Source organism: Hyperoodon ampullatus, assembly GCF_949752795.1.
Source record: "Hyperoodon ampullatus genome assembly, chromosome: 2".
In the NCBI taxonomy this organism is placed as follows: Eukaryota; Metazoa; Chordata; class Mammalia; order Artiodactyla; family Ziphiidae; genus Hyperoodon; species Hyperoodon ampullatus.
The window spans coordinates 137,267,430-137,339,518 of NC_136915.1; the positions used below are offsets into that span (position 1 = coordinate 137,267,430).

The 72,089-nt window shown below is 38.9% G+C and overlaps 2 protein-coding genes across 2 annotated transcripts; one reads left to right on the top strand and one right to left on the bottom strand.

The window, feature by feature from the left end:
• Window positions 1-20,307: 20,307 nt before the first annotated feature.
• On the top strand, window positions 20,308-41,630 carry LOC307065610 (ferritin light chain-like; the record flags this gene model as incomplete). The annotated part of the gene is made up of 4 exons (XM_079722488.1): window positions 20,308-20,414; window positions 20,657-20,724; window positions 21,592-21,682; window positions 40,989-41,630. 4 exons carry the CDS (start codon window positions 20,308-20,310, stop codon window positions 41,509-41,511), a joined length of 789 nt encoding a protein of 262 aa, XP_079578614.1. The 3' UTR covers window positions 41,512-41,630.
• Window positions 41,631-53,282: 11,652 nt separating this feature from the next.
• Window positions 53,283-56,423, bottom strand: LOC307070230 (UDP-N-acetylglucosamine--peptide N-acetylglucosaminyltransferase 110 kDa subunit-like; the record flags this gene model as incomplete). Its single annotated transcript, XM_079728489.1, has 1 exon — window positions 53,283-56,423. The coding sequence occupies one exon, from the start codon at window positions 56,421-56,423 to the stop codon at window positions 53,283-53,285; it is 3,141 nt and encodes a 1,046-aa protein (XP_079584615.1).
• Window positions 56,424-72,089: the final 15,666 nt, after the last annotated feature.

Here is a 72,089-nt window from a genome sequence, read left to right on the forward strand (position 1 = left end):
AAGAAATGAAATTGAGTTATTTGCAGTGAGGTGGATGGACCTAGAGACTGTCATACAGAATGAAGTAAGTCAGAAAGAGAAAAACAAATACCGTATGCTAACACAGATATATGGAATCTGAAAAAAAAATTCTTCTGAAGAACCTAGGGGCAGGACAGGAATAAAGACGCAGACGTAGAGAATGGACTTGAGGACACGGGGAGGGGGAAGGCTAAGGTGGGATGAAGTGACAGAGTGGCTTGGACATATATACACTCCCAAATGTAAAACACAAACTAGTGGGAAGCAGCCACATAGCACAGGGAGATCAGCTCGGTGCTTTGTGACCACCTAGAGGGGTGGGGTAGGGAGGGTGGGAGGGAGACACAAGAGGGAGGAGATATGGGGATATATGTATATGTATAGCTGATTCACTTTGTTATAAAGCAGAAACTAACACAGCATTGTAAAGCAATTCTACTCCAATAAAGATGTTAAAAAAACAAAAAGTTAGAGAGTAAAAAAATTCAAAAGAATTGGCCACACTCCTCCAATAGATTCTCTAACATTTAGCAGAACAGAATTCACACTGAATCTGGTTTATGAGTAAAAGACAAGTCAACTTTAAAGTGGATCAGAGATGACAACATTTCTTTTCCATGTGGCTGCTTTGGAGCCATATTTCTGCTGACCACTCAAAACCTTCCTCTTGAGTATTGTGTGATATATTAGAACCAGGAATAAGGGGTGTTAGTGCTGGAAGGGTCAGACAGTGGTCTGCGATTTAATTCACATATCCTTTCTGCACCAGACTCTTTAAGATCATTGAGTTATCCTAAGAATTTTGAAGCTGTAGAATTCAAGACAGTACATTACAATATGCCAATATTACTATTCTCCTGCTCTGACATTCTCCACTGATGGACAGATGAAGGAGAAGGAAGGGAAGTCAGCAGTAACTGAGAGTAAATGAAACTGGAATATTATAATTCAGTATCATTTGAGTGACTGAATTGGCTGGCAGAGTGTTCTCCAGTTAAGGGTGAGGGAAGATTAATTCTGCACATGACACCACTACTGTATTTATACAAGTCTACTGGGACAGTTGTTTGCCTTGATTTGTTTTCTTCATTCATTTCAGTCAGACAGTTGTGTTGACTGATTTGCCTTTTTGATGTATGAAATGACTGTTTGACTGAATTTACCATTTACTTTACACTAATGCACTGGAAAAATGATACATTAGTCAAATTGGATTGGCAGGTATGAAAATGTTTACCCCAGAACTAGACAGAAATATAATATTGCCTTCTACAGAAATGTAAGTCACATGCCCTGGATTTTGAGGAAATGTTCCAATTTTAACTATTTTGCCAAATTTCAAAAATGTAGGGTAACTGATCCCATAGTAAAAATAAGAAGATCTGTGAAGTCCAGATAAAAATAGTTTTGTGTGACTCTGACAATCACATAACACAAAAGAAAAAAGTATTATGAGATAAATTTTAGTGATTTTCATACTTATTAAGAGGTGTTTCTATGTTAAACTTTTGAGTCTTATTCTAGAAGTTCTGTAGGAACAAGCACTTCAAATATATTCATAGAAAACCCTCTTTATTTATAATTCCATTCTTCCAATATTTATAGTTACTATGACAGGCCATTTCTCCACATCCCATCCCATGATTCTCTGCTCCTATTGAACATTTGGAAATTGGTGGCATGAGCAGGAAAGTGAAGCAGTTTTTGAGATTACTGAATAATGCTGATTTTATAAAGACTGCTTTCTTCCATTGTTGACAAACTTATTATGGTACTGATGGTTGGATACTACTCTTAGAGATGAAAAAGGTCTTAAGGAATCTTCCATATTCCATTCACCAATCTGTGTTCTTGTTCAAAGCAAAATTAATTCCTTTCAAAATTAACATATTAGCTTAATAATAATTTTTAATCTTAAAATAATCTATCTGGGAGAATGGGAATTTTTGGTGGGAAAAAGTGACAGAAGATGGGACGAAAAGAGAATTCATAGAAAGACAAAACAGCATTTTTTAAATGGTGGGTACGAACTTCTGTTTCCAACTATATCAGTTTACCTTAGGAAAACATACTAGAAAGGCCAGATAAATCATAAGCAACATTGGACTGTGAGCGTTAGAAAGCTACTGAGGTAGCCATGACCTAGAAAAGTAAAATAGAGAAAGAAACTCACTGAAGTGAGAACAATATTCTGCACATGCTTTTCTAGCCCAGTCATTTAGAAACTACTGATGAAGAGCAAAAGGCTGAGAAACCAAATGTGGCTCCTAAGAGGTAGAAAAGCCAGTAGATCTTAGGACAATGTCATAGGACTAAGGAAACCAGAATTGGAATTGAGAAATAACAAGGCAGCTAGAATTTTAAGGACCAAAATCACAGAGAGAGTAAAGATTCAGAGAACGGAGCTGGATTCAACAACAGTGTTCCCTTGCAGTATTTTCCATGTATAATAGGTAGACAAGGCAAGATGCTAAGAAGTCAAACAAAAGCTAACTGAAGTCAAAGCAAAGACTTAGTTGGTTCATAATGCTGAAGAGACAAAATTGGGGTTCAGAACCTATGAAAGATTTGTGGCCCAATGGTAAACTAATGATATGAATTAGGACATTGAAATCTCTACATATGTGTGAGTGTGTGTCTGTGTGTGTGTGTGTGTGTGTGTGTGTGTGTGTGTTAGGAAGGTTGAGGCAACATCTACATTGAACCTTATAAAGAAGGAAAATGAGTATGAAGTTGGTCCAGTGACTGAGGTGATCTTCCCCTCTGCTCCCTACCTAAGAATAGGAAATTCTCTCCTCAAGAAAATACAGTTGACCCTTGAACAATGTAGGGGTTAGAGACACTGACTCCCTGTGCAGTCAAAAATCCACATATATCTTTATGGTCGGCCCTTCTTATCTGTGGTTCTGAATCTGAGGAGTCAACCAACCACACATCATGTAGTACTGTATTACTTATTGAAAAAAAATCCACGTATAAGTGCATCTGTGCAGTTCAAACCCAGGTTGTTCAAAGGGCAACTGTAATGTCATTCAGAGTCTATACAACTTGTCATATCCCAAGTCTGGTATTCACTGAAGAGCCACCAAGACTACCAAGAAAAGGAGAATTAGAATAAAAAACAAAACAGAATCAGAATCATAGATGACCTAAACATTAAAGTTCATACATATTTGGTAAATATTATCAAGTTCAAGAAAATAGATGACAAGGTGGAGAACTTAACTTGACGACTAGAAACTATAAACTGATTGAAGTTGAACTGATAGAATTAAAAACTATACGAAATTTAAAACTCGGTACTGGATTGGACACAGGTAAAGAGAGGTACGTGAACTGGAAGATAGAGTAGTAACAATATTAAGACTAAAGCATGGGAAACGAAAAGAATAAAAATTAGACAAAAGTGCATTTGAGACACATGGGCCACAGTAAATATTTTTTATCATATGTGTAAACCAGAGTCCAAGGAAAAAAGGAGAGAGAGATTGGGATGAAAACAATATTTCAGAAATATTAACAGCTGAGAGTTCTCTAAAACTAAAAAGAATATATGGAGCCATAAATTCAATAAGCACTAAAAAATGCAACAAGAACAAATCCAAAGAAAACCACACCTGAGATCACCACAGTACAATTCATGAATAGCAAAGAAAAACATGACATCTTAAAAGCTGCCCGACGAAAAAGAGAGAGATTACTTTCAAAGGAACAGTAGGATTAAGATTACAGCTTTCTTCTCAACGAAACTGACTGGATACTAGAAAATAATGGAATAACATTTTAAAGTGCTAAAGAAAAGAGCTGCCCATTGGGAATTCTAGAGGCAGAGAAAATGTTGTTTGGAAGGAAAGATGAAATAAGGAAATTTGCAGACAAACAAAATTTAGAAAATACGTTCTCATCAGAACTGACTGAATTAAATTATAAAGGGAGACCCGCAGGCTGAAGGAAGATTATCATAGACGAAAATAAGGACTTTATAAAGAATTATGTAGAGAAATACAGCTACACGTGGAACAACTCCTACAGAACACCTACTGAATGCTGGCAGAAGACCCCAGACCTCCCAAAAGGCAAGAAACTCCCCACATACCTGGGTAGGGCAAAGCGGAGAGATTCCCGCACAGAGGAGCGGTGCCGAGCGGCACTCACCAGCCCGAGAGGCTTGTCTGCTCGCCCGCCAGGGCGGGCGGCGCTGGAAGCTGAAGCTCGGGCTTCGGTCAGAGCGCAGGGAGAGGACTGGGGCTGGCGGCGAGAACTCAGCCTGAAGGGGCCTAATGTGCCACAGCTAGCCGGGAGGGAGTCCGGGAAAACTCTGGAGCTGCCGAAGAGGCAAGAGACTTTTTCTTCCCTCTTGGTTTCCTGGTGCGCGAGGAGAGGGGATTAAGAGCGCTGCTTAAAGGGGTTCCACAGACGGGCGCGAGTCGCGGCTGAAAGCGCGGAGCCCAGTGACGGGCGTGGGACGCTGGGGCTGCTGCTGCCGCCGCCGCCAAGAGGCCTGTGTGCGAGCGCAGGTCACTGTCCACACCGCCCTTCCGGGAGCCTGTGCAGCCCGCCACTGCCGGGGTCCCGGGATCCAGGGGCGGCTTCCCTGGGAGAACGCACGGCGCGCCTCGGGCTGGTGCAACGTCACGCCGACCTCTGCCGCTGCAGGCTCGCCCCGCACTCCGTGCCCCTCCCTCCCGCCCGGCCTGAGTGAGCCAGAGTTCCCGAAGAGGCTGCTCCTTTAACCCTGTCCTGTCTGAGCGAAGAACAGACGCCCTCCGGCGACCTACACGCAGAGGCGGGGCCAAATCCAAAGCTGAGACCCAGGAGCTGTGAGAACAAAGAAGAGAAAGGGAAACCTCTCCCAGCAGCCTCAGAAGCAGCGGATTAAAGCTCCACAATCAACTTGATGTACCCTGCATCTGTGGAATACATGAATAGACAACAAATCATCCCAAATTGAGGAGCCAGGAGTCAGTGCTGTGCCTCTGAGGTGGGAGAGCCAACTTCAGGACACTGGTCCACAAGAGACCTCCCAGCTCCACATAATATCAAACGGCGAAAATCTTCCAGAGATCTCCATCTCAACACCAGCACCCAGCTTCACTCAACGACCAGCAAGCTACAGTGCTGGACACTCTATGCCAAACAACTAGCAAGACAGGAACACAACGCCACCCATTAGCAGAGAGGTGGCCTAAAATCATAAAAAGTCCACAGACACCCCAAAACACACCACCAGACGTGGACCTGCCCACCAGAAAGACAAGATCAAGCCTCATCCACCAGAACACAGGCACTAGTCCCCTCCACCAGGAAGCCTACACAACCCACTAAACCAACATTAGCCACTGGGGACAGACACCAAAAACAACGGGAACTACGAACCTGCAGCCTGCAAAAAGGAGACCCCAAACACAGTAACATAAGCAAAATGAGAAGACAGAAAAACACACAGCAGGAGAAGGAGCAAGATAAAAACCCACCAGACCTAACAAATGAAGAGGGAACAGGCAGTCTACCTGAAAAAGAATTCAGAATAATGACGGTAAAGATGATCCAAGATTCAATTTCCAAGATCCAAAATCTTGGAAATAGAATAGACAAAATGCAAGAAACAGTTAACAAGGACCTAGAAGAACTAAAGATGAATCAAGCATCGATTAAAAACACAATAAATGAAATAAAAAATACTCTAGATGGGATCAATAGCAGAATAAATGAGGCAGAAGAACGGATAAGTGAGGTGGAAGATAAAATAGTGGAAATAACTGCTGCAGAGCAAAATAAAGAAAAAAGAATGAAAAGAACAGAGGACAGTCTCAGAGACCTCTGGGACAACATTAAACGCACCAACATTCGAATTATAGGGGTTCCAGAAGAAGAAGAGAAAAAGAAAGGGACTGAGAAAATATTTGAAGAGATTATAGTTGAAAACTTCCCTAATATGGGAAAGGAAATAGTTAATCAAGTCCAGGAGGCACAGAGAGTCCCATACAGAATAAATCCAAGGAGAGATACGCCAAGACACATATTAATCAAACTGTCAAAAATTAAACACAAAGAAATCATATTAAAAGCAGCAAGGCAAAAACAACAAATAACACACAAGGGAATCCCCATCAGGACAACAGCTGATCTCTCAGCAGAAACTCTACAAGCTAGAAGGGAGTGGCAGGACATAATTAAAGTGGGGAAGGACAAAAACCTGCAACCAAGATTACTTTACCCAGCAAGGATCTCATTCAGATTTGATGGAGAAATTAAAACATTTACAGACAAGCAAAAGCTCAGAGAGTTCAGCACCACCAAACCAGCTTTACAACAAATGCTAAAGGAACTTCTCTAGGCAAGAAACACAACAGAAGAAAAGACCTACAATAACGAACCCAAAACAATTAAGAAAATGGGAATAGGAATGTACATATCGATAATTACCTTAAATGTAAATGGACTAAATGCTCCCACCAAAAGACACAGATTGGCTGAATGGATACAAAAACAAGACCCATATATATGCTGTCTACAAGAGACCCACTTCAGACCTAGAGAAACATACAGACTGAAAATAAGGGGATGGAAAAAGATATTCCATGCAAATGGAAACAAAAAGAAAGCTGGAGTAGCAATTCTCATATCAGACAAAATAGACATGAAAATAAAGACTACTAGAAGAGAAAAAGAAGGACACTACATAATGATCAAGGGATCAATCCAAGAAGAAGAAATAACAATTGTAAATATTTATGCACCCAACATAGGAGCACCTCAATACATAAGGCAAATACTAACAGCCATAAAAGGAGAAATCGACAGTAACACAATCATAGTAGGGGACTTTAACACCCCACTTTCACCAATGGACAGATCATCCAAAATGAAAATAAATAAGGAAACACAAGCTTTAAATGATACATTAAACAAGATGGACTTAATTGATATTTATAGGACATTCCATCCAAAAACAACAGAATACACATTTTTCTCAAGTGCTCATGGAACATTCTCCAGGATAGATCATATCTTGGGGCACAAATCAAGCCTTGGTAAATTTAAGAAAATTGAAATTGTATCAAGTATCTTTTCCGACCACAATGCTATGAGACTAGATATCAATTACAGGAAAAGATCTGTAAAAAATACAAACACATGGAGGCTAAACAATACACTACTCAATAACGAAGTGATCACTGAAGAAATCAAAGAGGAAATTAAAAAATAACTAGAGGGCTTCCCTGGTGGCGCAGTGGTTGGGAGTCCGCCTGCCGATGCAGGGGACACGGGTTCGTGCCCCGGTCCGGGAGGATCCCACATGCCGCGGAGCGGCTGGGCCCGTGAGCCATGGCTGCTGAGCCTGCGCGTCCGGAGCCTGTGCTTCGCAACGGGAGAGGCCGCGGCAGTGAGAGGCCCACGTACTGCAAAAAAAAAAAAATAATAACAAAAAAAAAATAATAATAACTAGAAACAAATGACAATGGAGACACGATGACCCTAAACCTATGGGATGCAGCAAAAGCAGTTCTAAGTGGGAAGTTTATAGCAATACAATCCCACCTTAAGAAACAGGAAACATCTCGAATAAACAACCTAACCTTGCACCTAAAGCAATTAGAGAAAGAAGAACAAAAACATCCCAAAGTTAGCAGAAGGAAAGAAATCATAAAAATCAGATCAGAAATAAATGAAAAAGAAATGAAGGAAATGATAGCAAAGATCAATAAAACTAAAAGCTGGTTCTTTGAGAAGATAAACAAAATTGACAAACCATTAGCTAGACTCATCAAGAAAAAAACGAAGAAGACTCAAATCAATAGAATTAGAAATGAAAAAGGAGAAGTAACAACTGACACTGCAGAAATACAAAAGATCATGAGAGATTACTATAAGCAACTCTATGCCAATAAAATGGACAACCTGGAAGAAATGGACAAATTCTTAGAAATGCACAACCTGCCAAGACTGAATCAGGAAGAAATAGAAAATATGAACAGACCAATCACAAGCACTGAAATTGAAACTGTGATAAAAAATCTTCCAACAAACAAAAGCCCAGGACCAGATGGCTTCACAGGCGAATTCTGTCAAGCATTTAGAGAAGAGCTAACACCTATCCTTCTCAAACTCTTCCAAAATATAGCAGAGGGAGGAACACTCCCAAACTCATTCTACGAGGCCACCATCACCTTGATACCAAAACCAGGCAAGGATGTCACAAAGAAAGAAAACTAAAGGCCAATATCACTGATGAACATAGATGCAAAAATCCTCAACAAAATACTAGCAAACAGAATCCAACAGCACATTAAAAGGATCATACACCATGATCAAGTGGGGTTTATTCCAGGAATGCAAGGATTCTTCAATATACGCAAATCAATCAACGTGATACACCATATTAAAAAATTGAAGGAGAAAAACCATATGATCATCTCAATAGATGCAGAGAAAGCTTTCGACAAAATTCAACACCCATTTATGATAAAAACCCTGCAGAAAGTAGGCATAGAGGGAACTTTCCTCAACATAATAAAGGCCATATATGACAAACCCACAGCCAGCATCGTCCTCAATGGTGAAAAACTGAAACCATTTCCACTAAGATCAGGAACAAGACAAGGTTGCCCACTCTCACCACTCTTATTCAACATAGTTTTGGAAGTTTTAGCCACAGCAATCAGAGAAAAAAAGGAAATAAAAGGAATCCAAATTGGAAAAGAAGAAGTAAAGCTGTCACTGTTTGCAGATGACATGATACTATACATAGAGAATCCTAAAGATGCTACCAGAAAACTACTAGAGCTAATCAATGAATTTGGTAAAGTTGCAGGATACAAAATTAATGCACAGAAATCTCTGGAATTCCTATATACTAATGATGAAAAATCTGAAAGTGAAATCAAGGAAACACTCCCATTTACCATTGCAACAAAAAGAATAAAATATCTAGGAATAAACCTACCTAAGGAGACAAAAGACCTGTATGCAGAAAATTATAAGACACTGATGAAAGAAATTAAAGATGATACAAATAGATGGAGAGATGTACCATGTTCTTGGATTGGAAGAATCAACATTGTGAAAATGACTCTACTACCCAAAGCAATCTACATATTCAATGCAATCCCTATCAAACTACCACTGGCATTTTTCACAGAACTAGAACAAAAAATTTCACAATTTGTATGGAAACACAAAAGACCCCAAATAGCCAAAGCAATCTTGAGAACGAAAAATGGAGCTGGAGGAATCAGGCTCCCTGACTTCAGACTATACTACAAAGCTACAGTAATCAAGACAGTATGGTACTGGCACAAAAACAGAAAGATAGATCAATGGAACAGGATAGAAAGCCCAGAGATAAACCCATGGACATATGGTCACCTTATCTTTGATAAAGGAGGCAGGAATGTACAGTGGAGAAAGGACAGTCTCTTCAATAAGTGGTGCTGGGAAAACTGGACAGGGACATGTAAAAGTATGAGATTAGATCATTCCCTAACACCATACACAAAAATAAGCCCAAAATGGATTAAAGACCTAAATGTAAGGCCAGACACTATCAAACTCTTAGAGAAAAACATAGGCAGAACACTCTATGACATAAATCACAGCAAGATCCTTTTTGACCCACCTCCTAGAGAAATGGAAATAAAGACAAAAATAAACACATGGGACCTAATGAAACTTAAAAGCTTTTGCACAGCAAAGGAAACCATAAACAAGACCAAAAGAGAACCCTCAGAATGGGAGAAAATATTTGCAAATGAAGCAACTGACAAAGGATTAATCTCCAAAATTTATAAGCAGCTCATGCAGCTCAATAACAAAAAAACAAACAACCCAATCCAAAAATGGGCAGAAGACCTAAATAGACATTTCTCCACAGAAGATATACAGAATGCCAACAAACACATGAAAGGATGCTCAACATCATTAATCATTAGAGAAATGCAAAGCAAAACTACAATGAGATATCATCTCACACCAGTCAGAATGGCCATCAACAAAAAATCTAGAAACAATAAATGCTGGAGAAGGTGTGGAAAAAAGCGAACACTCTTGCACTGCTGGTGGGAATGTGAATTGGTACAGCCACTATGGAGAACAGTATGGAAGTTCCTTAAAAAACTACAAATAGAACTACCATATGACCCAGCAATCCCACTACTGGGCATATACCCTGAGAAAACCATAATTCAAAAAGAGACATGTACCAAAATGTTCATAGCAGCCCTATTTACAATAGCCCGGAGATGGAAACAACCTAAGTGTCCATCATCGGATGAATGGGTAAAGAAGATGTGGCACATATATACAATGGAATATTACTCAGCCATAAAAAGAAATGAAATTGAGCTATTTGTAATGAGGTGGATGGACCTAGAGTCTGTCATACAGAGTGAAGTAAGTCAGAAAGAGAAAGACAAATACTGTATGCTGACACATATATATGGAATTTAAGAAAAAAAAATGTCATGAAGAACATAGGGGTAAGACAGGAATAAAGACACAGACCTACTAGAGAATGGACTTGAGGATATGGGGAGGGGGAAGGGTAAGCTGTGACAAAGTGAAAGAGCGGCATGGACATATATACACTACCAAATGTAAGGTAGATAGCTAGTGGGAAGCAGCCGCATAGCACAGGGAGATCAGCTCGGTGCTTTGTGACCGCCTGGGGGGGTGGGATAGGGAGGGTGGGAGGGAGATGCAAAAGGGAGGGGAAATGGGAACATATGTATATGTATAACTGATTAAATTTGTTATAAAGCAAAAAAATAAAAAAAATAAAACATTGTACGTCCCCATCAAAAAAAAAAAAAAAAAAGATATTTAAGATCTCAGCATTGCTTGAGAAGCAGTAAAAGAGCTAATAAGTCTTGGTACATGTGTAACTGCTACTTATGTAAAAATAACAAGCTAATACAAGGAAAATGGAATTTGAAGAAATCTAAAAGGAAGAAAGAAGATCAAAAGGAACATAACAAGGTGGGACAGATAGTAAACGAGGAGTAAATGGTCTACAAGAAAATACCTTCACTGTAAATACTCAAATTAAAGGACAAGGATTATTAAAACAAAAAACGTAATTCTATGTCACCTACAAGAGACAAGAGTCAGATTGAAAATTAAAGGATTCAAAAATTATGTCATAACAACAATAAGTAAAATTGAAGAAGATTTTTTAATGTTAACATAAATTTGAAAGCAAAAAGTATCACTGGCGATAAGGCAGGATAATAAAACTCACTGTTACTTTACAAGGAATAGATTATAAATCTAAACTTCAATGCAATAGATGAAGGGAAATTCCAAAAAACTAAGTAGAAATAGAAAAATCCAAATTACCTAGATCAGTAACATAGAACCACAACAACAAATCAGCAGATTAGAGAAGATCTGAATACCAACATTAAAAACGTTGGCCTACATTTACATAAAACACTGCAACAACAATGATGGAATATATATATTATGCAGAAAATTTTAGGTGCACATGGCACATTTATAAAATTGACTATATTCCAGTTATAAAACAAGACTCCGAATAAGCAAGAAATTTAAAAATATGTAACCAATATTTTACCAAATAGTTGGATATTAAAAACATACTTCTGATCATTATGTAAGTCAAAGATAAAGTCGCAATGGGAATTAGAATTTTATTAATTGAATGATAATGAAAATATGCCATAACAAAACCTGTGGGTTGCAAATAAAGCTGTGGCCACAGAGAAGTTTATGTATTCAAATTATATTTTCTAAATGTAAAAGGGAAAGGAATAAAGCAACTAGAAGATAGCCTATCACCCTGAGGTAGGCAGCTCCTGAACTGTACCTGGTGGGGAAGGCAGGGCAGAACTTCAGGAGGCCAGCTGAGAGCACGGTGAACGCCACGTCAGGAGCAGTCTCCAAGAAAGAGCAGTTAATGTACAAAGGGATGACTAAAATATATTTAAGAGCTAGCACCCTGACTCCTCTTAAGGATGACTTAACTTTGCTGGGGAAAAAATAAGAAGTGCTCCATATAGAAGGTGAATAGCTTTATAATTCCCAGGAGAATCTTGGTACCAGGACCACACAATGAAGAACTTGGAGTCCCCGTGGCTAATCCAGCAGAGAGAAAAGGAGAAACAGAGATGCGAGAGAAAATAAAGGGAACTCTTGGTGCAATTTGGTGCTGCTGCAGGCCCAAGTCCAGGTATGTGCTCTCTAGCTCCCCATCTTAAATAAAAGCCACCATGTTCCTCAGTCTTTCAGGTACTTAGAATTTCTCTTTAGAACCTGAAAATGGGGTCAGGTTGCCTGTCTGCATTGCTACAGTCCAAAATAGAGGCAGGATGGTTGAAATAGTTCTCTATCTGGCAGAGGAGGCCTTGAAGCTGTGAGCCACTCACTGCAAACCAGCAGGACATGAAGGATTCTTGAGCAGACCTGAAGCTACTGGGAGGCCTTTCAGGAGTTAAATCCCATAGTAAATACTGTACCTTCATTGGCCCCTTCTCCCTCTCTGTCCAGTCTTCCTCCACTCCCATGGGGCCCAAAGGGGTTAAATGAGCACTCTTTGACTTGTACTTGGTGGTCCCAGAACTTGACTTGGGCTTGGAGACTTCCATGAAAAGTCTGCCTTCCACCTACTGGCTTGGGTTTCTTGGTCTCTCTGCTCCAGGCTAATCCCTTCAACCTGCTTTTTCCATTTCTGCCAATAAGCCCCCTCTCCAGACCTTCCTAATGCTCTTCTGGGGCGGGAGGAGACTTACTGAGGGCAATGTTTATTTCTAGAGGGAGAGGTGACCACATGACCTCACAGTGGTCATCCCCTTGATTACTCAGTTTCTGTCTAGATTAGTCATGGGTGTCTGTGCACCCCAGCCTCACCCCCAGGAGGCTTTAGATCACTGTCCTTATCTCAGCCCTGAGCCTCTCTCTATCCTCCTTCCCTCTCTCTCCTTACCCATCTTTACCCACAGACTCGCAGACTTTCTGGACCTCTGAGGACGACAAGCACTTCACAGAACCTCTGCTACAGAACCAAACATACTGAAATGACTCTTTACAAAGCTATTGAAACAACAGAAAAAGAATACATGAGGATTGTTTCTCCTGAAGCTTCAATTACCTAGGGGGCCTTTAGCAAACTTTGATTGATAAATCTAACCTTTCCTTCCTTGGCAATAGTTGATCACACTGTGAGGAAAACAAGTTAGAGAAAGGAAAAATAATATTTGGATTTCAAGGAAATAATAAAGATGCAGGGACTATCTTTGACTTTTGCAAGCTGAGAAGAGGTTTACATTTTGATTATTTGATGGCAGGAATCCCTTCTAAAACAGGGCCAGTCTGCATGATGCATTGAAAAATCAACCTTTTCAAATAGAGCCATAACCCCCACAAGATTTCCTGATTTCTCTGGGGTCAGATAAACCATCACATTTCACAGTGGTGCCCTGTATATGAAAGTGATAAACATAATCTGGAAGCACGGCAGTGGCTAAAAATATGGAGCTGGAAGGCATTCGTTGAAATGATTTTTTGCTTTTAATTCATTGCATAAAATGCTAATGTCCAAATTCAGGCAGGTAGATCTTACCAACCATCAAGAGCTTCAACCCTGCTAACAGCTAAGTGTGCACTTTTAAACCCTACTTTGACTGCTCCAGAAACTTACTAGGTTTCGTTAATGCCTCTGTTACTATTTCCTTTGTGTCATTTTGCTTTTCTTTAAAAACATAGCTGTGTGACCTTGGGGAAGTTATATTATTTCCTTGAGACTTGGTTGCCTTCTCTGTGAATATCTGGGTATAATTTTAGTATTGCTCAATAGAATTTTTGGTGATAATGAAAATATTCTATATCTGTACTATGCAAAGCAGTATTCAATAGCTACATGGAGCTAATAAACATCTTTGAAATATGGCAAATGCAACTGAGGAACTGAATTTTTAACCTTATTTTAAAATTTGTTTCCATATAAATAATGCCACGTGGCTAGCATCTGTTGACAGTACAGATCTACATAATATTTTAAGAACACTCTGGGGGCTTCCCTGGTGGCGCAGTGGTTGAGAGTCCGCCTGCCGATGCAGGGGACACGGGTTCGTGCCCCAGTCCGGGAAGATCCCACATGCCGCGGAGCGGCTGGGTCCGTGAGCCATGGCTGCTGAGCCTGCGCGTCCAGAGCCTGTGCTCCACAATGGGAGAGGCCACAACAGTGAGAGGCCCGCGTACTGCAAAAAAAAAAAAAAAAAAAAAGAACACTCTGCACTCAAAAACTCTACCATTCATTAAGTCAACCTAAATAATTCTGCCCTCTGACAAACAGAAAATAATTTATGCTTCCCTTGAAATTATCTGTCAAGACCTTTATCAGTTAGGGGACATTATATTCTTAAAATTGACTTTGCTTTATGAAACTTTAATAATGTTGGAGTTCTCTGCCCTTGGTACCACCTTTGTGATGATGGGAAATACTGTGGATGATCAAGGACTATTTCAAGAGATCATGGAGAGAAACCGTCTGGATTTAATTTCATTATGAGGATGTCAAAATGTTAACTTACTTAAAATAAAACACATACTGTTTTTATGCTAAGTTGTATTCTACATGTAGCTGGAAAAATGTTAAAAATATTTTTAAAGAACTACACATCTGGGCTTCCCTGGTGGTGCAGTGGTTGAGAGTCTGCCTGCCGATGCAGGGGACACTGGTTCGTGCCCCAGTCTGGGAAGATCCCACATGCCGTGGAGTGGCTGGGCCCATAAGCCATGGCTGCTGGGCCTGCGTGTCCGAGCCTGTGCTCCGCAACGGGAGAGGCCACAACAGTGAGAGGCCTGTGTACCACAAAAAAAAAAAAGAAAAAAAATTAGAAGTATCTGAAATAAGCCTAAATACAGAGTTAATCAGATTGGCCTGCTTTCTCAGGGGGACTGGAATTCACTGCTCTTTCCCCTCAACTCCCTGATGTCAGTGGCACTTTCCGCAGATGAGGTGGCCTTCTCTGCCTACTGCAGAAGCTCAGTTCCCCCAGGCCCACTCCCTGTTTGAATCCCACCCTCGAGTCCAGGTGCCACCCTTCCCAGAACATTCGTGGTCTCATTTCAGTTTTTGACCTGCTCAGATTGAGTCCCTGTAGACACTTTCTCAGCTTGAAACCTGATCTTCAACCCCTTTCCCTGACCTCGATGGTTACCTTCCTACTTTACATCTCAGGTGCTTTAGCTATAAAATGATATAGTTGCCCTTAATTCTAAAGTCTTCTTTCTAAAGCTCTACAATGTGGTGGCTCCTTGAAAATGTTTCTCTTTGCTGGTTTTAATTTTGTAGAGAATTAAAACCACAGCTACTCTAAAAGACAGTATGTTACATTGGATAAGGAAAGTGTGTTTTTGTAGTTAGATTAACAGGGATGGAAGACGACTTAGTATGTTTTAAGATACTCATGATCCATTCTCGTGAGAGTCAGGGGAAGAAGGGGAAGAGAGTTAATAAAATACCAAACCATTGTGACAAATTAAGTTAACAAAGATGTAGCTGATTGGTTACTACTTGAATAAGCCACACATATCCAATTCAAGTTTTCCTTTATTTTTCTAAGAAGGGATCCCAGTGAACTGAGTCCCATGTTCAGGAACTCCACGTTCAATGGCTTAGTCTTTAAAAACTGTTATGTTGCTGGAAGAAGAAATATTTCCCATCAAGTCCTAATTGATGCTTAGCTATCACGCACATTTGAAATAAATTTATTACTTTGCCTGATCTCAGTGTAATACATTCCAAAGGGGCAAAGAGCACACGAAAATTTATGGAGTCTCCATCTTCTACACTAAAGTGTGCAATAAATTACATGATATTGGGCCGTGAAATTCACAAGCCATAGAAACCACACCATTAGCAATGTATACAGTGGTAAACAGCAGGTAATGATAATGATATAAAACAAAATAGACTGTGTATGTTGGCACTGCTGCCAATAAAGCAATCATTAAATGCATTCATATGCATCTACGCTAGGTAAGCTCTTTGAGGGCAATTGCTATGAATTCTACATACCTGTCAGGATATTATATATAGCCCAGTTTCTATGGCCTTTATTCAGAGACGCTGAGAAACGGTTACTGTGGGTAAATTCAGACCTTTTCTCAATATAGAATTTGGTCAACATGCATTCTGAACAGCAAAATTTCACACTGCTTTCAATTTTCCTACAGTAATTGCCACCTCAACAAATGCAGGATTAAGTATAATGGATTATAAGAAGTTAGAAAGGAAAGATGGAAGAAAAGAAGGAAGGTAGAAAAAAGTTGCGTATGGAGTACATCAACATTTACCTAAAGAGTGGACCTAAAACTAACCTGAGGTTACCCTAAACTATTAGCGTATGATATAGAAGCGTAAATGAAAAAATTAAAAAAAACCAGCAAGGAAAACTCAAAGATTCTTTGTTTTTTCACTTTACTGCATATACACGTCCGTCTTAAACAATCTATATGCTTATATCCAATAAGAGAGCATTGTTTTGCAAGGCTATTTGGGTTCTATCAGCATGTAGAGGTCGGACAACTCAACTTTAGCAGAGTTAGCCTTCAGGTGAATAATTGCTTCTTTCAGGTTGTGAGCATTTCAATTTTCCAGAAATGTTTCCCAAAAAATGAAAACTAAAAGAGTCCTAGGACAGCGTCCTTTAGAAGTTTTATAGTATCAAGGTTTTTGGAGGAAGAGTATCCTTGTCGGTTATCAACACAATGATTCCAAGCAGGTCAATTTATGCTGAGAATATTATATAACAGACCCCACTTCACCTCCATTATACTGACAATGATCTTCCTTACTTCAACCTTGTGCTTCTTAGTAAAGTTGAAAATACTGAGCCAAGAACAGACAGTGACAATGCCAGAGACTCAGATGTACCTATAGGTGCCTTCAGACAACATCAGCCACCCAGGCTAAAGTCCTGGTTTAAAACATCCCAACATGAATGAATCTCAAAAACCATATGCTGAGCAAGTGAAGCCAGATCAAAAGGGCACCTACTGTATTATTCAACTTACATGAAATTCTAAACTGGGCAAAATTCATCTCTAAAGATAAAAATCAGATCCGTGGTTGCCTTGGGGTGGGAGATGGGGATACTTTTGCAAAAGCCTAGGAGGAAACTTTCTAGGGTTTTAGAATTGTTATCGATCTTATGGGGGTGGTAGTTATACAAATGTGTACATTAATTAAAAGTCATTGAACCGTTGACTAAAAATGTCTGCATTTTATTGTGTGTAAATGATACCTTAATAAAGTTGATTACAAAATGAACCAAAAACAAAACAAAGAAGAAGAAAAACCTCTCAAGGCCTCAAAGGAAATACACTGTTTTCTTCCAGGGTACCAGATTGGAAATGAGGCACTGGTCTGTTCGACCCTCAGATTATCCCGAGGATTATCTAGTCAATTTTAAAGCACTAGAGTCCCCTATCAGAAAAACTCACCCCATGTTTAATTACTTTGATTTCTTCTCTGCCTCTTCTCCCACACGGTGAAGTCATTTACGGAAGAAAAACCAGCTTTTTCCAACTTTGCATCATCACATATTCTTTCCAAAGCTACTATTTATGGAACAAAATTTGGCTACACTTTCTAAAAATCTAGTTTTTTGAGCCTTACAAATCTTAACAGTTAACCTATTGCCTCCTTTGGAATTTGGAAAAAAAATTATTTTGAAAATGAATAGCTGAGATTTGACATTTTTGTGTTTTGTGATTTTCTCTTCCCCTAAGAGAGAAGTGAGTAGGAATGAGAAACACATACATAAAGAAAAAACAAATTATCTTGCTGCCTTTGCATGGTTATAATTTATAGGAGGCCCTTTTCAACAATAATCTATTATCAGAATCAATAAAAATAATCTCCATGAAGGCCAGGCCAGGATATTTGTCTCTTTTTCAGCAGATTGCAATACAAACCACATTCATGGATATGCTTCTTCATGATCTTTGTAATACTGTAACAGCTGACCATTTCCTCATGCCTCTTCACCTTAACTTAAACCTGGTTTTTCATTAATGACCTCACATTTCCTTCTCTATCACTTGGTTGTCGGCCTCTTTTCCAACTCCAACTCCAACTCGCATTTCACTCTGGAACCAAAGGAAGACTCACACCTTCCTGCTTTTTAGTGGTACCTCAAGGTCATTACCATATTGTGATCACCCTGAAGAACAGCCAGACAATTGTTATTGCAGAGCCATCTGACAGTTTGTAGCTCTAAAAATTAACTAAGGACCGCATTTGTCAAAAATACCCTAGTTTAAGATTTTGGTAATATAGCAACAGTAATTCCGAAGTCATTTAGGACGATCAGTGTGGGAAGCACCCTCCTTCGGGAAGATCCTTTGCCATACAATACACTTTCCCTGTCAGGTAATAAGGAAGCACGGCCGTGGAGATTAAACTTTTGCAGAAAGAAATACTTGGCTTCGAGAAGGCTTGAAGTTCATACATTTTTCTTGAATTAGATTCCCCATTAATTACATTATCCACAGAGAGGTAATTATCAGAATTATGTAAGCAATTAAGGAGATGCTACTCCACATTCTTTCAGCTTGTTGACTTTTCTCACTTTATTTCATGTGGCTATCTGAAACATCAGTGATTTACATGTCTTTCTTTTTTTTTTAAACAGATTTCTGTGTGTGTGTGTGTGTGTGTGTCCCCATGATGAAAACATCATTAAAATAAAATATCATGAATAGACTCTTAAGAAGCAGAGTCTACTTAAAGTCCTGGAAAATGTGAAAGCACTAATATTCATGGACAACTCTACACTCTGAACGCTACTCCAAATTTTATTGATCTCTATTTTGTCTAGGAGTTTTTCAAATTTTCTACCATGATCATTTGTTAGTTTTATAATTACATAATAAAGGCATTACATCATACAATCTTTTGTTATCCATTGCAGTTTTAAAACTATTCCTTTCCTTGTCCTCAGCAGATATGTCATAGATTATTAGTACACAAGCAAAGACTTTCAACGTAACAGTACTTTATAGTGAGAAGAACTATACTGAGCTATCTCTATCCTAAGACAATGCTCTAGGAAAGCACTAGGAATTCTTAAGCACTAGGAATACAGAGACAATCAAGGGGCAAGTTCCTTGCCTTCGAGTATACATAATCATTATAGCAAATGCTTAAATAGCACTTAGTATATAACTCACCACAGCAGTCTTATTATACTCCTTTTAAATAGGTGAGCAGAGGAAGCCACAGGGAAGTCATAGGGTAAAGCCAGAATTTGAACCTAGGTAGACTAGTACACTGTCCACGGCTTTAACTACTATGATAATATATATATATGAGATATATATATATATATATATATCATATATATATATATAACTCCAAGTATTCCGAAGTTACAAAACACTTATCTACCAAAACTCAAAAAGGAGCACACAAAATTGCATAGAAAATAAACATGTAAAAGGTCATAAATAAACCAAAATATAACCTGCTCCACATAATATACTGACTGCAGTGTCCTGGGCCTCTCCCATCCTTAGGTAGCTGGAAATTACAACAAAATAATACTTTTCACTTTTAGAAGCCACACTATCTCTCATACCAACCAATCAATTACTTCCTTATAGAGAATAGGAAATTAACCTGAATATCAGAAAAAAAATATATATATATAGCATTACTGATGTAGAATCTTTATTTAAAGACAATAACTTCAATAGCAGAGGGAACTTTACCATTGCAGGCTTCAGATAACCTCTATATTTCTCAGATTTTATGCTAAATCATAAAATGCCATATTGTGTCTGAAGCTATTTTTTCAATAGCCCATTTTCTTAAATGGACTAGCAAAGCAGGAAATACTGAGGAAAATTTTGGCTCCCAAATCCTAAAGCCATTCTGATTATGCCTGGGTCATCAGGGGGACATCATCGGAACTACCAGAGGACTGGCAGAAATACCAGTGGTCTGGCCAGCTTATAAATTAGAAATTATACAGAATCCAATTTTATTTTTTTGTTAAGTAATTCCTATGAGGTTTTTGGGATGTCAATGTAAAGTCCTTTGATGTGTAATCTTTATCCATTAGATAGGGAACAATGCCAATCCCCATCATAAATACGTTCACAATCTGACACTGAAAATCCACTGTAGGGCATAGGACCTGCAAATAGGATATGAATCACACACATCCATCCACTCATTCAGACAATCCACAAATATTCATTTTTAAGTCTACTATATGCCAATAATGTACCGGGCTCTAAGATGCTAAACCATGCTAAATGCTGAAACAGACGTACACAGTTCTGGCCCTCCTGGAACTTATGACCTACAGAAGTGCCTTCATTGCAAATGGTCAGGACTCAGCCAATGCTATTATCATCAGCAGGTGACCAAATGATAGAGCTTGCTTTCTAAACAAGCTCCACACTCTTTGCTTTCAACATTTTTGCTTTCCTTCAAGCCACATAATCCAGTGGTCAGTTTCTCCCAGTTAGTGAGGTTTGGGGAAAATGTACCCAGTGAACAATTCCTTGTGGCCTCACTCTTTCCTCACACTCTCCTCTGTGCTCTTGAGCTAAAGAGACCTGGATTCAAGTCACTTGCTCTAACCTTATTATTTTAAAATAGGGCTGCTCCTGCTTTGAGGATTTCCACGGGATCAACACAGTCGCAAAGCAGCACTGAATCAGAAGCAGGTAAATTTCAAAATGACAGCTCTAAAAATATCCACTCTCCTTTTGTTCTCCTCCTATCCCTTTGCTCTGAACACCTCTGCTCTGAGGCTTTGCCTTTACCCTTCTCTGATTACTGCTCCAAAAGGGTTTCCAAGAACCGGGAGTATTTATGGTTTCACTTGCTCCCAAGTCCTTGGTGGAAAAGGATGCTTGCTTTCTGATTCTTACTAATTCCACACTCACATTGTTAACACAAAAATCATCATTTAAAAAAAAATTTCCTCAGCTTCATATTTCATCTGGGCCAACACTGAAAGAATATTTTCAAAGAAACAATATCCTCTCTCCTTTGCTCTTCTGAGTTTCACGTTTTTACCTCCAGTCTCATTTTCAACCCTTATTACGGGATGCATCACCAAAATAGAAGAAAGTTCTTTCTGCTTTCCCTGTACCAGCCAATTATTCTACTTTGTTCTGTCTCTAACGAACAGAATGCGAAATCAACACAAAGCCTGATTATGCGACCTCTTCCAAGGGAAAGGTCTGAGAGTTGTCTATTTACTAATGAAGCTCAGTGTGTATTAAGGGTTGACTGAAGCAATCATCAGGAATTTTCATCCCTTAAATTAGTGTTTTCCACCAGATGCACATCGTTCATTTCAGATAATATAACTTTTAAGTTCAGGATACAACTGGACAAAAGAAAAGAAAAAAAAGTAACCAACACAACATTTGCAGTAATAACACAGTAACAGCTATCATCCTTCCCTGAGGAATTCAGCCTACTTTATGGACACAATTTAGTACAAACTCATAAGAAAGCTAACAAAGCCCAAAACCACTTCACAATAGCGTAGAGAGGTAAAGGTCAAAACTTATTACTGCCAGGCCCAGCAGACAATGGCACCTACCGGAAAGAGCACAGGACAGGAAAACCTGGAAGCCTGTGTTCCAGTTTCGGTTATTCCTGTAAGCATTGGTATGATCTGAGTGAACTCAGCCTGCCCTGCTTTTTCCGTTTATAAAAACCTACATCATCCTCTCATTAGAATGAAATGCCACATCTGAAAACTTGCAGATCTCTTTAGGAAAGAAACAAAACTCATGTTTCTAACCAAAATGGAATAATTCAGTCAATGGAGACATAATAAAAATCTGCCATAAAGCAACTCTTTACTTGAAATCTATCTTTTGTGGTGTATTTATATGGGTAAGGAGTGTAAGGATATCATAAGTAGAGTTACCAATTATTCCAGAAATCAAGGTCATTGAGTTCACATTCCAACTTTGACCTTGACCCAGGCTTACAGAGATGTAACATGTGCCAATACCTCATATCCACCATACATGGGAGAAACAAGGTATGCAGACAGATCTTCTTCTAAGTATCCCATATGTAGTGGTTTTAATACAAGGTCTCAGATTCGTTGCCATTCTTCACATCCAGATGTGGGCATTTTCCCTTGAATTTGGGCAGGCTTTCCATGGCTTCAAACAATAGAGCAGGGGTCAGTAAATTATGGCTGGTGGGCCAAATCTAGGCCTCTACCGGCTTTTATAAATGAAGCTTTATTGGAACACAGCCATGTTCCTTAGTATATGTATTGTTTGTGTCTGTTTTCACATCACAGCAGCGGAGCTAAGTAGTTGCAAAAGAGACTGTATGGCGTGTAAAGCCTAAAATATTGACCGTCTGACACTTTATGGAAAAAGGTCTCCAACGCCTGCAATAGTATAAAGTGATGCTATGTAACATCTAAGACTAGGTCATAAAAGGTCATGCAGCTTTTGCATGATTCTCCTGGAATGCTTCAACCCTGAACGCTCATTCTTGGGATACTCTATCTTGAATCCTAACGACCACGTTATGAGAAGTCCAAGCCACATGGGCAGCCATCTATAGGCACTCCAGGCAACAGTCCTTGTTGGGCGCAGTGTTCAAGTCATCCCATCTCAACGGTCAGACATGTGAATTAAAATAATCTAGATGATTGCAGCCCCAGCCATTTGAATCCTCATGAGCTGAGGTTTCAGACATCAGTCACAGAGTAGAGACAAGCCATCTCCTCTGCGTACTGTTTGAATTGCTGAACCACAGAATCTGGGCACATATTAAAATTTTTGTTTATTTCACCACTAAGTTTGGACTTCTTTATTATGTAGCAATAGATAACTACAGCACTGTGTCTGTACACAGGAGATCTACATTTCACACAGCACATACTTTTAGATGTGAATGTTGACTGCTCAATTTCTAAGAAGAACGCATACACACATATAGGTACAAAATATTTATGTATATGTAAATATTAGACCTATATAAACTAATCTATATTATCCATAAAATGAGGGGCCCTTGATAATGGCTAACATTTCTTTTCGGTATTTATTGTGTTCCAAGAACTGATAAATTCTTGCATTGTGTGAATTTCCTCTTTTAACCCTCATAGCAACGCGCTGAGAGAAGTAATGTTACCTCTATATTATAGATGAGAAAACTGAGGCAAAAACAGATAACATGCTCAAGAGTACTCAACAAGTAAATTTTAGAGTCAAGATTGGAACCCAAGTTCTCAAGGTTTAAATCCCTTACTCTTAGTCACCAAGCTATATACTGAGTAAGGAGATGAAAGCTGAAGCCATTACCTCATGCTCAAGAAGTTAGACAGAAACTTAGCAGGCATGGTTGAAAGAAAACAGGACTTGGAGTCGTAAGTCCAGAGCCTGAGTTATGAAATGAATTCTCCTCTCATCTAGATATAGGTTTGTTTTTAGAAAATGAAAAAGATCACTGCATATTTTGATGGTTAATTTCTGTACTTAATGATTACAAAAGAATGGAATTTTACCAGGGAGCTATTTTGCAATGACATAACTTATTGATTCAAAATCAAACCTTTATTATAAATTCTTGATTCAAAATCAAATCTTTATTAAGTCTCCGTTGCATCAGAAGTCTTTCCCATTCTTCATTTCTTTTAAAACCCTTTCCTGTCTACTCTTGGCCAAAGCTTGAAGCCTAATTTAACATTTGGAAATAAAATAATGAAATAGTCATAACACAGCAATTCCAATGCCTACTGAAATGGAAGCTCTAAATAATTTTGCAGATAATTTAGGAAATTAAAAATATTTACATCATAGATGCAAAGAGAGAAGTTACTTGTGTCATAAAATAAATGGTGAGACAAAAAGTTTCTGGTCAAGTAGATTTGTTTAAATATGAACACTAATTTGAGCTCTATCCCGGTGCTAAAACCCAGTGACAGGTTGCATACAGTTTCTAAAGGGATAGTTCAGTGCATTGGGTCAAATTCATGCCATAAAATGTGGTATTATTAGTAGTACTAGAAGACAGAGTGTGACTGTCTTCTTTGGGACATAGATAAAGACCCCAAGTTAGACAATATCAAAGACAAGTTATGTAGAATAAGATATTATCTCAGTCCTTGGAACATGTCATCTAGGATTGAACAAGAGGTAGATTTATTATGAAGTACATGAAGCCAGAGACAGTAAGCAATGAGTGGTAGTTGGTTAAAATAGACAGGTTTTAGAAGTAGAGGCAGGGATGTAGAAAACAAACTTAGGGTTACCAGGGGATTGTGGTGGGGAGGCTAAATTGGGAGATTGGGGCTGAAATATACACACTGCTATACATAAAATAGATAACTAATAAGAACCTGCTCTTCTTATTAGCACAGGGAACTCCACTCAATACTCTGTAATGGGCTATTCGGAAATGACTCTAAAAAAAAATAAAAGTGGATATATGTATATGTATAACAGATTCACTTTGCTGTACACATGAAATTAACACAACACTGTAAATCAACTATATTCCAAGAAAAAATTTTTAAAAAATAGGTTTTAAGAACCATAGTCAGGGAGCAGTGTGGATTGGAAAGACCTGGCAAGAAATATTTCTGCATCCTCAGACAATGCTCCCCAAGCTGGCTATTGCAAGGGTGAGCATTTAAGAGATCTTTGACCTAAGGAGGACATGAGATTAACAATCAACCCCAATGTGCATGAATTATTCTCCTCTGTGTTATCAGAAATCAGATGGCATCCTAGAGCAAGGGTCAGCAGGTCTTTTCTGTAAAGGGTCAGGTAGTAAATATTTTGGATTTTGTGTACCATACCTCTCCGTTGCAACTGCCTATCTGCTGCTGTAGCACAGAAACAGCCATGCACCATACGTTAATGAATGGGTGTGGCTGTGTTCAAGCAAAATGTTATGTACAAAACCAGGAGTCAAGCGAGATCTGATCAGTGGGCCAGAGTTTGCGGACCCCAGTTCTGGGTCAGTGTTCACAGCTGAATGAGTCATGAGGCCTTAAGTTCCAGTTCTCATTGTACTACTTTCTACCTGGGTGAACTTGGGTTCATCCTTTTATTTATATGGGCCACTATATTAGTCAAGCTTCTCCAGAAAAACAGAACCAACAGCATGTGTATACAATGTGCCCATATATATTGATAGATATAGATCTAGATATCAATATTGATACCTAGATCTATATCCATATCTATATAAAGATAGAGAAAGAGAGAGAGAGATTTTAAACAATTGGTTCACACAATAATAGAGGCTTGGTCAATTCAAAATCTGCAGCTTAGGCTGTCTAGAGACTCTAGGAAGAGTTGTAGTTCAATTTCTGTAAGTCTTCTTGCAGAATTCCTTTTTGCGACAGGGAGGTCAGTCTTTGTTTTATTAAGAGCTTCAACTGATTGGATGAGGCGCACCCATACTATGGAGGAGAATCTGCTTTACTCAAAGTCCAACACCAATGTAAATATGAATTTCATCCAAAAACACCATCACAGAGACTACCCTGGTGGCGCAGTGGTTAAGAATCCGCCTGCAAATGCAGGGGACACAGGTTTGAGCCCTGGTCTGGGAAGATCCCATGTGCCGTGGAGCAAATAAGCCCGTGCACCACAGCTACTGAGCCCGTGCACCTAGAGCCCATGCTCTGCAACAAGAGAAGCCACCGCAATGAGAAGCCTGCACAACACAACAAAGAGTAGCCTTCGCTTGCTGCAAATAGAGAAAGCCCACATGTGACAACGAAGACCCAATGCAGCCAAAAATATAAATAAATAAATAAATAAATAAATAAATAAATAAATAAAAATTGTAAAAAACACGAAAACACCATCACAGAAATATCCAGAATAATATCTGACCAAATAACTGGGCATGGTGGCCCAGACAAATTGACATAGAAAATTAACCACCTAAGCCATAGTTTTGTCATCTTTTACTGAGAAATTTGACTTATCTGAACTATTTTGATAACTAGAAGATACCTTCTAGAGGTAACACCCTCAGGTTTTTACATGGTAGGCAGCAGAGGGAAAGAGCCCATTTGTCCAGTCAGATGACACCTAAAGGATAAAATTCTGTCTTCTCTTTGCAACCCACAAGGATGAATACCAAAAATACATCACTTATATCTGCTTTAGCTAACATAGGATAGGTCTGGAACAGACCTATGCTCCCAGTAAGCCTCATGAAATGCTGTTTCATTAAGGGGAGACTTTACTTGCTAAGATTAGAGGCAAAAGAGGGTGGTGGATGAAACACTGCCCAAGGATATAAGTTCATGCAAGGAAGCAGGAGAGAGAATGGGTATCCGAAGATGTGCACTCTAAGCCAACACTAATTCCACAGCATCGGGTTATAATTCAGGGAGCACAACTGCTGGGGGTTTTTTCCCCCTCTTTTTTTCCCCCAAAGAGGGACAAATCAAGCATACTGACAAAGGAAGAGCATTAGTCACCACAGATAAATTCCTTTTTAGAGGTGATCTCGCAAATAATTTGGCTCAGTGTAGACTATGATTTGGTTCCAAAAACCATAAGCTAGAGCATTTCATTCCAGGTCCCTCCTCAAATATCCATGATAGGTAGAAATTTGGCATCAGTAGTTCTTGAAATCTCCCCAGGTGATTATAATATGCAACCAGGGCTGAGAATCTGGAGATGTAGAGAGAATTTAAATTGAACTTTAGTTAAACAGTAAAACAAGCTCTGACTCTACTGGCTGGAGCTAGAAAAGGGATAGGCATTTATTGGGATGAGAAGATAAAGAAAACCAGGGAGTAAATCAAATGCTTTACACCTGTGCTTAGCTAATTGTTACTCAGATAATTCAGACAATCTTACAGCACCTGAACCCTGAAATTCCTTAGTTCTGTTTAAAAAAAAGTAACTCTTCAAGGAACTGAACTCTGAGAATCATGTAAATCATAAAGAAAAAGAAGAAATCTTATTTTTTGAATTAGTTGATTTCATATATACTGTTTCACTTTCATGATATTAACTAGTTAGCTTTCTTTCCATTTTATGTTTGAGTAAAGTAAGGCTTTAAAAATCTCAGTAATTTTCTCAAGGTCACTTGTTAAGGGTGTGGTAGGCAGCATAATGGCTCCTAAAAATGCCCTCACCCTAATCCCTAGAACCTATTAATGTGTTACCTCACATGGTGAAGAGGACTTTGCAGATATGACTGAAGTTATAGACCTTGAGATAGAAAGAATATCCTGGATTACCTCATGGAACAAATCTAATTGCATGAGTCCTTAAAAGTAGAAAACCATTCCCAACTGTAGAAAGAGAAAGAGAGAGATGTCCTAATAGAAGCAGAATCAGAGAGATGCAACATTTTGGGTTTTGTAGGTGGAGAAAGGGGACTCTGAGTCAAGGACTACAAGGGACCGCTGGAAGCGGATAAAGTCCAGGGAATAGAAACACCCCTAAGAGCCTCCAGAAAAGAATGTAGCTCTGCCAACACTTTTTTTTTTCTTTTTTAACCATCTATATTGGAGTATAACGGATTTACAATGGTGTGTTAGTTTCTGCTTCATAACAAAGTGCATCAGCTATACGTATACATATATCCCCATATCTCCTCCCTCTTGCATCTCCCTACCACCCTCCATTCCCGATCGCACCCCTGTAGGTGGACACAAAGCACAGAGCTGGTCTCCCTGTGCTTTGCGGCTGTTTCCCACTAGCTATCTATTTTACATTTGGTAGTGTATATATGTCCATGCCACTCTCTCACTTCATCCCAGATCACCCTTCCCCCTCCCTGTGTCCACAAGTCCTCTCTCTATGGCTGCGTCTTTATTCCTGCCCTGCCCCCTAGGTTCTTCATAACCATTTTTTCTTTTTTTTTAGATTCCATATATATGTGTTAGCATACGGTATTTGTTTTTCTCTTTCTGACTTACTTCACTCTGTATGACAGTCTCTAGGTCAATCCACCTCACTAGAAATAACTCAATTTCATTTCTTTTTATGGCTAAGTAATATTCCATTGTATATATGTGCCACATCTTTATCCATTCATCTGTCGATCCTGCCAACACTTGTACTTTACTCAATTGAGGCCAATGTCAGACTTGTAAGGTAATAAATTTACATTGTTTTGAGTCACTATACTTGTGGTAATTTGTATGAAAGCAATAAAAAACTATTACAGGCAAGGGGTCCAGGAGTCTTTTAAAGAGATTTATTGTGCCTGCTGCCACCTTGTTGGTACCCTTTTACATGCCGGCTAAGCAAAAAGGAGTCAGTGAAAAGGAAATTGGACCACAGAAATCAAGACAAATACCCTCAAGGAATCCACAGCTTTCCCAGCATGGTATAGAATGGTATTTGAGACACAAGCCGGGTGGATGAAAGGCTCTTGGTGCTGCAGCCAGGAGTCAGTGTTGTGCCTCTGAAGTGGGAGAGCCAACTTCAGGACATGGGTCCACAAGAGACCTCCCAGCTCCACATAATATCAAGCAGCGAAAATGTCCCAGAGATCTCCATCTCAACACCAGCACCCAGCTTCAGTCAACGACCAGCAAGATACAGTGCTGGTCACCCTATGCCAAGCAACTAGCAAGGCAGGAACACAACCCCACTCATTAGCAGAGAGGCTACCTAAAAACATAATAAGGCCACAGGCACCCCAAAACACACCACCAGACGTGGACCTGTCCACCAGAAAGACAAGATCGAGCCTCAACTACCAGAACACAGGCATTAGTCCCCCCCACCAGGAAGCCTACACAACCTACTGAAACAACCTTAGCCACGGGGGACAGACACCAAAAACAACGGGAACTACGAATCTGCAGCGTGCAAAAAGGAGACCCCAAACACAGTAACATAAGCAAAATGAGAAAGCAGAAAAACACACAGCAGGTGAAGGAGCAAGATAAAAACCTACCAGACCTAACAAATGAAGAGGTAATAGGCAGTCTACCTGAAAAAGAATTCAGAATAATGATAGTAAAGCTGATCCAAGATTCTATTTCCAAGATCCAAAATCTTGGAAATAGAATAGACAACATGCAAGAAACAGTTAACAAGAACTTAGAAGAACTAAAGATGAATCAAGCATCGATTAAAAACACAATAAATGAAATGAAAAATACTCTAGATGGGATCTATAGCAGAATAACTGAGGCAGAAGAACGGATAAGTGAGGTGGAAGATAAAATAGTGGAAATAACTGATGCAGAGAAAAATAAAGAAAAAAGAATGAAAAGAACAGAGGACAGTCTCAGAGACCTCTGGGACAACATTAAACGCACCAACATTCGAATTATAGGGGTTCCAGAAGAAGAAGAGAAAAAGAAAGGGACTGAGAAAATATTTGAAGAGATTATAGTTGAAAACTTCCCTAATATGGGAAAGGAAATAGTTAATCAAGTCCAGGAGGCACAGAGAGTCCCATACAGAATAAATCCAAGGAGAGATACGCCAAGACATATATTAATCAAACTGTCAAAAATTAAACACAAAGAAGTCATATTAAAAGCAGCAAGGGAAAAACAACAAATAACACACAAGGGAATCCCCATCAGGTTAACAGCTGATCTCTCAGCAGAAACTCTACAAACCAGAAGGGAGTGGCAGGACATAATTAAAGTGATGAAGGAGAGAAACCTGCAACCAAGATTACTCTACCCAGCAAAGATCTCATTCAGATTTGATGGAGAAATTAAAACGTTTACAGACAAGCAAAAGCTGAGAGAGTTCAGCACCACCAAACCAGCTTTACAACAAATGCTAAAGGAACTTCTCTAGGCGAGAAACACAGCAGAAGGAATATACCTACAATAACAAACCCAAAGCAATTAAGGAAATGGGAATAGGAACACACATATCAATAATTACCTTAAATGTAAATGGACTAAATGCTCCCACCAAAAGACACAGATTGGCTGAATGGATACAAAAACAAGACCCATATATATGCTGTCTACAAGAGACCCACTTCAGACCTAGAGACACATACAGACTGAAAGTAAGGGGATGGAAAAAGATATTCCATGCAAATGGAAATCAAAAGAAAGCTGGAGTAGGAATTCTCATATCAGACAAAATAGAGTTTAAAATAAAGACTATTAGAAGAGACAAAGAAGGACACTACATAATGATAAAGGGATCGATCCAAGAAGAAGATATAACAATTGTAAATATTTATGCACCCAACATAGGAGCACCTCAATACATAAGGCAAATACTAACAGCCATAAAAGGGGAAATCGACAGTAACACAATCATAGTAGGAGACTTTAACACCCCACTTTCACCAATGGACAGATCATCCAAAATGAAAATAAATAAGGAAACACAAGCTTTAAATGATACATTAAACAAGATGGACTTAGTTGATATTTATAGGACATTCCATCCAAAAACAACAGAATACACATTTTTCTCAAGTGCTCATGGAACATTCTCCAGGATAGATCGTATCTTGGGTCACAAATCAAGCCTTGGTAAATTTAAGAAAATTGAAATTGTATCAAGTATCTTTTCCGACCACAATGCTATGAGACTAGACATCAATTACAGGAAAAGATCTGTAAAAAATACAAACACATGGAGGCTAAACAATACACTACTCAATAACGAAGTGATCACTGAAGAAATCAAAGAGGAAATTAAAAAATACCTAGAAACAAATGACAATGGAGACACGACGACCCAAAACCTATGGGACGCAGCAAAAGCAGTTCTAAGGGGGAAGTTTATAGCAATAAAATCCCACCTTAAGAAACAGGAAACATCTCGAGTAAACAACCTGACCCTGCACCTAAAGCAATTAGAGAAAGAAGAACAAAAAACCCCCAAAGTTAGCAGAAGGAAAGAAATCATAAAGATCAGATCAGAAATAAATGAAAAAGAAATGAAGGAAATGATAGCAAAGATCAACCAAACTAAAAGCTGGTTCTTTGAGAAGATAAACAAAATTGACAAAACATTAGCCAGACTCATCAAGAAAAAAACGGAGAAGACTCAAATCAATAGAATTAGAAATGAAAAAGGAGAAGTAACAACTGACACTGCAGAAATACAAAAGATCATGAGAGATTACTACAAGCAACTCTATGCCAATAAAATGGACAACCTGGAAGAAATGGACAAATTCTTAGAAATGCACAACCTGCCAAGACTGAATCAGGAAGAAATAGAAAATATGAACAGACCAATCACAAGCACTGAAATTGAAACTGTGATTAAAAATCTTCCAACAAACAAAAGCCCAGGACCAGATGGCTTCACAGGCGAATTCTATCAAACATTTAGAGAAGAGCTAACACCCATCCTTCTCAAACTCTTCCAAACAATATCAGAGGAAGGAACACTCCCAAACTCATTCTACAAGGCCACCATCACCTTGATACCAAAACCAGGCAAGGATGTCACAAAGAAAGAAAACTAAAGGCCAATATCACTGATGAACATAGATGCAAAAATCCTCAACAAAATACTAGCAAACAGAATCCAACAGCACATTAAAAGGATCATACACCATGATCAAGTGGGGTTTATTCCAGGAATGCAAGGATTCTTCAATATACGCAAATCAATCAACGTGATACACCATATTAACAAGTTGAAGGAGAAAAATCATATGATCATCTCAATAGATGCAGAGAAAGCTTTCGACAAAATTCAACACCCATTTATGATAAAAACCCTGCAGAAAGTAGGCATAGAGGGAACTTTCCTCAACATAATAAAGGCCATATATGAAAAACCCACAGCCAACATTGTCCTCAATGGTGAAAAATTGAAACCATTTCCACTAAGATCAGGAACAAGACAAGGCAGCCCACTCTCACCACTCTTATTCAACCTAGTTTTGGAAGTTCTAGCCACAGCAATCAGAGGAGAAAAGGAAATAAAAGGAATCCAAATTGGAAAAGAAGAAGTAAAGCTGTCACTGTTTGCAGATGACATGATACTATACATAGAGAATACTAAAATGCTACCAGAAAACTACTAGAGCTAATCAATGAATTTGGTAAAGTAGCAGGATACAAAATTAATGCACAGAAATCTCTGGCAATCCTGTACACTAATGATGAAAAATCTGAAAATGAAATCAAGAAAACACTCCCATTTACCATTGCAACAAAAAGAATAAAATATCTAGGAATAAACCTACCTAAGGAGACAAGAGACCTGTATGCAGAAAATTATAAGACACTGATGAAAGAAATTAAAGATGATACAAATAGATGGAGAGATATACCATGCTCCTGGATTGGAAGAATCAATATTGTGAAAATGACTCTACTACCCAAAGCAATCTACAGATTCAATGCAATCCCTATCAAACTACCACTGGCATTTTTCACAGAACTAGAACAAAAAATTGCAAAATTTGTTTGGAAAAACCAAAGACTCCGAATAGCCAAAGCAATCTTGAGAACGAAAAACGGAGCTGGAGGAATCAGGCTCCCTGACTTCAGACTATACTACAAAGCTACAGTAATCAAGACAGTGTGGTACTGGCATAAAAACACAAAGATAGATCAATGAAACAGGATAGAAAGCCCAGAGATAAACCCACGCACATATGGTCAACTTATCTTTGATAAAGGAGGCAGGAATGTACAGTGGAGAAAGGACAGCCTCTTCAATAAGTGGTGCTGGGAAAACTGGACAGGGACATGTAAAAGTATGAGATTCGATCATTCCCTAACACCACACACAAAAATAAGCTCAAAGTGGATTAAAGACCTAAATGTAAGGCCAGAAACTATCAAACTCTTAGAGGAAAACATAGGCAGAACACTCTATGACATAAATCACAGCAAGATCCTTTTGGACCCACCTCCTAGAGAAATGGAAATAAAAACAAAGATAAACAAATGGGACCTAATGAAACTTCAAAGCTTTTGCACAGCAAAGGAAACCATAAAGAAGACCAAAAGAGAACCCTCAGAATGGGAAAAAATATTTGCAAATGAAGCAACTGACAAAGGATTAATCTCTAAAATTTATAAACAGCTCATGCAGCTCAATAGCAAAAAAACAAACAACCCAATCCAAAAATGGGCAGAAGACTTAAATAGGCATTTCTCCAAAGAAGATATACAGACTGCCAACAAACACATGAAAGAATGCTCAACATCATTAATCATTAGAGAAATGCAAAGCAAAACTACAATGAGATATCATCTCACACCAGTCAGAATGGCCATCATCAAGAAATCTAGAAACAATAAATGCTGGAGAGGGTGTGGAGAAAAGGGAACACTCTTGCACTGCGGGTGGGAATGTGAATTGGTACAGCCACTATGGAGAACAGTATGGAGGTTCCTTAAAAAACTACAAATAGAACTACCATATGATCCAGCAATCCCACTACTAGGCATATACCCTGAGAAAACCATAATTCAAAAAGAGACATGTACCAAAATGTTCATTGCAGCTCTATTCACAATAGCCCGGAGCTGAAAACAACCTAAGTGTCCATCATCGGATGAATGGATAAAGAAGATGTGGCACATATATACAATGGATTATTACTCAGCCATAAAAAGAAACGAAACTGAGCTATTTGTAATGAGGTGGATAGACATAGAGTCTGTCATACAGAGTGAAGTAAGTCAGAAAGAGAAAGATAAATACCGTATGCTAACACATATATATGGAATTAAAAAAAAAAAATGTCATGAAGTACCTAGGGGTAAAACGGGAATAAAGACACAGACCTACTTGAGAATGGACTTGAGGATATGGGGAGGGGGAAGTGTAAGCTGTGACAAAGCGAAAGAGAGGCATGGACATGTATACACTACCAAACGTGAGGTAGATAGATAGTGGGAAGCAGCCGCAGAGCACGGGGAGATCAGCTCGGTACTTTGTGACCGCCTGGAGGGGTGGGATGGGGAGGGTGGGAGGGAGGGAGATGCATGAGGGAAGGGATGTGGGAACGGATGTACATGTATGACTGATTCACTTTGTTATAAAGCAGAAACTAATAAAAAAATAAAATAAAAATAAAAATAAAAACTATTACAGGGGTCCTACAGGAGCCAGGCTATATATTTATACTTAAGTATTTCTGAAATGAATTTAACCTTGTGATTGACAGCAGCAGCAGGTTCCAAGGGATCCCACCACACACCTGAGGCAAAAGCAGCCTAATACAAAGCAGTGACAGCAGCAGGTCACTGCCCCACACTTGGGGTAGAGGGGGACTTGATCTACTGTAGCAGCAGCATAGCCTGAATGGGAACCCATCCTCCTGTGGCACTAGTCCCATCAACATTAGTCTAATCTGCTAGCACCTGCTGCGCCAACAGGCCCAACATATACAAACCCTCCAACTCAGCAGCATTAAGTGAGCCAGACTCAGTGTTTCCTGAAACTCATATCCAATGGCACTGGAAAGCTCAGATATCACCTAATGTTATGAAAACATAAAAAAAACAACAACAGAAGACTGGGAACTTCAGAAAGGAAAGGGGAACAATGGAATGGGTGAAAACAAATGGGGTAAATATAAGAGACGATCATTAGCCTCATGAGTTTCTTAAATACTATCTGATGGTCAAAGCAAATATTATGACACCATCTGATGTGGTTCTCAATGTAGAGAAAGGAAATACTACAGAAAATCATACTTTAAAACTGGGGAATATTAAGAGACTAAATGGAAGTAAAATTTTGAAACTTCACTTGAAGTAATAAAACACTGATTCCAGTAGGCTATGGTAAGTTACATATGTATACTGTGATGCCAAAAGCAACCACTAAGAAAACTATACAAACAGTACACACAAATGATTATAAATAAATTAAATTAAAATGGACTTATTAAAAAATGTTTAAGTAACCCACAAGAAGGCAAAATAACAGAAACACAAGATTGAGAAACTAAGGTAAAAGACAAAACAAAAAATAAAATGGTAGACCTAATCTTTAACATAGCAATAATTACATTAACTGTAAATGATCTAAATAACCAAGTCAAAGACAGAGATTGGAAGAGTAGATTAAAAATTCACAAGCATGATCCAACTATATACTGTCTATAAGAAGTTTACTTTAAACATCATGATATAGGTAGTTCAAAGTAAAAGGAAGATAATGATATATCATGTGAACGTTAATCAGAAAAAGTAGGAATGGCTATATTAATATCAGATAAAGTAGCCTTCAGAGCAAAGGAAATTATTTGGGGCAAACAGGGTCATTACATAAAGATAACAGGAATAATCCACCTAGATGACCTAATGATACTAAATGTGTATGCACCAAACAACAGAATTTCAAAATACATGAAGCAAACACTGAAAAAAGTAGTAAAAGGAGAAAATTTTAAATCCACAATTATTATTTGAGACTTCAGCACAGCAATTTATAGAACTACCAGAGAGAAAAATCAGCAAGAATATGGAAGAAATGAAAACATCATCAATCAATACGATATAACTGACATTTAAAGAACACACTCAGTAACAGCAGAATACATATTCAAGTGTCCATGGAATATTCACTCATATACTATATACTGGGCAATAAAAAGAACCTTAGCAGATTTAAATTGTAATGTGCCTAAGTGTTGGATGCTAAGACTCAGAGGTTTTCTTATTTCTTTCATTTATATATTCACAAAAAAATTAGCAGATTTAAAAGAATTAAAATCATAGAGTATGTTCTCTAGCCATAATGGAATCAGACTAGAAATCAATAACGGAAAGACAACAGGAAAGTCTTCAGTCACGTGAAAACTAAACATCACAATTCCAAATAACTCATGGGTAAAAAAGACAGCATCAAGGAAATATTTTTTAATGCATAGAATAAAAGAAAATGGAGATATAAAAGATCAAAGTTTGCAGAATGAAGTGAAAGCAATGCTGAAAGGGAAGTTTATAGCACTAAATTGGGAAAGAAAGTATTTCAAAGCAATAATCTAATTTTCTATATTACAACAGTAAAAAAGGAAGAGGAAAAAACACTAAACAAGCAGAAAGAAGGAAATAATAAAGATGAAATAGCAATCCATGAAACTGAAAACAGGAAAATAGGGGGGAAAAATCAATGAAACAAAAGGCTGGTTTTTGGAAATAAACAACCTAATCAATAAAGATCTAGCAAGACTGATAAAGATAAAAAGATGGATGGCACAAATCACAGATATCAGAAATGCAACCAGGGATACCATGACATATCCTGCAGGTTAATAAGGGACAAGTTGTTATGAACAAGTCTACACTATAAATTCAAAAATGTAGATGAAATGGGCCAATGCTTCTACACTCAAAACTACCAAAACTCAGCCAAGATGAAATAGATAATCTCAATTTTCCTGTAACCATTAGAAACACTGATTTTTCATTTAAAAACTCCCAAAAGGAATATTCAGGCTTAGATGTTTCACTTTTACCCAAGACATAAAGAATTAACACCAATTTTACATGATTTGATAAGAAAGAGAAGTAGAAGGAACAGTTCCTAATTAAATTTATGAAGCCAGTATTACCTTGATACCAAAACCGGACAGGGATAGGATAGAAAGAAGAAAACTACAGACCAATATTTTTTATGAAATTGGCTGTAAAAATCCTCTGCCAAATATTAGCAAATTAAATCCAGAAATATATAAAAAGAATAATATACCATGACCAAGTGGCATTTATTCTAGTTATGCAAAGTTGGTTAAATATTTGAAAACCAAACAATGTTATCCACCATATCCAATAGATTAAAGGGAAAAGTCATGTGATCCTATCCAATAATGCAGAGAAAGCACTTGACAAAATCCAATCCCATTCATGATTGTAAAAAAAGAAGAAAAAAGAACTCCAAGCAAACTAGGAATAGAAAAGGAACATACTGAAACTCATAAAGATGATCTACAAACAACCTATACCCACATTATATTTAACTGTGAAAGACTGAATGCTTTCTCTGTAAGATCAGAAACAAGGCACGGATATCTACTCTCACCACTTTTATTAAATATATTACTGGAGGTTCTAGTAAGAAAATAAAGCAAAAATAAATAAATACATAAATTTAAAAGTTAAATTTTTAAAAAGTTCATTGAAAAGATAAAAGGACTATTCCTACTATGTTGAATAGGAAGGAATATATCCTACTGAATGTTGAATAGTAATATATCCTATTATATTGCCTAAGGAAAAGTAAAACTGTCTGTGTCTGAAGATGAGATGATAATCTAAATGGAGAAAATACCAAGGAATCCACAAAAAGCTTGAGAAATAATATTAGTTTGTAAATGTTTTAGAGTACAAGATCAACACAATTTTATCACATTATATATTAATAACAAATGTGTAGAAGCTTAAAGTAAAATATGTGATGCCATTTACAACTGACCTAAATAAATACTTAAATACAAGCCCACTAAGACATTTATAGGACCTCTATACTGAAAATTACAAAATGCTGATGAAGAAAAATGTTAAAGTCCCAAACAAATAGGGAGACATACCTTGTTCATGGATTAGAAAACACAACATAATAAAGATGTCAATTCTCCCCAAGAGGCTTAACACAATTACTCTTAAAATGCCCTCAAGGTTTTTGCGGATATAGACAAGCTTTTTCTAAGATTTATATGGTAAGAAGAGGCTGAAGAATAGCTAAAACAATTTGTAAAGGAAGATTAAAATGGGAGGAATTAATCCACCCAATTTCAAGACTTTGCAGTAATTTTGGACGGTAGATACATAGATCAATGGAATGGAATAGAGAACCCAGAAATAGACTGACATAAATACATTTAACCTGTTTTTGACAGCAGTGCAAAAGCTATCAAGGAAGAATAGACATTTCAAAAAATGGTACTGAAACAGTTGGACATCCCTCGACAAAAACAAACAAAAAATGAACCTTAACCTAAACCTCCACACCTTACACAAAAATTAAATCAAAGTGGATCATAATCTGAAATGTAAAAGCAGGACATTTTTAGAAAAAGAAATAGGAGAAAATCTTTGGCATCTAGAACTAGGTGAATAATTCTTAGACTTGACACCGAAAGTATGATCAATAAAAGCAAAAACTGATCAATTGGATCTCATCAAAATGAGTTAAAAATGCTTCATAGAAGATCCTTTTAAGTGGATGAAAACTCAAATTACACAGTGGGAAAACATATTTGAAAATCCCAAATGAGACAGATGACTTGTATCTATAATATACAAAGAACTCTCCAAACAACTTAAAAAAATCCAACTAGAAAATAGGCAGAAGACAGGAACAGACATTTCATGGAAGAGAATATACACATGGCAAAGAAGCACATGAAAAGATGCTCAACATCATTAGCATTAGGGAAATGCAAATTAAGACCATAATGAGATATCAGAGAATAACTAAAATTATAGTGACAACATCAAATGCTGGCGAGTACGTAGAAAAGTTTTATCACGTCACTGGTGGGAAAATAAAATGGTTTAGCCACTCTGAGAAACAGCTTGACAGTCTCTTTTAATCCTAAAAGTAGATTCACCCTACAACGCAGTACTTGTACTCTTGAGCATTTATCCAAAAGAAACAAAAACTTAATTAAGTTCCCACAGAAACTTACACATAAATGTTCATAGCAGTTTTATTTATAATAGCCAAAAACTGGCAACTACCCAAATGTCTTTCAATGGATGAATGTTGAAACAAATTGTGATAAAATCTTATGATAGAATACTACAGAGCAACGAAAAGGAACAAATTATTAATATATGCAAAAATTAAAATGAACTTCAAGGGAATGATGCTGAAGAAAAAATTTTTAAAAGCCAATCTCCGAAGATTAAGTAATTCATGATTATGTTTACATATTATTCTTAAAATAACAAAACTGTGGAGATGGAGAACAGATTAGAAGTTGCCAAGGGTTAGAGATGGGGGTAGAAGGTACAGTGGGGAAACTTTGTGAGGTTTTTGTGGTCCCAGTACAAATAATACAGCACTCTTGGTTTTAATCCCTAAAGATGTTTAAAAACAATTCCTAATAAGAGTTGTCCAGATATTTAGCAATGGCAGCAGATTACAGGTATAGCTCCCCAACATGACAACTTCAAAAGAGATTGTACTAATTCAATGCATATGTTAATTTTAAAAAGGCCAGTCACAGTACTTAAATGGTATATATCTTAACGATATTATTCTAAGTGTCTAGCTATACCAGATGGACTAGCAGGATTTTCTGTACATTCAATCTTATTTAAGACAGTAAATCTTATAATAAGAGAGTTCAAAAAAGAAAAAGAAAAAACAACAAACCTCAACTACAGTTGGATATTCTCATAGGAAGATGAGGTGAAAATATGTAGCAGTGGTTCAAAAGCTTAAGCAGTGGCACCTAAATTTGGCTGCATATTAGAATCATCTGAAGCACTTTTTAAAAACCCTCACACTGACTGTTGGTCATCCTAGACCAATAAAATAATTTTAAATCTCCTCAGACGATGCCAGTGTCTAGCCAGAACTGAGAACCAGCGGACTAAGCAGCAGGGGATGTTTCTACAAAGATTTCTTAACAATAAGTCCTTTCACCCAATCAGATTTACCTTCCCACAAAGGGGTAAAGAAGGCTAGATGCTGTCCATACTTGCTTAGCTTTAATTAGCACTTGTGACTTGCCCAAATCCTAGATCATGTTTCCCCTAAATTTCATGTTATTCCCTAAGTTTTTCAAATCCAGGGCTAAGGGGTTTGCCAGGATGAGATTTTAAGTGTTCACACAGGGGAAGTCCCTGGCAAACCAGGACAGCGGTCACTACATTGAAATGTAAAGCATCCTAAATAACCCTGCCACTGCTCCCAGATACTAGTCTGTGCCAACCAGTGGAGAAAAGGCATTCTCCATTACTACCACGGCAAATGCTGTTGTACTTGCCTTGGCTACTCCCTATCTTTTCCAGGCGTCACTCCCCTTCACCTGCTGGTGGACGCTTTGGCCAGCTGACAATGCAGATATCTTCAAACTTTAAGGTGAATAAAAATCATATGGAGGGCCTGTTATAACAGAGATCACTGAGCCCCACTAGAGTTGCTGATTCCATAGGGCTTGGATAGGGCCCTAAAACTTGAATATCTGACACATTATCAGGGGACGCTGGTAAAGCTGGTCAGCTTGTTACCGAATGCAGGTTCGTGTGTCTGAAGCACAGTGAGGCCAAACAAACCTAAAGGTTGGAGTCTGGAGAAGAGAAAGGTTTATTGCAGGATCGAGCAAGGAGAGGGGTGGTCCGTGTTCCAAAACCCCTGAAATCTCCAAAGGATTTCAGCAAAGCATTTTTAAAGGCCAGGTGAGGGAGGGACATCCCAGGGCATGTGATCAGCTCGTGCACAATCCTCTGATTGGCTGATGTTGAGGCCACAAGGCAGGTAACATTATCCATCCTTAGGTGCCAGAAGGTCTGGGGGCTACGTGCTCATGATCATCAAGGAGTTCATTTCTTCCATTGGGTGGTGGTTTTTAGCGTCTGAAAACTCAAGAAATATGCCTGAGATACTATTATCTGAGTACTTCAGAGAGAAACTACAATAGAGGATATGGGGGATGGGTCTGTCCTAGGAAGGCCCCATAGGGTACTGCTTGGTTACAAGGTGACCATACTTTGAGAACCACTGCTCTAGTGGCTTGGAATGTTAAGAAAGTAATGGAAGAATCCCTTCCCAGATCTAGATTCTAGTATCACCAGCTATGTTGGTGGGAGGAAGGGTAAGTTTTGTCCTTGCTTGGACTTCTTGTTCATTTATATCAAAGCCTATTTGAGGCAGTGCGTTCGGCAGTCCTGCAGATCTGTCTTTTGCTTCAACAGTGTTTGGAATGAACAGACCCAGGGACGCTCCTTGCTCCAGCCCCCGACCACCCTCCAACCTTTCTTCCTTTCGCAACCTTTGGAATCAGACACTCAGCTATCCTCAGCCTCCAGGACAGGCCAACACCATTCTTTGAGCTTAGCTCCTTATCACTGATCAACCACGAGTTCCCAGGTTCGTCAGAATTATTCCACCGAGGTGGAGGCCGCCGTCCACCGCCTGTTCAACATGCATCTGTGGACACTTACCTCTCTGAGCATCTATTTCGACAGCAACAATAGGACTCTGGACAGTATGGGCCACATTTTTCGCCAACTGGCTGAGGAGAAGTGTGAGGGCGCCCAGCGCCTCTTGAAAATGCAAAACCAGTGCTGCGGCCGCGCCCTCTTCCAGGATGCGCGGAAGCCTTCTCAGGATGAGTGGGGTAAAACCCAGGATGCTGTGGAAGCCGCCATTCTTAGGGAGAAGAATCGGAACCAGGCACTATCGGATCTGCGCGCCCTGGGTCCTGCCCGTGCAGACTCCCAGCTCTGTGACTTCCTGGAGAGCCGCTTCCTGGAGGAGCAGGTGAAACTCATCCAGAAGATGGGCGACCACCTGACCAACCTCCGCAGGCTGGCTGGTCCGCAGGCTGTGCTGGGCGACTATCTCTTTGAAAGGCTCACCCTCGAGCCAAACAGGAGTCTCTGAAGTCCAGCCGCGTCTGAGGAGACCCTCTGGCGTCAGAGCTTCTGCCTGAAGCCCCGCTCTGCAGCCACTAGGCAGCTTTGTAACCGCCCTGGAGCCCTCTCCCAAGCCTTGGACCAGATGGAAACAATAACGCTTTTTGCAGAAGGAAAAAAAAAAGCCTATTTGAAATACAAACAGAATAAAGCGAAAAAAAGAAATATATACATATATTCACGTTCTTTTAACATATGAATTGCCCCACTTTATCTGTGTGAAGTAAGTTTGTTCCCATTATTGGGCTGGTTCTCAAGCTTTGCTGCTCGTTTGAATTACCTAAAGAGCTTTGAAGAAAAACATTGGTGTCTGGGTCCCAGCCCCAGAGATTTTGATTCAGTAGGTCTAGGCAGGAGCCTGGGCACAGGGAGGTCTCAGAGTTCCCCAGGTGATTCTAATGTGCAGCAACTTTGTGAACCACCTCTTGGCTTCAATGCAGCTAGTCATCAGATATTAAATCTAAGACACATGGACTACTAGTGCGTGAGCTCTGTCGCTAGGTGTATTCCATTTTCTTCCTCCTGGAAGATTCGTGCCAGGGAAAATGATTGATAGTTGTGTTACTTCTCTGAAATGGATGGAAATTTCCAATTAGCGTGAACAGGGGAGGGTGAATGGGTGAATGCAATAAGGTGTATCATTTACGTATTGCCCTATGTGTATGGCTAGAAGCTTTTGCAACTGAGGTCTGCCCTACTTTTCATGCTAATGGTAATGCTTGTCCTCCTAATGCAGCTGTAAACTTTATAAGCCCATAGGTAGACAGCATCACAAAATATTTACCCCTCCCCACTGGCCCACTCTCAAGCTTCACTCCCCTTCCCCAATACACAAATGTACATCAATGCACTTGAGACCAATATCAACATACTGACCTTCAATTCTTCTACTGTGCAGCTTCCCTCTTATCAGGAGATGTCAGCATTTAGCGCAAGGACAAATGCTTGCCTCTTGAGGAGTAATGTAGACAAAGCCTCCAAGAGACAAATAGCCCTTAGGGAGGGGGAAAAAGTCTTTCAAAAAGGTTGATGCCCAGAGGAGGCATTTTCAGTCACCTCAGCTTAGAGGTCAAATATCCAAAATTAAAAAGGTTAAAAAAAAGAAGAAGAAAGCAAGGAAGAAAAGAAGGAAACAATTTTCTTATCTCATAGTAATAAGGCAGTTTTCCTTAAAAAAAAAAAAAAAAAGACTTAAGCCTTAAATTCTCTTTCCTAATCAAAATGTGCTTTTCCATCTTTAGACTATTCCTCTTATATCCTGTATTATTCATGATGTTTAATTCTTGAAATGGCACATGGCTGAAAACAGAAGCTAACCTCTTGTTCACTATGAATTAAATCTTCTTTTCCTAGGACCCGTCTACAATGCACAATTTGGGGTTGGCCAACATAATTATTTTCTCTGAAATACGTTACAGCATTTTGCCTTTTCAATATATAGTTATACAATACATTGTTAACACAACATATTTAATATACTCAATATAGTAAATACAACTATAACACACATGATATGATGCCACTTTGGTGATTTTCTTCATCCATGTAACTCTGAAATTTGACAGTATAGTTTTCATATTCTAATGAGCTGAGTATTACCTTTGCAAGGATAGAAAAATAAAATAAATTCATAATATTCTTGTGTGGTTTGCCCCTGGGGTGGATTACCATAATAGGGGGATATTTGAGCCTTTCCCCAAGTCATTAAAAATCCTCCAGCGAGCAGCTCCTTGTCCTCTCCAGGGAGTGGGGGGAAAGGATCTTTAATCATAATAATCTTGGGGGGAGAAATCTCGGAAATAAGACATCTGCTTCTGTGCCTTGTTGTTTTGCAGAATAGCAATGATTGCCTTAGCAGCTTCTATTGCCATATGTATACAATAAGTAAATGAACATAAAATTGAATGAACGCATAAAAGAAGGATAAACCCACCCAGCTTAACAAACCCACTCTCTCACCTGCTGTGCCCCGAAACATGAAAGAAAGAATCACGGGATCATAAGGATTAATAAAATAACAGTCTCTGTTAACAATATTGACAGGAGGTATAAGGATAATTTGTCTGATGTGGGACCAACAGCTTAACTAACTGCTTAATTCTTTGTTTTTTAAAGGGTAATTCATTCATTTATTGTTTAAAGATTGCAAAACAACATCTGAATTTTTGTAGCACAATTTAAATGTTTTACTTTTTTTGATAAAACAGAGTATAATAGCAAAAACAATTAGTTTCCAGTAATATCTATATCTCTATTCAGAATTAAGTCTTCCACAGACATGTAACCTGGAAACAAAAGCCTGTTACAATAAGCAAAGCTTCAACGGAGTGGCTACTTTTCGGGCCAGGGAAAGGTTCATCCCTATAGGAGGATGATGTGCTATGTAAAATGGCTGCAAGGTCACAGCCTTGAGGGCGTTGGAAGTCTAGTATCCTATTCCACATTAAGTAGTTCGGGGAACTTCAAACGTCCGTTCATCTGCAACCAAGCTGGCAACCTTTAACTGATATTTCAAGCAGGTAAGAAATAAATGAAAAGAAATCCCTACATTGATGTTCCTTAATTTACACTGTTAAATGGTTCATTAACATGTAATTCTGGCTAAGAATTACATTTGACACTCCTTGCTCAGATTTTGGTTAACAGTACACATCTTTCAGAAATTCATGTTTTTATTAATCAATAATTTGTCAGCTAGGATACGTTCAGCCATCAGCTGCAACTTCAAAATAGGTGCACTGCCTCAGCGCTTTGGAAAGACATAATCTAAAACACTAATAGCAGACAAAATATCTGTTACTAGACAGCATATGTGCAGTACAGCAAGACAAAAACATATTCATATGTGCCACGGACCAGCCTCAGAAAGAGGATTTCACCGCCCAGGGTCAGAAGGGACGGGGTAAGGAACTGAAGTAGCACCGTCGAATGGGGTCAGAAGGACCAAGACAACTGATGGTTGCAAGGCAAGTTTTATTATGCTACAGTTGCAGATTATATAGACTAGAAAAGGGAAGGTTGCCAGACGGTGGTTTACATTATCTAATGACTGTCTCGGCTCAAGGTTAACTTCCCTGGGAGAAAACCCATAAACCCAGAATCATCCAAAATAACCTGCACGTGCAGGGTGGAGACAGATTGGCTTGTCTCATTTTACATTCTTTCTGATTTCTGGGCCCTGGTGATTTATCTCCCATGGAATGGAACAAGGAGGGGAACAAGTAGGGACGGTCCCTTCGAGCAGCGGCGGCATGCCTGGCATGTCTGTAGCCTGCTCTCAAGGCTGACTGCTTCCCACAGGTCCCCCTTTTTTATTTTTTAATTTTTGCTGCAAAATAATTCCATGAAGCTTAGTGCCGAGAGTAGTATACTGTTGCATGAGGATATGAAACAGACATGAGAAGATTATTATCAATAATAGGCAAATTATGGCCAGGGTAATAAATCCTGACAACCCTCTAGTAATCCACGACTAAGGGTTTAACCACTTTAAATGATCCAGTAAAGTTTGAATTACATCTTCTGGTGAAATATCATCAAGATGTGCATTTTGTATATCCTGAATTTCAGCATTTAATTTCTTAAGATCAAGACTAATATTATTATCTGACCAAACACTCAGCAGATGCATTTTTACTTTTTCCCATTCCCAAATACAGTCATTGTACTTGTAAGGAATAACACAAATCCACGTATACTTTGCATGACAAGTTAAACGCATCCTCAATTTTAATGCTGCCATCTGATCTCCAATCCTCAAAATTGCGTTTTTAAATTCATCTAACTTGTTATTCATCTGTAAATCTATGTGACTTTGTAAAGATTAAGCAAGACTGGTATTTTGAGATAATTGATTAGCAAAGTGAGCATGATTAATACTCTGTGAAAGAGCAAGACGGGCAGTAGCTGCGGTAGCAGACAGAGCAGCCAAGGCAAGTAAACTTACTATTAGCCACCCAATAAAGCGTCTCCTTCTCTGCAAGGCTTTGGAGAGTTCCACCCATGCCTGTACTCCAGTATCTTCATACCAAGGTTCTCTCAGATGTACAGGCACCATAACATATAGGGGTTGCCTTAGTATAAGCACAGATTGTGTTCCTGCAGAAGGGAACATACAACTGCTAAAAATACAATGAACACAGCTAATATTATATCCTCCTTTGGAAGAATTACCAATGTTAATAGAACCAATCAAAAGTGTATATGGAGGAGCAACACAAGTTATAACAGGTGTATTGGAATAAGTTAGAGCTAGTTTCCATATATCCCAGTTCTTTTGAAATGTGATAAACCTATCTATGATGGGAATAGAAGAGATAAGAATTGACCCCTTGGTATGATCTGTAGTACACCATATTTGGTTATTATTCCAAGATGCATTGCAACATTCAAAATTGGATCCAGCAAAGTTAATGGTCATAAAAGGAGGAAATTGAGTTTTTGATTTTCTGTTAAGAATAGTAACCTTGGGCCTCCCTGGTGGCGCAGTGGTTGAGAGTCCGCCTGCCGATGCAGGGGATACGGGTTCGTGCCCCGGTCTGGGAGGATCCCATATGCCGCGGAGCGGCTGGGCCCGTGAGCCATGGCTGCTGAGCCTGCGCGTCCGGAGCCTGTGCTCCGCAACGGGAGAGGCCACAACAGTGAGAGGCCCGCATACCACAAAAAAAAAAAAAAAAAAAAAAAAAAAAAGAATAGTAACCTTATGTCCAACTATAAGTAGCCCTTGTCCTCCAAGTAAATGCTTCATACAGAAATAATTTCCTGAATCTTCACCTGGAACCTTGGCTATAGTAATAGCGGAATCCCAAAGTGGTGAGGCATATGAGATTTGACCTCTAATATTAATAGCTTGCCCATTTTTATACCAAATGATGGTATCCTTAAGATCCTCTCGTCGGCTGGTAGCCGGGCCTGTAAGAGTAATGTTGGTTCCTGTAAAATGAAGGTTCATGAAAGCAAAACAGTGTAATAAATGAGTGATAACATGTTTAGTAGCTTCTCGGGTCTGTGCTGTAGCACAGAGGAAACCAGAATAAGTATCAATAGTGACATGAACAAATTGTAATTTCCCAAAAGACGGGATATGAGTAACATCCATTTGCCATAAATGACTAGGTAATAATCCACGAGGATTAACACCATAATGTGGAACAGGAAGGTGAGGTAAGCACTGTGGGCATTGCTTAACAATTTGTCGGGCGGCTTCACGAGTAAGGGAAAATTCTTTGCGTAACGTAGCCGCCGACTGATGGTGTAAAGCATGCGATTGCTGTGCTGCTTGTGAAGCAGTTTGATCATAACTTACCATAATATGAGGGTGTCCAGGACATGGACCATGAGTATCAACAGTATGAAGATAATGAATGCAATACCTTAGCCATTCTTGACAGCATGACGAACGGAAAGGAGGAGGACGGTAATTTGGGATATGTCCTGCTTTAGGGAAAAGAGATTGAGGAGGAAGAGTAACTTTAACTTTATTTTTGGGAGGAAAACGCACAGGATAAAGATCACGTTTAGATCGAGTTAAAACATCTGCAGCCGCAGTAAGTTTAGACAATGGACCAGGCAAGTTAGAATGAGCACGGATATGCAGAGCTGCAACACGACCATCGTGGGAACGAATAAGCTGTTGAAGCAAACGAAAAGAGGATGATAATTCAGGGTCATTAGTATGTCCTCTGGTCGCAGTCTCCAGAAGAAATAATAAGCTGATAAGATATTTACTATCAGAAAACAAATTAAAAGATATAGAAGGCAAATGTTTAAAAGCCATAATGACAGCATACAGTTCAACACGTTGAGCTGAAGTCAAGGAAGTTTGTTTAATGAGTTTGGTTCCGTCGTCAATGATTACAGTAGCCACTCCTGAAGAAGAACCGTCTGTAAAAACCAAAGGTACATGAGGAATAGGCTGTTGCCTAATTATAGAAGGAAAGATATAACAGTTAAGTTTGTCGAATTGGATCAATTTATCAGCAGGGTAATGGCATTCCAAGGCACCTGAAAATCCTGCAAGAGCAAGACCCCATTCATTACTATGTTGAAAAAGCCAATTTTGTTGACTAACTGAATAAGGGATAATAATTTGAGAAGTTTCTATACCCAGAAGTTGTAAGCATCTAGTTCTACCTTGCATTATTAGCTTACTAATAAGTTCAAAATAAGGGTTAATAACCTTAGAGGATGTAGTTTTCATATGAATCCATTCAATAATTCCAAGAGTTTGCCATAAGATGGCAGTAGGCACATGAGGTGTTGGACAAGCAATTAAAGAAATTGGCAGGTGAGTATGCATTCGAGTTAATTGTGCAGAGCTGATAGCTCTATTAACTATTTGTAAAGCTTGAAGTGCTTCTGGAGTCATAGAGCGTGAAGTAGAAGGATCTGAGTCACCTTTAAGAATATCAAACAAAGGCTCTAATTGAGCAGTAGTAAGTTTTAAGGAAGGCCTTGGCCAATTAATATCTCCAAGTAATTTTTGAAAATCCTTTAATGTTTTTAAATTATCAACTCGAATTTGCAGCTTTTGAGGCCTAATGGTAGTGTTATCAATATATTTTCCCAAATAGAAAAATGGAGATTGTCTTTGAATTTTTTCTGAGGCAATGACCAAGCCAAATGATTGTAAGGATTGTTGTAAAAATTGAAAAGCAGTCTCTAATAAAGAAATATTATCAGTGGCTAAAGGTATATCATCCATATAATGTATGAGATATAACGTTGGAAACCTTTTTCTCACAGGAGTTAAGGCCTGAGCCACATATTTCTGGCATAATGTAGGACTATTTGCCATGCCCTGAGGCAATACTTTCCATTGAAATCTCCTCAGGGGTTCCTTAAAATTTAAGGAAGGCAAGCTAAAAGCAAAATGTTTTCTATCTTCAGGAAACAAAGGAATAGTGAAAAAAACAATCTTTTAAATCTATAACTAAAAGATGATAATTGTGTGGTATGGCTGTTGGAGAGGGTAGGCCTGCTTGAAGAGCTCCCATTATTAGCATAGTTTTATTAACAGCTCTTAGATCCTGTAATAACCTATATTTTCCAGATTTTTTCTTGGTAATAAAAATAGGAGTATTCCAAGGACTATTGGAAATTTCTAAATGCCCTAATTGTTCCAGTACTAATTGTTCTGCAGCTTCTAATTTCTCCTTTGTGAGGGGCCATTGGTCCACCCATACAGGGTCATCACTCAGCCAAGTAATTGGATCAGCAGTGAGTGGAGGAGAATCCAAGGCCCCTAAGAAAAACCCAAACCTTGTCTATCATTTTTTATTTTCACATCAATAGGATAGACAGTTCCTTGTTGATTTGTTCCCAGCCCTTTTGTGGGAAGAAATCCTTGATCCAACATCATATTAGAGACTTGAGAATTTGGACTATAAAGTAATACTCCCATTTCTTTTAATATATCTCGGCCCCAGAGGTTTAAAGGCAGCCTAGGCAAAACATAAGGCTGGAAGTATCCTGAATGGCCCTCACTATCTTGCCATAATAATAACTGACTACTTTGCATAGGAGAAGAACTCTGTCCTATTCCTTGAAGTTCTGTAATAGTAGGACTAACGGGCCAACGTTTATGCCAGTGAATCTGTGTCATAACAGAGGCATCAACTCCAGTGTCTAACAAACCTGAAAAACCCTTTCCATTAATGGTTCATTTCATTTCTGGACGTTCTTTCCCTATCTTCTGAATCCGGTAGGCAGCATTAGATGATCCAAAAGCCTTTGTGTCTCTCTTTTGATGCTGTAAAATTTGTCCATGAGGTACAAAGGGCAAAAGTAGCAATTGTGCAATTTTATTCCCAGGAGAAATCATTATTATATTTTTAATAGTTTGTGCCATGATTTTTATTTCTCCTTCGTAGTCAGAATCTATGACTCCTGGCATAACAGTTAAACCCTTCATGGTGACACTACTTCTTCCCAATAATAGTCCCATCAAACCCTTGGGTAAAGGTCCATAGATGCCCGTAGAGAAGGCCCGAGGACCCATTTCAGGAGTTAATACATATCGGGCGGAGGTACTGTGGTCCAGTCCTGCACTTCCTGCTGTTTCTCTGGAGAGCAAAGATATTGTATGTTTTGGTTTTTGGTTAATGTCTGATTGATAGTTTGAGGAGGATACACAGACATTGCCCCTATTATCTGTTGGGGCCGGGGAAGGCCCCGGGAGGAGTTTCCCGACAGTGGTGTTCCATCCTTGTGGGACACTGAGCGACAATCTCGTGCCCAACGTTTTCCCCTATTGCATTTAGGGCATAAACCAGGGATTTTCTGACCATCTGGAGGGTTTTGAGTAGGGAAGGAAGGACCAGGGTTACAATGAAAAGATCTACATTCTCCAGCAAAATGACCTGCCTTTGCGCATTTAAAACTAGTCTTTGTTCTCTTTGGATTGTTTTTAAACCCCACTTTAGTTAATGCTGCAGCCATAGCAGCACCCTGTATATAAGCAGGCCCAATGTCTGCACAAAGGCGAATATAATCCTCCAATGTTCCCCGTTTTCTCCAAGGTCGAATCGCAGCCTGACATTCATTATTAGCGTTTTCAAAAGCAAGTTGCTTAACTACAATTGTACCAGTGAGTCCATCCACAATGAGTATCCCCACCGGCTGTAACAATCTATCTACAAAATCAGCATATGGTTCATCAGGTCCCTGTCTAATTTTTGAAAGATGCTCAGTTTTGTGTGTAGAAGATAATTTCCTCCAGGCTTGTAATGCCAAATGATTTATTTGAGGATAAGCAACAAAGGGATAAGTTAATCGATCTTGTAAAGAAATAGATTGTCCTTCCCCAATCAGCATATGATAATCAACTGGAATATCATGGGTAGCATTCTTTTCTGCTTGTTCAGCAGCCCGTTCATAAAAATCAAACTTCCATATTAAATAATCTCCACCATTTAAACAAGCTCGTGCAATAGACTGCCAATCAGCAGGGGGAAGAGCTTCTCCTGTAATAGTGTCAACCATAGCAGTAGTAAAAGGAGCAGTGGGCCCATATTGAGCACAAGCAGATTTTAAATCTTTCAAAATTTTAAAAGGAAGAGCCTGATGCTCCCTAATAGCCTGTTGAGGATTATTAGGATCAGGTCTTTCCGTGACAGGACAACAGAAAATAGGATCTTCTCCTTGTTTTATTGCTGCTTGTACAGCACGTTGCAAGGGACTGAGCATTTTTACAGATGGAGAATTTTGAGGAAGACAGTCCTTACTAATTTGCAGCTTTTTCACTGACTTATCTATTATAGCCATTAGAAAATCATCCTCAGGATATTTCTCCCTTTTATGTTTAAAAGCCTCATCTGTTAAGTCAAAATGTTCCTCTTCATCTGAAATATTTAAATTAATTAGCTCTTTCGGTTTAGGAAGTGGCGACACAGTAGCTGACAATACAGTCTTTTCTTCTGTCAGAGGCTTATGTTTTTCTGACTTTACATTCAAATCAACACTATCATGAGAAGAACCTAAACATATTTTTATCAGATTCCACAAACTAAATGTAACAACGGCAGTATGACTAGGCCCTCGAGACTCATAATAATTTTTTAAATCTTCTCCAACTTTCTGCCAGATTTCTATGTCACAGAGCCGCCATCAGGAAACCAGGGAGATACATCATGGATATACTGCAAAAATTCAGTCAACTGTGAGTAGAAACTTTATTACCCCGAGCTTTAAGCATCAAAAGTAAAACCGGAGCAAATAATTCACGCTCCTTGGAGCCCTTTTGCCCCATCTTATTTTACTTCTGACTGTTGCCTTATGCCTCTATTAGTTTCACTTTTACTCGTGTCCACACATATTTTGCATAAGGGTTCTCTTACCTGCACTTTCTTTTTCTTTTCATTGGCTTCACGCTTCAGCTCCCTGTTCGGGCGCCACTTGCCGCGGACCAGCCTCAGAAAGAGGATTTCACCGCCCAGGGTCAGAAGGGACGGGGTAAGGAACTGAAGTAGCACCGTCGAATGGGGTCAGAAGGACCAAGACAACTGATGGTTGCAAGGCAAGTTTTATTATGCTACAGTTGCAGATTATATAGACTAGAAAAGGGAAGGTTGCCAGACGGTGGTTTACATTATCTAATGACTGTCTCGGCTCAAGGTTAACTTCCCTGGGAGAAAACCCATAAACCCAGAATCATCCAAAATAACCTGCACGTGCAGGGTGGAGACAGATTGGCTTGTCTCATTTTACATTCTTTCTGATTTCTGGGCCCTGGTGATTTATCTCCCATGGAATGGAACAAGGAGGGGAACAAGTAGGGACAGTCCCTTCGAGCAGCGGCGGCATGCCTGGCATGTCCGTAGCCTGCTCTCAAGGCTGACTGCTTCCCACACATATGTTGGCTCGTTTAAGCCTCAAGCCCTCGATCCTTTGTTGAAATACAATAATCTCATTCCTGTGGTTTTCAATACCAAAAACTCAACCTCCAGGAGGGCTAAAGTCTAATTTGTACTCCAAACCAAGTAGCAGTGCAGTTCGCTACTACTGAGGCTGAATCCATAAAGACTTCAAGACCACGACCAGAAGACAAGTTATTATATATAATACCCTAGAAGGCCTGAAACATAATTATCATATACATAGCTGGTCCTTCAGAGCTTTTTACCTATAACATGTTTTTTGATGAAAGTTATTTAATGTACTGGAGATAACTGTGACTTACTGATCAAATATTTGAATACTTATACTTACCTGGGATTTCATTTCTGCTGAAAGAAAAAGGAAGAACAGGACTCACCTAAAAAAAAACAAACTTTAGAAATGAAAGTAAAAATCTTATCACACACTCTCACTTTTGGAAGCAGCATAGAGGGGCAGTCAACGGTAAAACACTGGTGAAATAGGTCAAAACTCTAGGCCAAAAATCCATTATTATTATCGTCAGTGACAGTACCACAACTGTGCCCTTCATAATTAATAAGAACTCCTAAGAATCTTCATTTGGCACCAGATGATGTGTTGAAGAGAAACACTCTGGGAGGTTTTGAATCACACTTGGTATTTTGTTAGCCACGTTACAGGAGAATTTTTAAAGTGGGGGGAAGGGAAGAAGGAAACGGACCAGAAAAAGAATTGAGGCCATCATCTACAAACCAACAAAGCACTGAGAGTTCCAAACGTTATGTCAGACACTAAAGGGACTGATATAGGCTCAAGTGGTTTATAAAACCTATAAAAAGACTACACCAGCAAAGTCCCCATTTATCTGTAGAGTTCAGAAACTAAAACAAGGAATATTTTAGCTTAAAACCTTATCTCAAGAGAAGCATATACACTTCACAGGAATAAAAATACCTGAAACCAAACATTTTTAAAAGCTCCAATACCCAAAATATAAAGAAAAAAATTAATTCAGAAGACTCAATCAATCCATGATAATCACAAAACGGCTGGGCAATCTCTATCTCCCTTGCACACTAACCATCCATCCCCCTGGAAGACCAAGGGAGATCAGACCTTCCAGACTTAGCTTCCAGACTTACCTTCCAGACCTTCCAGACACCTGGCTGCTGCAAAATTCGATGGAGACTCCTTGTGGAACAGCAGTTTCGCATCTCTTGGGTCTCTCCCTATCGTGATCATGCAGGAAGCAAGTCTGGCTGTGCTATTTCTTATCATTGTCTGTCACCCATCTGCACCATGATATTGAAAAAGTAGTTCCCTTTCCCACAGAAGGTTGAGGCTCAGCTACAGGGGTAATTCTCCTGGGCACACAGTCATTATTTAGGCCGACTCAGTGACTTCAACAGGCTTAATCATGTGATCAGGTTTGTTGCCAGCTGCATAATGCTCCCACATCTGTAGATAGAGCCGCTCTAGTTCCATTGTGTATTGTTTGGTGTTGAACAGAGGGCTAGATGTTCTCTGCTTCCAGACTTTGCCACGAATTTTCTTCAGGTAATCGAGATCAGTTCCCAGTTTCACAGCTATCTCTTCATATTCTTGCCTAGTTTTAGCAATCAGCTCAAGACAGCCTAAACAAGTGAGCTGGGAACCTGCAACTCGGGAAGCAAGAGTCTCTCCTGGCATAGTCACCATGGGGGTCCCTGCCCAAAGGACATCCATCCCTGTGGTGTGGCCATTACAGAGTGGAGTGTCCAAGCAGACATCAGCCAGCTGGCCTCTCCGAACATGTTCCTCTTTAGGAGCAACAGGTGAAAAAATGATACGGCTCGGGGGAAGGCCCATATTTTGTGTGTACTGTTGAATATTAGCTTCTCCTGCTGCTGGAAAACGCAACAGCCACAGTACACTATTGGGAACACGCTTCAGAATATTTGCCCACATCTGCAAAGTAGATGGGTCAATTTTGTATAACTGATTAAAGTTACAGTACACAATGGCATCTTCCGGTAACCCGTACTGAGAACGTGTGGTTACAATAATGGTACGGGGAACCTCCTCTCCAGTGGCAGCCTTATTGTTGATCAGGGTAGTTGCCAGTCCATTGCTAATACTGAATCCATTCATTGTAATCTGAATTTGTCCTCTGTTAATCATTTCAATAACTGCTTCTGCAACAGTATTCATAGGAATGACAGGCATATTAAGAGCTGTATTACTGCTGTCTGCGTTGTCTTCTCCATCAGGACATTTCATCTTGACTATTTGCACATCTGATAGACTATCAAGAAATGCTTGGAGGTCGATGCCATTCAGCACAATCCGATTGTCATAAAGGTGCCCATTGGACTTAAAATCGATGATGGCTTTTTTCTTCAGGTGAGGGAACATATTAGCATGATCACCAATAAAGAACGTATGGGGCATATAAGCCAGTTTCTCAGAATACTGCTCAGCAACTTCAGCAGGTGACGTTTCCTGATCAGTGATGATATAATCCATGAAAAGCGTGCCACTAGTCCCAGGGTACCCCAGCCACATTGCCTGAATAGGAGCTGGCCTGAGAGCAAAGAGTTCATTTCGAGCACCCCTGGTATAACCATTCATATTTACAAGGATGTGTATACCATCTTGATGGATGCGATCAGCTGCTTTCCCATTGCATGGAATCTGAGAAAGATCAGTGAAATGATTGGCTTCTGCCATCACCTTCGCTCGGAAGTTTGTGCCATCATGTGGGCTCAGGGCATAACAGAATATCTCAAATTTATCAGGATTGTGCATGCCTGGAATAGACTGCATAAGGTGAGAAGTAGGATGATTCCCAAAGTCAGAACTCACGTATCCTACACGCAGTCGACCATCACTGAGATTCAAGTCTTTTGGATGTTCATACGGTGGTTTATGAAGGACACTTATATTAGCCAAGCAGAGGTTCCCATGCCTCTCAGCAATAGCCTTCCTGAAGCCATGAGGAAGAGGATAGAGCATACTATGATGAGGCTGCACAGAAGGCAACCTATTCTTCTCCAACTGGTCAGCCACAATGCTGACCAACTTCTTCATTCGCTCATCATAGTCTGTCCAATCACAGACAACCTGCAGGCAATGAGCCAAATTACAATAAGCGTCAGGAAAATCAGGTTGAAGCTTCAGAACAGTGCGATAAGAAGCAATTGCTTCTGGAATATTCCCTGAATCCTGGTGAATGGAAGCCAGATTGCTGTGGGCATCCGCAAATGCAGGGTTGATCTGAACGGCACGAGTATAACACTGCAAGGCTCCCTGAACATCCTGCATCTCCCATAGAGTGTTTCCCATATTACAGTACGCATCAGCAAAGGTAGGACTGATTCGAATAGCCTCCGTATAATGCATCAGAGCTTCGTGCAGTTTTCCCTGCTGCTTCAATACACTTGCTAAATTTGAATGGGCATCAGCAAAGTCTGGGCAGAGCTCTAATGCTTTACGATACAAGCGAACTGCCTCTTCACTGTTTCCCTGTTCTCCTTTGATATTGGCTAGGTTATTCAGAGAGTCTGCATGGGTGGGACACAGCCGGAGAGCTGTATGATAACAATCTTCTGCTTCAGCAACACTGCCTTTCTCTTTGAGAGCGTTGGCTAGGTTGCAGTAAGCATCAGGGAAGTGTGGTTGCAATTCAATAGCTCGCCTGTAGGTGTCTATTGCCAGATCCATCAGGCCTTGCTCATAGTATACACAAGCCAGGTTGCCATGTACCACTGCATGATTTGGACTCAAGCTTAGGGCACGAAGGTAAGCTGCCACAGCTCTGTCAAAAATCCGTGCCTCATTGAAGACATTTCCTAAATTGATATAAGCATCCAGAAAACTGGGGTCAAGGGTGACAGCCTTTTCAAAGTGATGAATTGCAAGCCAAATCTCCCCTTGTGCATTGAAAACACAGCCAAGATTACTCCAAGCTACTGCAAAGTTCGGTTGCATCTCAATTGCTTTCAAATAACATGCCTTGGCTTCTTCTAAGCCACCCAGGGCTTTAAGCAGGTTCCCCAGGTCACTGCGAACACAGTACAAATAAGGATTGTACTGAAGAGCAGAGACGTAAGCTTGTACTGCCCCTTCCATGTCGCCTGCTGCTACCAAAGCGGCTGCCAGGTTAATATAACCATCGATGAAATCTGGTTTGAGACGCAATGCATGCCGGTAATGCTCAGTTGCTTCCTGCAACTGCCCTCTTTCCTTGTACACATTCCCCAAATTCGAATAGGCTTCTGCCAGAAGAGGGTTCTGTTTAATTGCCAGAGTACTAAAGTGGGCAGATCTGTCCAGCCTTCGACACTGGAAGTGTATAGATGAAAGTAATAAAAGTACACCAGTATTGCCTGGCTCTTGTCTCCAGAGCTGCATGCAGTGTCTCTCAGCTGTCTCAAAATCTCCTGCCTGATATTCTCGATGTGCCAGCTCAGCTAACCCTTGGAAGGAAAGCATACGTTTCGTTGGTTCTGTGCTGTCGGCCACGTTGCCCACGGAAGACGCCATCTGGAGCTTCTGGAGAGAGTGAAAAAAGGGGGTCATGGAGTCCCGCTGCCGCCACTACTGGCAAGAATGTTTCTAGTGGTAGCAAACACGAGCGCAGCAGCCGTACCACTGCTTTGGCACGCTTAAGCGGCGGCAACAGTTACAGGCACCGAACCTTAGGAACTATGGTTGGCCATCTACCTCTCATGCTCTTGAAATCTTAATTCTTAACCCTGCCCTCTTCCACCATTTTTCTCCTAATCAGGGAATAAAAATTACCTATCCATTTGCCTTAGAAGAAACCAAAAGTCAGTAGGCCAAACACTTTTTAAAATATTGTTTTCTGTCCAGTTGGAAATGAAATACATGATTGACTTTTCTTCATCATTCGTATAGTCAACGTGGAAAACATTAGGGCCGTGAATTTCAATACAGTAAGATGAGAAAATTTTAAATTGGCCTTCCCAAACCACTAATAAGTAACCGATGTTGTATAGAATGCTAAAATCTTAGAGACTGAGTTTGATATTTTAAAAGTTCTGCAAACATTTGCTAATTTCTCCTCATTAAATTTCTCATGCCTCAAACCTGAGTATTACTTTTTAAAAGATAAATTTATTTATTTTTATTTATTTATTTTTATCTTGGCTGCGTTGGGTCTTCAGTGCTGCGTGAAGGCTTTCTCCAGTTGCGGCGAGCGGGGGCTACTCTTTGTTGCGGTGCCCGGGCTTCTCATCACAATAGCTTCTATTGTTGTTCCACAACTCTATGGGTTCCTTTTTAGGTCCTACGAAGAACCCTAGAAATTAGTTCATGTCATTATAGGTTTTTGCAAAATTGTCAAAAGTGAGATATTTTAATTTCCATCAGGTAAGTCCAGCGTCTATTTCTTTGTCAATGTTCCTTCTATCATATTCTGCTATGTTGGATCATATTGGATTGGTCACAGGCTTTTTTGAAATCTGGCTAAGGAGATGTTTTAAGTGAGGCTATTATGTGATTTTCAGACACCACCATATGTAATGGACTATATAATATCCCATTACAGGAATAACTTCCAGTACTCTTACTGACTACTCTACTGACTTAACTAGCACAAGACACAGAAGCGTAAGGACAAAAACCACCTTACAATATAGCCATGTCTTGCACTTCACAGCTCTCAAAGCATGTGCGTTTGAAGAAGAAAAAAAGAACTGAAAAGTATAAAACCAGAAGTTATTCTGTGGAAAATTATTTCAATCATCAAGCATGTGAAAGATAAGTCAAAGATTCAGTTTTCTTCAATGCTTAGTCAAAACGGAAATTTCCTTCTGTCAAGAATATACTCCAGGGCTTCCCTGGTGGTGCAGTGGTTGAGAGTCTGCCTGCCGATGCAGGGGACACGGGTTCGTGCCCCAGTCTGGGAAGATCCCAAATGCCGCATAGCGGCTAGGCCCGTGAGCCATGGCCACTGAGCCTGCATGTCCGGAGCCTGTGCCCCACAACGGGGAGAGGCCACAACAGTGAGAGGCCAGCATACCGCAAAAAAAAAAAAAAAAAAAAAAAACCAATATACTCCAGGGGCTTCCCTGATGACACAGTGGTTAGGAAGCCACCTGCCAATGCAGGGGACACGGGTTTGAGCCCTGGTCCGGGAAGATCCCACATGCCGTGGAGCAAATAAGACCGTGTGCCACGACTATGGAACCTTCGCTCTAGAGCCCGTGAGCCACAACTACTGAGCCTGCGAGCCACAACTACTGAAGCTTGTGTGCCTAGAGCCTGTGCTTTGCAACAAGAGAAGCCACCGCAATAAGAAGCCTGCACACCGCAACAAAGAGTATCCCCCAGTCGCTGCAACTAGAGAAAGCCTGTGCACAGCAACGAAGACACAACACAGTCAAAAATAAATAAATAAATAAGTAAAAGAATATACTCCATCAATAATGTGTGTAATGGAATGGTGTGAATGAGTATTTTATCAGAATTCCTGTAATGCACAAACCTATAGCAGTACTGAAATCAGTAATGCATTTAGAATAGTAAATATTTATGAGGAAGTAATCCATAGAGGTTTTCTCAAAGTTAACAATGAACATTAATGCGACATTATCAATAATAAATTGTGACGCTGAAATAAACTTTTCTAAACTATTAATAACTAAAAGCAAACTCTAATCAACCATGTGAAAAGAAATCTATGTCTATAAACTACAAAGTTTATTTCTTAAAATTTTATTTCTAAAACACATAAACTGTCATATGAGGAGGCAGTTAAAGAATATATAGCTACAAGAGTGGGGAAAATGTTTTATAGAGACACATCTGGCAGTAGTTAATTTTCAAATGTCATTTTTCTAGATTTTGTGACACCTATAGTATTGATATTTGAAAGCATTTAAAAAATTGTAATTTGAAGATTTGGTACTTCCAGGTAGAGTAAAATATTTTGAAGTAAAACAACATTTCCACTGAGAAAAATTTTAAAAGCCAAATAAAATAGTCAGCATTCAATCAAAAAGTTCTAGACATACCAAGAGATAGAATCATATGACTAAAATTCTAAGAAAAGAACAGATAATACAAAAATATTTATATAAGATATTGTGTATATTTATCAGGAAAAGTCTTTATCAAGAAAAGACTTTAAAATCATCAGAATTAATATTACATTTTATTTATTTGTATATTTTATTTATATATAGATATTTATATATTTATATAAAGAACTTAAAGATAAAGCCCTAGTTAAGGCAGTGACAAAAGCAGTAGCAGTGGCAGTGAAAAGAAATGGTTATAGTCAAGGATATTTTGTCAGTAAAAGTCCAAGATCAAATGTCTGACTGCATACATGGGATGGATAGACGGAGTGGGAAAGATCAAAGTTAACTATAGAGGTTCTAGTGAAGATGGGGTTGCCATCACCCAACCCTAGGGGTTGCGATCATCCCCAACGTCTAGGAGACTCAAAGGGAAGGTCATGGTCGAGGAAAAGTTAATTGCTGGGAAAATAAGACTCCCAGTCTCTCCATCTCCTTACACTAGTTTTTTTTAAAACATCTTTATTGGAGTATAATTGCTTTACAATGGTGTGTTAGTTTCCGCTTTATAACAAAGTAAATCAGTTATACATATACATATGTCCCCATATCTCTTCCCTCTTGCATCTCCCTCCCTCCCACCCTCCCTATCTCACCCCTCTAGGTGGTCACAAAGCACAGAGCTGATCTTCCTGTGCTATGCGGCTGCTTCCCACTAGCTATCTATTCCTTATAGCAGTTTTGTTTTTCTGCTCATATACGTAGCAGCATTTCATTCAAGGGGAAAGTCATTGATCTGACTGGTCAAATTAAACACCATAGTTCAAGGCACATTTACAGTGGTTAGTTCCTCCACAATTTAGAAAGTAACGTTCACAATTTCCCTCTTCCTACACCGCGGAACACATTGGCCATTCCTCCAAAGTTTCCACTCCATAGAGTGGACCAGAGATGACGTTAGCCCAGAACTGAGAGCTTGGCATGAGATGGTGTCAGCCCCACCTAGAGCTCTGGCATAAGTTATGACCCAACCCAGCTCTACAGAGAGTTCTGCATGGAATCTTGTCTCAGCCATAATAATGTGATTCTGTTTTTCATTTGGTTTTCTTCTTTGCTTAACTTTCCCTGGCCACTCTGACAAACAAAATTTCAGGAAATCCTGGGCCACTCACTAACTTTATTCCATCTAATGTTATCCAGATTCCCAAGAAAATTACTAACAATAAAGGGGGAAATTTGGAACATGGTGAGTTTTAGGTGCCTGAAATATACAGGTAACTGAATCCAGTTAAGTAGCAAATTATTTGGATCTCAAATATGCCAGTAGAAGACCAGACTAAGCTCAATTTAATGTACTCTTACTGGAGACACATGTAAATTCTGGGTCAGTTTTGAAAATGTTCAAAGCACATAGCTGAGATTAAAAGAAAGAAAGGAACACCTGCATGTTTCAGAAAGTAACACAGAAATTAAATCCAGAGAAATAAGAGCAGACTGATGTGTATGGGTTCCGTTCCTTAGTATAGGCCTTACGTAAATAGGGCCTGGAGCTAGAAATCTAACATTACCTTGAGGCCAGGAATTTAGACTCAGGATGGAACAATATGGAGAAGTTAGTACAGATATCCTACAGAACTTTCATGAGGAACTGCTTAGTCCATTAAGAGGGCCAAGGGAGGTGGTGAGGAAGATTGATATCTCTTGAAAACCTTCAGGTACAGAAAACATCAACACTTCTGAAAAGTAGGCCTGTCCTTCCCAGAGTTGTGATGGCCAGGTTGTCACTAACCTGTAAGGCCCTGTATGAATCAGAAACTGCAAGGAGAGTAATTCAAAGAAAACCAGATGCAGGATGGGTGTGGCAATAAATCCTAGGACCCTATCAGAAACAAAATTAAAAACACACTAGAGGGAAATTTTAACAAACCAGGGCAGAGAGTATCCTAACCAGAATAAAATAATAATTCTGAGGAAGTTACTTTACTTATTTAAGTAAGATTCAATGCATTGCCATGGCCAGGCCCTTTTGAAGAATTCTAAAACATATACAAACAATTCATTTACATCTTATATATCCCACCATCCAGAGCAAAATTCACTTAAGAACTGTACTGGTGGAAATTGGGCAGCACTATGGAGAAAATACAATGTGTTTACCATCAAAAAACATGAAGGTAAGAAAGATAATGTCTAATTTTTTAATTATCCTGTGGTTTCTTGAAATCTTTTGGAAACCCAAACTAGAGAAACCTAGGAGGAAATGAAGATTTAAATATTTAGAGATTTATCAACTCATCTATAAAAGCTTTATTAATCTCTTCTTTTAATAACATTCCTGAGAGGTATAAATGTGTCCAGTGATAGGGTTGAATAAGCCTGAGAGAATTTCAATTGTTTACTATTCTTGGTCAGCTCTTAAGACCTTTCAGGAGCATTTTGATTTTCATGGCCTCATCCAACAAAAGCAGTATTTTTTACAGAAAGTCCTGGTCCACTTTTCGGCTTGCTTTTGTGTTTATGTTTTCGGTTTTTTCACATCGGGCGGTACTTAGGCTACCTATTGCATACTCCCTCATTCATGCATGCATTCATTCAAACAATATTGACTGAGTTGAGACATTTAATTAACACTCAATAAATGATGTTTAGATGAATGAATGCACTTTCTATCAAAGTAAGTGTAAGTACTGAGAAAAATTACAGAATGTATGATCCCAGCCCCACAAAAGCTTATAACTGTGTTGAGGATATAACATATGCTGATGAAATAACTAATATATCATATTGGACAGTGTCTAAGTTCAAAAATGAGTTTTTATAAATAATCAGAGCCTAAGGAGCACAAAGAAGGGACAGTTCATTATGGGTTGAATCTATCAATAAATGTACATTTCAGATGAGATTTGAGATTGACCTCAAAGAAGAGGACTTAGATATATGAACAGAGAACAAAAAAGGCATAGTGATAGCATGTGCATAGATAGTGTGGCCAATATTTATGTTCTTCATTAAAGACAGTCAGAGATAACCCAAATGTAACTGTTTCCATGGGTCCATTCTCAGTATCCAAAGAAAACGGCAAATCCTATCTTAGTAAAACTAATGAAAAACACAATCTTTAACAAAGAGATTGTGAAGGAAAGGGGGAGAGAAAGGCTTGCATCCCACACCACACAACAAAACTTATTGAATTCTTTGTTTAATTGTCTCCCTCTGAAAATTTCCTCTCCCTCTCTCTGTACGTGTCTCTTCTCCCACATCTGGCCACACTCTACCAGCCATCTTTCCAGATCTTTCCAGAACTCTCCATCCTAGTTTCATTAGGCCACAATTTAAACATCTCACAGGTCTCCAGGATGCATCCCCATCACTTATTCCACAAAGACAAACAAAGGACACTTCTCAGGATCACGTTTCTTTGAAGGAAGAGGTCATGAGGAGTGATTATAAATAATATAAGGTGGAGAGCAGTGACTTAAAATACCATTTTTCACCTTAGAATGTGAATACAGGGAACTTTGGGAAACTAGAAAATCTAGAAAGGATTCACTGATAATTATTTATGTTCAATGAATAAAATAAAATGTAATAATATGGCTAAACTCTGACAGATTCACTTTTTCAAAAGTTGCTTTCACACACCTTCACTATTGGGATGTTTGATAAACACACCTTTCCTTCTTTACTTTCTTCTTTCTTTGCAGATACTGGCACCAAACTTTCAAACAATAAGAACCTTCCCATAAGTCCCTTGCCAGGCAAGATTAAGGTATAACAATCCAAACAAAGTTTTGAAGAAGATAACTGCTTGAAAGCACAGGAAAAGAGCTGGGTTTCTCTTATTCAACAGTCACATAATGAGTAATGTGCGAATTGGTTTAAAAAGTCTCTCTGCATGAGGGGCTAAGGTTAAGATTAGAACTTCTGAGGCCAGAAGAGCAAAATGACTACAACAATCCACATATTTTCAAGAGCTGCCCTTTGGATGTGAGGGATTGATTTTTCCCACTATTTTTTCAGCAACCCAACTGGTGTCTTTATTAAACGACATAAGAGAATACAGTGTGGCCAAGAAGGCTTAGATTTCCTTAGCCCCAAGTCAGATATTCTCCAGTGACTGTCCACTCAAATGAAAAAGAGAGATTTACAAGAGGAAACGGGATACAACTGAGTGTACTTTAATTTTACCTGAATTATTTGTTCTGTTTTCAATTCTCCGCTGAAGTGCCTACATTAATATATTTTTAAGAACATTTCCTTAAGTTGAAGTATTCATTCAGTATATTCATTTACTATAATTTAGAAAAGCCAAATGATTTAGGCAAATTCATTTCTATATTGCCACAGCAGTGTATTGTGAACTAAATGACACCTGGCAGTTCTTTACTCAGATACTAACTCAATTAGAAGGCAGAACAAGGATATCTACCCATTCAGGGAAGGAAAGGTCACTTAGCCTCTGTAGCTCTCTTAGGTCTCTTATCATCACAGTAACAAACTGAAGACTAAAAACCATATGATCATCTCAATAGATGAAGAAAAAGCTTTTGAAAAAAATTCAATATCCATTCATGGTAAAAACTCTCCAGAAAGTGGGCATAGAGGGAACATACCTCAACATAATAAAGGCTATATATGACAAGCTCATAGCTAACATACTCAACGGTGAAAAGCTGAAAGCATTTCCCCTAAGATCGCGAACAAGACAAGGATGCCCACTCTCACCACTTTTTTTTTTTTTTTTTTTTTGTGGTACGCGGGCCTCTCACTGCTGTGGCCTCTCCCGTTGCGGAGCACAGGCTCCGGACTCACAGGCTAAGCGGCCATGGCTCATGGGCCCAGTCGCTCCGTGGTATGTGGGATCCTCCCGCACCGGGGCACGAACCCGTGTCCTCTGCATCGGCAGGTGGACTCTCAACCACTGCACCACCAGGGAAGCCCTCACCACTTTTATTGAAGGTACTTTTGGAAGTCCTAGCCACAGCAATCAGACAAGAAAAGTCAATAAATAAAAGGACTCCAAAATGGAAAGGTAAAAGTAAAACTGTCACTGTTTGCAGATGGCATGATACATAGAAAATCTGAAAGACACCATCAAAAAATTATTAGAGCTCAAAAATGAACTTGGTAAATTTGCAGGCTACAAAATTTATATATAGAAATCTACTGTATTTCTATACACTAACAGTGAACTATCAGAAAGAGAAATTAAGGAAACAATCCCATTTACAATCGCGTAAAAAAGAATAAAATACAGAAGAATAAATCTGCCTAAGGAGGTAAAAGACCTGCACCCAGGGAACTATATGACACTGATACAAGAAATTAAAGATGACACAAACAGCTGGAAAGATATACCATGGTCACGGATTGGAAGAATTAATATTGTTATAGTGACCATCATACCCAAGGAAATCGACGGATTCAATGCAGTCTGTATCAACATATCAAGGGCATTTTCCACAGACCTAGAACAAATAATTTTAAAGTTTGTATGGAAACACAAAAGATCCTGAATAGTTAAAACAGTCTTGAGAAAGAAGAACACAACTGGAGGAATCATGCTCCCTGGATTCAAACTGTGCTACAAACCTACAGTAACCAAAACAGTATGGTACTGGCACAAAAACATCCATCACTGGAACAGAATAGAGAGTCCAGAAAGAAACCCATGCACTTATGGTCAATGAATCTATGACAAAGGAGGCAAGAATATGCAGTGGAGAAATGTCTGGGCTTCCTTAGGGATGGTTTCATCAATTAATTTGTTTTCTTAAATGGACCATACTTTTCCATGTCTTTCTATACCTTGTGATTTTTTTGGTTGAAAATTTGTCTTTCAAATATTATAATGTGGTATCTATGGAAATCAGATTCTCCCACTTTCCCAGGGTTTCCTGGGCTTTTGATTGTTGGAGTCTGTAGTAGTCTGTTTGTTTAGGGACCTTTCCAAACTATTTTTGCAATGACTGTTTTCCTTATCGTATGTATGCACTGAAATCTCTGTTACTTTAGTTCATGTTTAGCTAATGTTTTGACAGAGATTTCCTTGAATTCCTGCACCTAAAACAAACAAAAATAAATACACACAAGCACATCCACATGCACACTCAAAACCACACACCTCTGCCCATTGTGCAGATTGCTGGATCACTCCTTCATCATTTAGCTGACCTGCATTGAGTTCAGGGCTCAGCCCATGGTAAAAGCTTAGAGACTCCTCTGGTGTTTTCAGAACATGCATGTGGCTTTCCTAATTTCTCTGGACATGTGTACTTTTTGTAGGTTCTAATTTCCCAAAGAATCTCCCCCAACTTTGGCTCCTGCATCTTATGTGGTCTATTTTATTTCAATGCACAGTCTTCTGCCCCAGGCATCTGTGCTTTGTTAGTTCACCTTGCACTTTTTTTGAGCATTGACCACTGCTTTTCCAGACTGTGTTCCAAGTTAGCTAGGACAGAGATAAGCATCGTGTGTCAGACCTTCAGGTAGCTCCCAGAACAGATAGGTTAGAACAGATACACATAATAATCTGAGAGTACGGTCTCTTCTGCTCCCTCCTGAAGCAGGATTGAGGGTCCCATACTAGGAATGGTCTGCTGCTACTTTAAGACTATCACTGCATTAAGACTCCACCACTTTAGCACCATCACTACACTAACAGTGGATGGGGCAAGGGCAAGTAAAAATGCCACAAAGCTTTCCTGCCATTTTCAAATTGCCTCTTCCCTGGTTCAGTATGTGTTTGGTTGCTATAAATCTTTGGCTGATTTCAGGACTAAGAGAAACTCAAAGAACCCCACAGCAGAAAACAGTATAATCAAACTCTCAGAAGCCAAAGGACACAGAAAGAATCTTTTCTCCCAAAGGAGAAAGAAAAAAGAAATTTGTTACAAAGCAGGGATCCTCAAAAAGATTAGAGCTAATTTCCTATATGAAACCACGGAAGCAAGAGGCCAGACATATTTAAAGTGCTGAAAGAAAAAAAATTGTCCACCAAGAATTCTATATTTGGCCAAACTGGTTTCAAAACTTAGGGAGAAATTAATGCATTCCCAGATGAACAAAGGCTGAGGGCATTTATTTTACAACTTCCTACCACTGCCCTATGAGAAATGCTAAATTGAACCTTCAGGTTGCAATGAAAGGACACTAGACAGCATCTCGAAGCTGTAGAAAGAAATAGAAATCTCCAGTAAAGATAAATACATGGGCAAATACTAAAGCCAGTATTGTGTTATTGGCTTGTAGCTCTACTTTTTATTTCTTACATGATTGAAAAAACAAATGTATAAAATAATCATAAATCCATGTTATTGGGCTCACAAAGTATAAAGGTGTAATTTGTGACAATAATAATGTAAAGAGGAGGAACGGAACTGTAGAGGAACAGAGTTTCTGTGTGCTACTGAAGTTGGTTTCAATTGAAATTATATTGTTTTAACTTTAGAATGGTAAATGTCATCTTCTTGATAACCACAAAGAAAATATCAATAAACTATATGCAAAAAGAAATGAAAAGGGAATCAAGAGTTCACCACAAGAAAATTGGCTAAGCACAGAAGTCAGTAATGAAGTAAATGAGGGGCAAAAAATGCATAAGACATACAGAAAACAAGCAGGAAATAGACAGAATTAAGTTCTTCCTCATCAGTAATTTTTGAAAAAGTAAGTGGATTAAGCTCTCCAATAAAAAGATAAACATTGGCAGAATGGACTTTAAAAACAACCATAATCCAAGTATATGCTGTCCGCAAAAAACTCACTTGATTTCAAAAGACACAAGTTGCTTGAACGTTAAAGCATAGAATAAAATATCCCATGCAAATAGTAACAAAAAAGAAGGAAAGAGAGACAGAAAAAGAAAGGAAGGAAGGAAGGAAGGAAGGAAGGAAGATAGATCTGGGATGGCTATGTTACTATCACACAAAATAAACTTTAAATCAAAAACTATCACAAGAGGAAAAGGAGGCCACTATATGTTGATAACAAGTTCAATCTATCAAGAAGATAGAACAACTATAAACATATATGTACCAAACAACCCCCAAATATGTGAAGCAAACATTGACAGAATTGAAGGAAGAAATAGATAGTTCTAAAATAATAGTTGGAGATCAATACCTTGCTTTCAATAATGGAAAACACATCTAGACAGTCAGTAGGGAGGTAGGGGGACTGAATAACACATTTAACCAACTAAACCTAACAGCCGTATATAGATCATTCCTCTCAACAACAGCAGAATACACATTTTTCTCAAGTACACATGGAACACTCTCCGCGAAAGACCATATGTTAGGCCACAATACAAGTACCAATACATTTTTAAGAAATTGAAATCATACAAAGTATCTTCTTTAGCCACAGTGAAATGAAGGTAGAAATCAATAACAGAACCATTGATAGCCATTTCCCATCATGCCTGCCACACATGATATAAAGCAATGAAGGGAAAAACATAATTTACCACTTAGAAAAGTGGGAAAGAGGACATACCATTGACACAGAGTGTGTGCTGTTTCCCGTTGTCAGGGATAGAAATAAATTAGCATCATTTATTCATTAGTGTGTTAATTTCTTGGTCAATCATTGGGCAGCCCGTGTTTCTGCCTGATGGGAAGATTTCCTATACTCAGTGTTGAGTGGAGCCAACCTTGAAAGGGACATTTTAAAGGATTATACTGTGATGGGCTTCGCAGTACCCTTCCTCCGATGCCAGTATTTAGGCTGGGGTATTTCCATGGAGTGTGTACAATCATAGGCCCCAGTTCACCAGAATTTAGTTTGACTCGTTCTGTTAATACATTCCCTCAGTACTTTGTCTTTTGTATCCTTTTGCATTTACTTCATTCTTTATTATCACTGCGAAACAACTTTGTTTCCTGTTCAGATGCCAAAAAGTGGATATCAATACCTCCTGAGTTTTACACATCACAGATCAGTTTTGGATATCAGGGACAGAGACAACAGCTATTTCCAATGACTTTGAGACATACTTTGAACATGTGATTAACATGTTGAGTGTTGAAATGTGTGTCGAGCTCATTATACGTGCTCTAAAAGGTTTCAAACTGCAAATATTTAAAAATCTCTATCTTTGAATAGTTTTCCTGTGCTGTCCCTTTGTGTCAGACTGTTAATGTGCAGTCTGGCACCTTCAAATAATGTGGCTTTGTAACCAATTATTTACATGTTGTTTTATCCACAGAGAATCTTTTTTAAAAAAATAAATTTATTTATTATTTATTTTTGGCCGTGTTGGGTCTTTGTTGCTGCACACAGGCTGTCTCTGGTTGGGGCGAGCAGGGGCTACTCTTCGTTGTGGTGTGCGGGCTCCTCATTGCTGTGGCTTCTCTTGTTGCGGAGCACGGGCTCTAGGCGCTGGGGCTTCAGTAGTTGTGGCACGCGGGCTTCAGTAGTTGTGGCTCATGGGCCCTAGAGCACAGGCTCAGTAGTTGTGGCACACGGGCTTATTTGCTCCGCGGCATGTGGGATCTTCCCGGACCAGGGCTCGAACCCATGTCCCCTGCACTGGCAGGCGGATTCCCAACCACTGTGCCACCAGGGAAGTCCCCACACAGAGAATCTTAAGGTCAAAACATACAACTCGATTAACTACACTTCCTCCTGTTCACATTTCCCTCATCTTTTCTTCATCTTCTGTCTATGTTTCCTTGGCCCTGTTTATATTGAGCGCTTTTGCCATTATATTTGATTGTATGTATTCCGGTGAGTTACCACAATGCTTTATGAGACACGCTAGGATATAAATGCATTTAAGTAATATATATATATATATATATATATATATATATATATATATATATATACACAATCACATATATATGTAGTTTGCTTGAGTGCAGTGTTTTTTGTTTTCTGTACTGAATTCATTAGCATGGGTCAGTATAATATTTAGCGTTGGTCGATATGTAATTTGTAAACTAATAAAGTCTTAAAAGTGAGGAAATAAGTCTTTCAAATTTAATTATTTATTTTAAAGAGCAGAATAGCATACATAAACAGGTGCCTAATGAAAACTTGTATTCTAATTTGGAACTCTCATGAACACCTATTCTTTTGTTCTTCTAATGGTATGATCGTAGGCCATTTGATTATTTTTATTTTTATGGCTTTAACTTTAGAATAATGAAATATTCGTAAATTTTAAAAAGTATTTTTCTTTATTTGATGGGGGTGGGATACTGGAGAAATGAAAGGTCAAACACCTATTGAGGAATCCATACTTCTCTATATAGTGTGTACTTTTATTTCAATAACTGATTTAAAATTCCTAAAAGGATGCTATAATAAGTTATTATGCCATTTTACAGACTGAATTAAGTGAATTTCAGGGAGGTATGAAACTTGCCTAAGGCTATCCAGCTGCCAAGTGGTAGAAGTGAGAATTAAATCCAGGTATACCTATCACCAAAGTTTCTGCTCATCTCTTTACGTCATCCACTTTTAATAGCCAATGCTTTTCTGCTTACAAATATGACTGAGGTTTCCAGACAGTCAACATTGCTTTTTAATCAGATAGAAAAATTACTGTTGCTTCTCTAAAGACATATTCCTTTTCCATTAAGTGACCTTAGTTGTTCAGATAATACTTCCAGACAGTAGTCATCATACAGTTGGACACTAAGAACAGAACTCAGGGATGTGTCTAGCACTCAGTAAAGACCAACTGGGCTCACTGATGGTACTTACGGTCATTTCCTCTAGACTAACATAATCTTATTAATAAGACCCTAATAATTCACAGTACTGCCCTTGCCTGATTGTTTGTTCTTCTCCCTCTATCACTCTCTCTTTCCCCATATGATTATTATTTTTCACAATTTTTGGTGAATTAAATTCAGGGATTAGTATTCAGGAGCGCTAGTCACAAAAGCAGAGAATCTTAGCTCACACCAAAGGAAGAAAATAGAGAAAAAGTATAAATTATATGAATACACACATATCACACATGTACCAACTATATGTTGCACTTCTCCAAAATCTATTCGGTATCTGCACATCTACTGTATATTAGCAGTAAGACAAGAAATGAGCATAACGCTCTGTTTACAAGATACAGAAAACAGACCCAAATATGGAAATTACTAGCGATGAGAATGGGGAAGAAAGACCACAACAAGGAATGTAGATGATATTTTTGTTTCTTAGCCATGATACCAAATATTGAACTTTCAACTTGAGACAAGGAGGCCATAAAAAGTTGTATTAGTTTCCTAGAGCTGCCATGACAAAGTCCCAGAGACTGAGGAGGTTAAACAACAGAAATTTACTCACTCACGGGTGTAGAGGCTAGAAATCTGAGATAAGGTGTCAACAGGATTGATTTCTTCTGAGGTATCTCTTCTTGGTTTGTAGATGCCATGTTTTCCTTTGGTCTTCACATGGTCTTCTCTCTGTGCATGTCTGTGTCCTAATATTTTCTTTTTATAAGGACACCAGTCATATTGAATTAGAGCCCACCCATTTGACCTCATTTGACCTCAGTTACCTATTTAAGGGCCTTATCTCCAAATACAGGTAGATTACGAGGTATTGGGGGTTAAGACTTCCACATATTAACTTGAGCAGGACACAGTTCAGGCGATAATAGAAGATAAGAGTAATTTAAGCAAGTAAGTAACTATTGTTTACAGTGAGTTGCTTAAGGATATGTATTTACTCAAGAAAAACAAGAAGAAATTACATAACACTCTGTGTTATACAAAGATATTAAATTAATCATCATAACATCCTGTGAGATGGGCATTAAATTAGTCTAAGCAAGAGTAAGCAACTTATCCAGAATTGTATAGTTGGTACTTTCCAGAATTTAAACCAGGTATTTTCCCAGTTCCATTCTACGTTATATATTCATTTCATTATTTGAAATGAATTTTGAGTCTTCATTTTGCTTAGTTCCTGAAGTTATATGGGGATAGAATGGAGTTGGATATTTTCAGTGACATTCACACATGGGGCAGGAAATTGAGTCCAGAAGCTTCAGCAATGTTTCCATGGAGAACGCTAACAACAGAACCAGAAGCACCATTATCCTTTTGGTTCAGTGATCTTTCCTATAGCACTACAAGAATCAATTTTAAGAAGCCCAATGTTTTCCAAACTTTCACCAATGGGCTCTGTAGGTTCCTCTAACACTATCTAAGAGACTAACTAGTTTCACATTCCAAGCCACTTAAGACAAGGAGTTCTGATTGTTCTCTGTGAGGAAATGAAGTGACAATCATAGCTGGTAATTTAGGATAGTTTCTTCAGGGCCCAGGCAAAACCTAATACACAAGTGATAACCATTGTTAAGTGCATCTTTGACAAGGATTCATCAAGTATCAAAGAGGTCTATAAATTGGGAGAAATTATGATCAAAGACAAACATAGACCACAGATATTTAAGTAATGCTCAATTATTTATGAGTTTAACTTTGGTTAACCTCATTTTCCTTCTTCTAGACAATTTCCAATTCATCTCCACAAAGAGACCAGAATACTTACCTTCCAAAACAAGATTTATTGTGTTCCTTTAATTCAAAGCATACAGTGACTTCTACATTCACTCCACCAAGTTTTGCTAGGAGAGAAAAGGAGACATTATATTTTGTCTTGAATTACATATGCCACCATACTTGACTTAGCTCATCCTACTGGAAGCACTTTGACGGCAGATTCTACAGTCTTGTCTTACATCCTCTACGGAATCAAGCCAAGGGAATCACACATACTTACAGCTGGAAAAACGTTTGTTCTGGGTTGATACTTTTAGCCTTTACCACCAAGACTTTATCACCAAGATCTATCTTGACAGCCTCTAAACAGGAGAACTTCTTGCCTTCCGTTTTCATATTGACAAGGAAGGTAAAGGGAAGAACTGAGAAGTACCCAAAGTCAGCTAGCAGCCAGAACAGATAAATCATCTGTGGAGATATTGTTTCTTTCAAAAGATATAAACATAAGAGGAAGTCCTAGTGTTTGAAACAATTGTGCATAATAAAATTCCATGAAAACCTAGAAATCCAGATGCAGATCAGTAACATATTGGCTAAATAAGCTGTTATGTTCATGCAATGGACAAGTGTACAGACATTAAGAAGAATGAGATACTCTGTTCTATGAGATTCTCTTTTCACTGAACTCATCAGTGCTGCAA